Source organism: Mytilus trossulus, chromosome 5, assembly GCF_036588685.1.
Source record: "Mytilus trossulus isolate FHL-02 chromosome 5, PNRI_Mtr1.1.1.hap1, whole genome shotgun sequence".
NCBI classification, from domain to species: domain Eukaryota; kingdom Metazoa; phylum Mollusca; class Bivalvia; order Mytilida; family Mytilidae; genus Mytilus; species Mytilus trossulus.
The window spans coordinates 57,453,483-57,525,571 of NC_086377.1; the positions used below are offsets into that span (position 1 = coordinate 57,453,483).

Genomic DNA, 72,089 nt, shown 5'->3' on the forward strand with positions numbered 1-72,089 from the left:
TTTATATATAAAATTGAATATATAGATACAGATAAAAAGATAATAATAAAAATAATATTCTCTTGTTACAATAATACATATCTTTAGTTTTAACCTTTGAATGTTTCGATTTCGAATCGAAGATTTAGTGGTTTTTCAACTTTAAGATAATATTTATGTTTACGTTAAATTTGTATGCTTATGATGATTATTATTGAGTCTATAAAGGTATGATATCTATAAGTATCTGACATAGTGAAAATACCTTCTGCTTCTCCGTCGCGTGGAAGATAATTTGAAGTAGCAGACGATAAAACCGAACACCTGCCTCCGATTACGAGGCTCCGGGTGAGGGTTCTTCATTAGTGTACTCTTTAATCATAAATGACATTTATTTTTTCTAATTTTCTATTATTTTATTTTTTTTCCCCCGTCATTTTATTTTAGCATCCTATTATTCTTTCTCTAATTTTCTATTTGCCCTTTATCTTTTCTTAACCTCCCCAATCGATCTTTATTCCGTAGACCCCCTTCTAGATCTACAATTATTTTCTAAACGGTATTTGGTGGATTTATGTCAATACTTTTACATCAATTACATAAAAAAAATTCCTACGTACATGTATCAGGAACGCTCAAAGACGAATATTGGGAAGCCTAGGATATACATCATAAACGAAACAGTTAATGAGATACATGTATATCGTATAAAAAGGAACTAATATAAATTGCGAATTTCTGAATAATTGATCAAAAGTCATCTAAGGAAAATGCTTTATTTTTTGTTTCAAATATTCTATCATGAGAAACAAAATAAAACTTTAATGGTTTGTTTTATCGAATTCATTGTTTTCTCGTCTATTCTCGGGAACTAACGTGAGGGAACCTATGGCTTAATCACATTAAGGACATTCAAATATCGCAAAGTAACAAACGTATTGAACAGACCTACGTTTTCCAGAAAATACATGGGAAAAAAAAGATATTGAAGCTTGAAATATATATTTTTTTTTTGCATTGAATTTATTGAAAGTTACACTCCTTACTCTGCATAGTTACATGTACTAGTATATTACAGTCTTTCTTCGGAGCTAAAATTCTGTGCAAGTAAAAATAAAATCAAAACTTTTGTATTTTTAATTAATTTATCGTAATAGTATTTCAGAATATTATTTAATGCGAGATAACTGTACAAAAATCTCTCTTATATGTAATACCCAAATCTGGATAAAAAAATAGAAATTATCATTTGGTCGTAGCTAAAATATGAAAGATGATTGGCAATTACGGTATTTCCTCCTGTTTTATGTACATCTCAACGCTCATATATACCTCCAGACAAAGGTACCAGTTGTACACCTGGACTATCAAGCTCCGTATCGGCAATCCTCGGGTGACTCTAGACGAAGGTACGGAATCGGCCGAGTTGTGACGAATGTCAAGACCCGTATCGGCAATCCTCGGGTGACTCTAGATGAAGGTACGGAATCGGCCGAGTTGTGACGAATGTCAAGACCCGTATCGGCAATCCTCGGGTGACTCTAGATGAAGGTACGGAATCGGCCGAGTTGTGACGAATGTCAACCCCGAGATACAGGTACCAGTTGAATGATAAGTGATGAATACAATGATAACAATTTGTGATATCAAAGAACGAAAAGTTTAGTTTGGTGAAGTTGTATTCGGTAAATATTATTCCTTTTTAAATGGACTACAAATTTGAAATAGGATAAGTCATGCAGAAGGATCAGTTTTTCTTATTTTATATTTGGATATTCTTTTTCTTTGAATATGTGCAGTGTATAGGTAAGGCATCATTATTATGCATTGTTTAAATCTTATTGTAAGGTCATTATGAGTAATAAAACAAAATACGAAAATTGAATAAGATCGATGGTGCAGAGGCAAATGTTTTTCGAAAAGTTTCCTAATAAAATTCGAAACGGAAAAGTTTTTTTTTATCAAAAACTTATCAATAAACACATAAAAAGAATGGAAACACTCTCATATTCCTGACTGGGTTCAGACATTTCTTATGTAGAAAACGGTGGATTAAACCTGGTTGTCGAGCCTTCGACTTTAGAAAAACATTTGCCTCTGCACCATCGATCTTATTCAATTTTCCGTATTTTACTTTTAAATGGACTTAGTTTTTCTGCGGGGAAACATTACATTCACTCTGTGGTTAAAGTTTTTAAAATTTTAATAACTTTCTTAAACTATCCTGGGTTTGTACCAAACTTGGACAGAAGCTTATTTATGACCATAAGATAGTATCCAGAAGTAAATATTGTAAAAAGGTAACTCCATTTTTTCTGTATTTTACTTTTAAATGGACTTAGATTTTCTTCCAGTTAACATTACATACAGTCGGCAGTTTAAGTTTTCAAACATTAATTAGATTCATTAACTATCCTAGATTTTTACCAAACTTGGACAGAAGCTTCTTACAATCAAAAGATAGTATCAAGAGGAATTTTTTTATTGATTTTTTTCCTCATTTTTTGTTGAGCCTGCGATTTACAGCAAAAGTAGGCGAGACACTGGGTTCCGCGGAACCCTTACAAATTTTTTTATAAACAATACGAGCAGAAAAAAAGACTTAAACGAACAACTAAAACTTTATATTATCTCCGTTATAAAAAAATGATCACGGATTTTTAATCTTCATATATGCAGGTTATATATATCAAACTGTCAAACACCTAAAAAATCAAAACAAAACATATATAACACTTTAAAACGAATCTAAAAACAACAAAAGATAATGGACGTTTCGTTTTCTTACAAAATTCCGCTAAATCAATGTTTCAGAATTTTTCAGTTCAAAATTTGATAGCATATTTGTTTTTGGTAATAGATAGGTATATAAACTATAGTTGAAAATGAAAGGAACAATCGGCATGGTGAAACATGCACGATTCCTTCTTTAAAGGAGAGGCGAAAGATACCACAAGGATATTCAAACTCATATAAGGTCAAACTAAACTGACAACCTCATGTTTAACCCCGCCACATTATGCATGTATGTGCCTGTCCCAAGTCAGGAGCCTGTAATTCAGTGGTTGTCGCTTGTTTATGTGTTACATATTTGTTTTTCGTTAATATTTTTACATGAATAAGGCCGTTAGTTTTCTCGGTTGAATTGTTTTACATTGTCTTATCGGGGCCTTTTATAGCTTACTATATGCGGTATGGGCTTTTCTCATTGTTGAAGGCCGTACGGTGACCTATAATTGTTAATGTTTGTGTCATTTTGGTCTTTTGTGGATAGTTGTCTCATTGGCAATCGTACCACATCTGCTTTTTTTATATTGACGATTTCATGAATGATTAAGAAAGAAAAAAAAGAACAACAATATACATATCACAACATAGAAATCTAAAGACTGAGCAACACGAACCCCTTTCAAAACCAGTTATGATCTTAGGTGCCTCGGAAGAGTAAGCAGATCATGCTCCACATGTGGCACCCATCGTATTGCTGGTGCAAGTTTTTATGTATCTTTCAGATCAAAGCGGAGGTGTTAGTTTAACTGATATTTGGCAACAAAACGCTAACAATATGAATCAGATGTTGGGAGGTTTTTCTCCGTGCAAGATGGAATTTTCCGGTCCTAGTAGTCAAATGAGTTATGGGAACCAGTTTGGTAATTTTAAGCCTGGTGCCGTTGGAAGGAGATCTGTAGAGAAGACAGGTAATAAAAAAAAAACACAGACAAGTCCGCTATCATCTACATGCAATTCAACTACTAGTATAAATGAATGATGGCGTCGAAGGGGCTTTATATAATAGAAAACAATGAACGAAAATATAAAGAAAGTAGAAAAATGAACCAAGTAATAGTAGAGTAAAGAATAAGATTGTTTTAAAATGTAATCGTTGCAGAATAACGAATAAAAGTATGAAGAATAGAGAAAAGTGACATACAAATTAAAGAATGCAGAAATAAAGTAGCTCCATACAGTCTACCACGAGGAGTATAATTTTGCTACAGTTATGGAATAAGTGTTACTCCAGGAAATCGTTTTGCAAGTTTTGACTCATACTTTCTCAGATTAAATATAAGGTTACTAGAGCGCAATGATTTGTTTTCATTTTACCGGCAAGATGGTACTCAGAATAGAATGCTATATACGGCTCCTGATTGGTTGATACAGGATTGGAATTACATTTAATCGAAAACTTATCCAATTAGGTTTAAAAATTGCCGAAAATCATAGTCATATTTTACGAAGTATAGAAAATATCTTCAATTTCTGCACGTCCATGCCATTAAAAATATGCCTTTTTCATTCTGTGAAAAAAGGAGACGATCTTTTTCAACTGCATTTTAAGTCAATTTGTGCCGCATGACCTGATATTTTTTTTTGGTTGTGATGCAACACTGGCATTTCTAGTAACAGGAACTATCACCTTTTTTCCCCTAGTTTGTGTAGTCTTCGAGAAAAAAATACGGACCACTAGTGGTATCTTATGGAAAATGCATTACGAATAATTGCGCTCTTGTAACCATAAGGTCGTCTGATGTAAAACGGCCATTTAACCCCGCCGCATTTTTGCGCCTGTCATATGTCAGCAGCCCTTTTTTTGTAAGTCTTGTGTGTGTGCGTTTGTTTTTATAAATTTTAATACATATATATTTTTTGGAGTTTAGTATGGCCGTCCACATTCACTGAACTAGTATACATTTTTGTTTAGGGGCTAAAGCCTGCGGGTGTGGAATGCTTTGTTTGTTTTGGACACCAGGTGGTGGCCTTTGGTTATTTTCCCTCTTTTGTCAGGTGCTTGTTTTTTTGATACACTACATGTACCCATTTTTATTTTCGATTGTTTGAGAACAAACACAGTTTTAATTGTTTATAAATATAGATGCTGTTAATTTAAATTTATATCGTGATCGCATTGCCTCTATTTATTTTTCAGTGCTGCTGGCTTTTTCAGGAAAACCTTTTTTTTATTTTGCACAAAAATGTCTAATATGAATAAAAATATTTACTCCATTGACATAACTCAAAACCAATTCAATCGAGTATTGAAGTTGAACGGTTGATTAATAGCAGAACATTCTAGTTTTCTAAGTTTTGCTGTATAAAACTAATATTATTAGAATTGCGGCAAAATGGATTAGTTCATCCCTAGTTTTTAGTTCTTGTTGCGAAGTGATTTATGTACTATTGTTTGTCTGCTTTTCTTTGTCTTTGTTTAAGCAATGGCATTATCAAGTTATTTTCGATTAAGAGTTTGAATATTCCTGTGGTATCTTTAGATATATGAAGATGCGGTATGATTTCCAATGAGACAACTCTCCATCCAAGTCACAAAAAAAGAAAACCACTTCAACATCAACAAGAATCTTGGCTCACACCAAACAGCAAGCCTTATAAAACCCTAACAATGACTAGGGTAGAACCTTTCAAACAGGAAAAACAACGGTATAAAATGTTAACACGTGAAACAAGAAACACACATAAACCACATTAACAGACGAGACGCACTGAACATCAGGTTCATGGCTTAGGACAGACGCAGACAAATGCAGCGGGTTTAAACGTTTAAAAATCGGCACCAACCTTCATCCTAGTTGAAACAACAGTGTAACATCACATGATGTTCATCACACGAACAAAATACATTTGTACTGTGAAAATTTAATGCTCTTTTCGTCTGTTTCAGAACATTGTCCTTGTCCAGGTGTTGACAGTAAAGGATGTCCGACATGTTTGTGTAGTACTTCCGGTAAGTTGACAATCACATTTGTAATTATGAGCCAACTCTGAGAAAACTGAAAGGGAGTATGTATTTCCAACTTTTCTACCCTCCTATTCCGAATTCCCTTCCCTCAACTTTCATTTTACTTTCCCCTTTGATATTCCAAAACAACAATATATCAAAATTATCCCCGAAAAATATACCGATTTTTTTTTATTTCCGCTCTTCCTGCCACCATGCTCCCGCTTAAAGCCTTCTTCCCATATTCCCTTACTAATTTCAACTTTCTCAACTCTATATATTCTTGTACAATGATGCACTGTATACGTAATACTTACAGCATAATGCCCTTTATAAAAATTGAAGATGCAAACAAGAGTTTAATAGGCTAAGTGGATAAAGGAAGTATCTCTTTACATCAATGTTTGAATAGAGCAAAATTTATAGATAGATGTACTTTATAACATTCACATGAATCAAAATTCTAAGTAAAAAAATGAATATGTTATCTGATACATATAGATTGTCGGTGGTCATTCTAAAAGAGATTAATTTTCTCGCTTGATCCGGTACGGCGAAAGTGAGAAAAGCAATCGAGTTGAGATTACCAATAATAATATGCTTATCGCTACTTTACCTTTGACTTCGTTGTTATTCTCATTACAATGCCTCAAGTGCTTTTATATCAATGTATCCAAATTTTGAACCAGTTTATTTAGAATGTTGGTGACACAGCACATAGGCGGATCCGATGGTTGGGGGGGGGGGGGGGGGGGAATGTGCGCACCTTTTTTTTGTTAGGAATATTTTGGTTGACTTTATAGGGAATCACTAAAGCATAACTGGAGCCCCCTTCTAACAATAAGTTCTGGAACTGAAGGAAGACCATTGCCCTTAGGAACCACCTCCCCTTTTTATGTAAATATGACATTGTATAAAACTTGTAACCATAAAAAAAGGCACATAAAAGATCCGAAATATTTTATCATTTTGTCATATTTTCATTAAAAAAATGTTGTTTTTGCATTGGTTGTGGTTGTTGTTTATATTTTAGAAACTATGAAGATGCCGGAGAGACAAATTTTCACAAGGGACAAAAACAACCCATAAATTATCAACTTTAGGTCTCCGTACGGCTTTCAACAATGAACAAAACCCATACACTTTATCTTGACGTTTATAAATCATACATATGTGGATAAAAGATATTTTTGTGGTGTTCGTTTAATAGTTTTTTTCAATTTGTAGGAGACGGACATATTGATGGATTGGTACAACCAAGCACAAGCCCAGGCACCGTTACTTCATTAGCAGAATCAAAACTAACCAATCAAACCCGTTCTTTTAAAAATATCACGACCACGACACTTCAGACAGCAAAAGAAATTTCACCAGAGATTTCCACTGTTTCAACAACTGTTTCCGAAAAATCCAGTGTCAACCGTTTTATTACCTCGATAACCCCCATCAAGAAACCCAAAGCAAAACAAGATGATTTAATACCTGAATATAAGTTAAACGATAACCAAAAAGTGCATGATAACTCGGAACAAACTAAAAACTCTACCGGAAGTACACGTGTAGTCCGTTTACCTTCAGACAATACTACCGTATACATTGGAATTATCACGGGTTTAGCGACTGTTTTGTGTTTCGTAATAGTTACCTCGGTTTTTTTTCTCTATAAATGGCGGAAAGCAACTGAGAATTTAAAACATGAACAAAATGAGTTATACTTTACTGAAAAGTCATTCAGAATAAGTATGGAAAGGCAGCATGGCAGAAACCAAGACGACCAACATGAACAAGAAAGGTCTGTTTCAATGTCTTCAAATTATCCTACTCCGCCAGATTCAGAAATAAGTATGGACTCTGTATTTACCGTGGACCAAACCACTGATGTTAAATCTCCGATTAACTCCCCTTCATACGGGGAACAACTTTCCGCGCCGCTGATGTCGCCTGGATCGACTGTCTTCTTGTACCCTCCGGAAGCATATCGTCATGAATATCTAGAATTGATGTGAACTTACGCCTACGGTCATAAATATCTAGAACTTTTTTTAATGTTATCTATTATAGGATATTGTAAAATAAGGCATTAATGTTTGTGATATACTATACAATAGGAATACGTATCACGATTCAAGAAAATTCTACATTTGCAGCTGTGACGGCGGCGTATTTGTCATGAGTTGTCACTCTTTCAGGCAAATAAAACTATGTTGTTTTGTTGTTTGAGTTTGCAATTTCATCTACAATGCGTACTTGCATTTCATGACACAGTATTTTTTTCCAAATTATAACTTCAATATAGAGGGTAATGGCGTCATCGGCAGAACTGATCGACATTGACAGAATAGAGTTTGCATTCGTCAGTTACCGGAAGACCACGGTTTATTTCAAGCTATTGTCTGTTAAAGTCTTTGGTTCAGACCATATCTTGTCTAACAGCTGAAATCGTAGATATAAAAGTGATAAACCATTAGATAATTGATCATTGCCTGTCGAAACCCAGATGTAACAAAAAGTAAAATCCCAAAAATACTGAACTCCGAAAAAAATTTAAATCGGAGAGTCCCGAATTAAATGGAAAAATCAAAAGACTGTTATTTTATGACTTGGTACATACATTTTTCTTATGTAGAAAATGGTAGATTAGACCTGATTTCATAGCTAGCTAAACATCTCTATTGTATGACAGAGTCAGTCGCATATACACGTTTTTGTCTGTATGCTCATTATCATAACACAAGAATTAGTACCATAATGATTATGATAAACAGGCCTGCTTAAAATTATTTTGGTCGACTCTATATAGACATTAACCTGGTGCTGTCTGACCTCAGGTGTATATGATTTTCATATTGCACTATTCTGTAGGAACCAAACAATGATACAGTAACCCATTTCATTTAAATGCGCATTCGAAAACCAAGTGTCCGACCCCTCTGACATTAAACTGTACATGTTTCATAAATTAACGTCATTTAAATGTGACTGTCGACATCTAGATGGTAGAACCTTTTGTCATTTAGATGTATCATTCAAAATCCAGGTTTTAGACTCATTTGACTGTGTCTGTACAAACTTTTGACCATGCGTGTTATAACAAATATTTGATCTTACTTCATTTGAATATGCCCATCGCTACCTAATTGTCGGACATGTCTCATTCAACTGCACGTGTTTATCACCATCCCGTTGCAAGAACCAATGTAATTTTAGCGAGCCTGTCGGAACTCAGGTGTTAGTAGTCATGGTCACCCTAATAAACCTGCCATAACGGCAAGTTTACGTCGAATGTGGATACCCATGAAATTTTAATTATTATCCTGTGCATTTTTGATGTAAGATCACGATTGTAGAATACTACGTGTACTTCCAATGAGAATATTTTAAGGAATATATTCAGTGTCCAGCGGCAAATATTTGAAAATATTCAGGGAGCGAAAATACAATTCGAATAAGAACTCTGCTAACTAAGCTAGATGGAACAAAATTATGGTTACAGTACAAGTAATGATATGTTGACTCATTATTTTGACACAATGCAAATATAAGATAGAATCATATTCAAAACAGTGTGGTCCTGGCCATTGATTGACGACCTAAATTATCCCATTGACTGGGACAGATTAGGTGAACGTTTGTCTGTAACGACCATTGCTCATATCTTACTTATTAAAGAATTTAAACTGTGGGGTCACCAAAGGTTCTCAACGCCTTTAATAATAAAATAATTCGAAAAATTGTTCAGGAATAACCTTTATGTTTTGATTTATATAATTGATATAAATCAACACATCGTATTATTCCGGATTCGTTTTTCGAATTGCTTTATTTAGGTGTTGATAACCTTTGGTTACCCCACAGATTCAGTGTCTTTAACAAGTACATAGTGAGCAGTGATTGTTACCAACAAACGTTCACCTAATCTGTCCCAGTCAATGGGATAATTTAGGTCGTCAATCAATGGCCAGGACCACACTGTTTTGAATATGATTCTATGTTTAATTGAATTATATGACATACGTGGTTGATTTTCAACGACAAATAATATGATTTGTTTGTACGAGCTTGATATACAGAGAGAGGAGTGCTCTTGTCCTGCAATAACAATGAGCTATATTTTCACTGTTGGATATGTTTCTTGGCTACCATATGACTATAAAGTATAAACTTATATTGAAAGTATAGCACTGCGTGTTGTCTATACAACAGTAATATTTGTGTAAAGGCAGAAAAGTAATAACAGGTTGAATAGACATTCTTGACTGGTTTTTATTATAGTAGTTACATGACCGGTGTCACGTGCAGAACAGGATTTGCCTTCCCTTGTAGAGCCGGTTTTGATTGGTTGGTGTCGTGTTTTTTAGTTTTAAGATATTGTTGTGTTTTATAGAATGTATGTCGTTTCTCTTTTTCTGCCAAAGAATTGATGGACGCCTCCGGGTGCGGGAGTTTCTCGCTGCATTGAAGACCTGTTCATGACCTTCTGCTGTTGTTTTTTTCAATGGTCGGGTTGTTGTCTCTTTGACACATTCCCCATTTCCATTCTCAATTTTATTAAATTGTCTTCGTTTTACAAGTTTGATTATTCGTTGGTATCTTCTATCTCTAGTATTTGTAGTTTTTATACAAAACCAAAAAATCTTATACTGCTCCAAATCTATCTCCATACTATTTGATACTCTATCCGAGATCATATACAGTGAAACCTGGCTAAACCGAATCCTGCATAAACCGAAAACCTGTATAAACCAAACATGTTCTTAAGCCCCGTCATATCAAATTGTAAGCGTTGTAAACCTGATAAAACTGAACATCGGCCAAAACCGAACAAAATCTAAGTCCCGAAGAGGTTAGGTTTAAAAAGGTTGCACTGTACACGTATTTCACATTGAAGACCATGCTTGAAATACAAGTTTTTCTTTTTATAAATTTATAACACTGCAACTAATTCAAATTGGACAGCTAGAGGTACAATCTTTCAAAGCGTCCAAATAAATGATAAGCTCTTAGGAATCTCGGCAGAACAGATCAAATCATATACGCGTAAAAACCATAGACAACCAGACGAACATAAAGACAAACATACAGACAGACAAACAGACATTAACACAGAGAAAGTGATAGGTAGAGGTAACAATCATTATCGCTATTTTTTGCATTTTTCCTTTGATCTTTTTTGTGATAATTTTCATATCATGCTTCTAGCTTGAGATGAAAAAATTATCGCTAGAAACTAAGGAGACCACGTGGCATTGCTTACGAAATTGACATTGAAGTTGACAACGTCGTCATAGGTAAAATAGCGATAAACAGATTATCATTGGTCATCTCAACCCGATTGCTTTTCTCACTTTCGCTGCTCTAGCTCAAGCGAGAAAATCAATCTCGTTGAGATGATCAACGATAATCTATAATTACAAGTTATGTAGTTTGTTTAGTACCTATGAACACAAAAATGTAACTTTCAGTAGATCATATCCATTTCCCTGGTCTTGGCACGATTCACTATGTTTATCAAAATATTTAGAACCTATCTCACAAGAAATCTTCCCAGCACAGTAAGTTCTCATACTATCTGTTATATTATCACTGGGTTTCATGCAGCTATTCGAAACATCACAGTTCGGCAATTTCCTCGGATTTAAAAATATGTTTCTGTATCGGGTAACATTCACTTTAGTAATGGCGACTGACTTCGACTCCGGGCAAATTATACTGGTCCCACCTTGACTACCAGACGGTTTACAAACCAGTAACCAGTTTTCTGAAATGAAAGAACAATTTTATTTTATTTTTAATTACAAATATTAATATACAGTGAAACCTGGCTAAACCGAATCCTGCATAAAGCGAAAACCTTTATAAAACAAACATGTTCTAAAGCACCGCCATATCAAACTTTGTGCGTTGTGAACTGACCTGATAAAACCGATTACCGCTATTTTGTGCATTTTTCCTTCGATCTTTTTTTGTGATAATTTTCATATCATGCTTCTTGCTTGAGATGGAAAAATTATCGCGAGAAACTAAGGAGGCCACGTGCACGTGTCGTTGCTAACGAAATTGACATTGAAATTGACAACGTCGTCATAGGTAAAATAGCGATAAACAGATTATCATCGGTCATCTCAACTCGTATCAGCTCAAGCGAGAAAATCAATCTCGTTGAGATAATCAACGATAATGTATAAATATCGACCGAAACCGAACATAAATTTAAGTCCCAAAGAGGTTCGATTTAAACAGGTTTCACTGTATCTTTATCATTAGTTTCAATGATTCATCGTTTGCTCGGGTCCAATTGTAATTGTGTCATACTAATTTAGGACTAAAAAACTGCTTACAATAATGACAATATGTGAGTTCTGTGAAATAAGCCGATCGGAGTGTTGGACTGACACTAGAAATAACAAAATGAGGGATCGAGTGCAAACTTTTGCCTTGAAATTGACCACTTACGAGTCCAATAAAGAGTGTTTTTCAATGGTTCTATGAAGCGAAAGAACGTAAATGGCATTCTTATAAAAATCCATCGCAGGGTTAACGTTCCCATTCATAACAAACGTTGTTGCGTATCTATACATCCCGTAAAGCGAAATGCACATCCCACAATAGCAGAGAAGCGATCTTGTTTTTGTTCTTTTTTTTTTTTTAAATAAGGATAAAAAATAATAATAAAAATACCGGGCCGAACTCCGAGGAAATCTCTAAACGGAAAGTCTCTTATCAAAAGTCAAGACAGAAAAGCTCAAACACATTAATAGAATAGATACCAACGGTCATATTTTTCCCTGTTTATTCGAAAGAAACATTTTTTATTACAAAGTTTTCCAAGGCATCGACCCGATCCCAATCCCGATTATAAACCCCACAAACATACAATTTAAATAGTTTTGATACATATTTCTATAACTTCCCTCATTAAGAGAAGCAATAAACTTATTTTCACTTTCCTTAAAGTATCTTGTTGTTTCGGATTTATTGCTGAGATGCATTTATTTGCTTTAGATGTCTTTTTCAGTGTGCTGTTTTTAATTCTGTTCGTCTCTTTTCTTTAGCCATACACTGTCTTCTTTTGTCTACTTTAAGTACGTGATTATATCTTACCGATTTTTATGTATCCCTTTTTTTAGGCATACTGCAAGTTAAATAAAGTGATAGGCCTGTAATTTTTTGGATTTAGCTGGTCGCCTTTGTTCTTAAAAATTGGTATTATTATACCAGCAAGCCATGCTTCAGGCACAATACCTGTTTCAAAAATTAAGTTAAATAGAAGTACATATATGTCACTCATTTTCTCAAAAGACGATGATATATATTCATTTATAACATTATCTTCACCCGGTGAGTTGTTGTTTTTTGATGCTTGTATTGCCTTTTTTATTTCTTCAATTGTTATATTACAATTCAACATATCATTCTGTACATCATTTACATCATTTTGTATATCAAAGTCATTTTGACCATCAAACTTATTTTTATTCAAATCTTTGAAAAAAATCTAACAATACATCTATAGAAATATTTGTATTTCTTTTTCTTCGACCTTTGTTAAAATTTTTCCAAAACTCTTTTGGATTTTTTGATCTCATTTTTTTCATTTTTATACGCATCTCTCTATTAAAATTAATAATATTTTCATCCAGAGTTCTCTTATATACATTTTCTGTCAATTTCAATCTGCTCTTAAAAAGGTTTGAACCATATTTTTTGTATAATCTCTTTGCTTTACGATAATCCCTTCTAGACTTTTTACAATCTCCATTAAACCATAGTTTGCTTTCTTGACAATTACGTGTATCAATTACCGGCCTCTGTGTTCCTAAAGTTTGTTCTGCAGATTGCAAAAGTATAAGGTGACTTCTTGCATAAAAGTATCAATATCATATTTACCTACAGTTTCAGTATCACTAATGGCATCGAGCAGATTTGAATGCAGAGATGCAAGTTTTTCTTGATCTATATTACTCTTGAATAATTCACTTTTTTCTTGTTTCCATGGTTTTATTCTTGGAAATGATTTTTTATTTGTACACTTTTTTTTACAGAAAAACTATCATTTAGACGTAATGTAAGTGCAAGTGGCGAATGTACATCTGAATAAAGCTTATTAAATTCAAATATTTCAAAATCATGTACAATTTGTAGCAATAAAGAAGTACCAACAACATAGTCAATTACACTGTTATTTATAGTGTCAAAGGTATACATGTATCTATTTCTAAAAATAATTGCTATGCATGGTCATTGGTTCATTGTTAAAAGGATTTTGTGTTCTTTTTTAAATTTAATTCCTATACATGTATATCACAACATTTAAGAAATCAACTGTTTATCTATTCTAAGCTTAATTTCAACTCTGATTGTAGTACAGAACTTAACGAAGGACAGACACATTTCTTATTTAAGATCTATTTTATTATTTCAAATCTATTTTCTTATTCAAATATTAAAGCTCTTGAATTATTGACAAGCACATACATCCATTTGTTTCAAAAGCTAGATATAAAGTAAATTTAGGTAGGGGATCTGGTTACTCATAATGCAGCTTGAGACAATAGATAGAAAGAAGGCAGTTGCTTAACTCTCAAGTATTGTTGATGCATAATTTTTTATCTGTACTACAAAGTGATAACATACATATTTTTCATCAAACTATTTTACTAAAGTAATCGAAATGTAATCGAAAAGAAATCGATGATTACATCCAAATTTTTGCTGTAATCGATTAAATTACGATTACATGTAATCGAAAATGTCTTCGATTACAGATTACTGTCGATTACTTGAAAAAATGTAATCAATTACAATCGATAACGATTACAGATTACGATTACCCCATCCCTGACTGCAACAATTTGTACGAAAAATTATATTCTTTTGTTTTTATTGTAGAAAATGTTCAATTTCATCGTTTAAACCTACCTTTGAGTAATTTATCACAGAACGTTGGCTTAGCATAGAAAATACTGAAAATGATAGCACCAGTTAAACTAAAAATGGCCACCAGAGAGGAAACGATCCCAAAAATGCACATCCGGTTTCTCTTTCTTTTTGCTAATCCAATAAGTTTTTCATACTGGTGAGAAATACGATTAGGAAATGTCTTCTTCGTTTTTTTATTGTAAGTTGGCCGGCAGTCATTTTGTTCCTCATCAGTTTCTGCACATGGCACAGGTACGTGAATGTCGTCATAGATATGTGTTGATCTGTCACGTGATTCCGTAATTCCAGACGACATCAAAAAGTATACTTCTCGTTTTTCTGATAAATTTTGTTTGATGTGCGTTGTGTACCGCTGAATCTCTTTGACTATACTAACGCAATCGAATATGATGATACAATCAATCTATGGAATCAAATTTTTTTACAGTCAGTACACGTTGTGTTTTAAATTAAGCAGTCAGGATTCTATAAGACGGAAACTGTTAAATACGACCATTCGTTGCTGTGAATTTAAAAAAAAAGAAAATTGCCAACAACATTTTAATAATACAGAAATGAAGGTTCTCCAGCTTCTTCATCAGTGAAACCGGTTTGAACCGAACCCCTTCGGGGCTTAAGATTTTGTTCGGTTTTGGCCGATGTTCGGTTTAATAAAGTTCACAACGCATACAATTTGATATGACGGTGCATAAAATATATTTGGTTTATACAGGTTTTCGGTTTATGCAGGATTCTGTTTCACTGTATTTCGATAGTACGGAACAAGATTTCAGATTTAGATCTTGAAATGGTTCCCATTGATGAAGACTGTACATTGCACTTTTGTATCTTTTTGTTTATTTATGTTGTTTGGTTTCTGTCTCGTTCACGTATATTTTGTTCATTGGATTACATGTAACAACATATATTTGATGCTGTCGACAAACATTGCACATGACGCAGAACGTATGGTACTAAAACTCAATACGAACCAGTTATAATGATAGGAAAACATTATTGTAATTTCCGGAGCGAACACGGAAATATATTATTCACGATAATGAGGAAACAATAATGACTATTTAGACAATTTAAGGTCAAAAGTCAAGAGTTTAAAGTAAAAAACTGTTTCACATCTGTAAATTATTTAGTATTTAATAATTTTTTGGCCTCAGAGGTTAATGTCACCGAATATTCATTTATGTTGAAGGCAAACTTTCCACAAAAATAAAACGTTTGATTCTAAATAAAAAAAAAAACGGTTTCAGAAGATCGAAGAAAAAGAAAAAATTGCTTTTATTGAAAATTAGGGGGTATTGTATTTCAATATTTTAACAATCCCACAAAAATTTTGCTCTGGTATTTTATTGGAAACATTTATTAGTTTAGAATTAAAGCCAACATGATTTTTTTTTTATCCTAAACAGAAAAAAAATAACATGCCCATCAACCATACACAAACAAATGGTTAATGTAATAATTTAACATGTATAATGTCCGCTGTCTTTGTTGAAGGGGCACTAGCTACAAAATATATAAAAAATCTAAAGTATGATTTTTTTTGTTCAATCATTAATGAAAGTGAAACAGTGAAATAATAATTCGCTTTTAGCAGCTAAAATGGTTCAATTTTTATCAAATTAAACTAATAAAAATTGATATTGAATTATTCACTTGCAAGTAAATAATTCGACCTCATTAAATCCGTATTCATGTGATCTCCAATTTAACCCCGTTAAAAGATAGAAGAACGCATCCATTGTCCGTGTACGGTTATTTAAAGGAAAAGAATGTCAACATTGAAAGTGAAACAAAGGTAAATAATTTGATTGACTGATTCGATCCACAAAAAATCATTCTTATAAAGGAAAACAAAACGACGATAAACAAATTTTTAATCTATAATACAAAATTTAAAAGACCTATAAAAATCCAATTGCACGATTGGCTTAATCTATTTATATCAATGTTTATGTTGACATCGCTTATATGGTTTTAGAAGGTCAACTCGAAAGTTAATTAGATGGCGTCTAGGCTAAAATTCACACGAAACGAAGCTAAATCATATTGAGACCATGGCCTGTAAATTGTTTGTTTTATATTTTTGATAGTTTGGAAAAATGTTTTCCATTGTTATAAATAAAGTATGAGAATTTGAGTCGAATTGGTGAACATGTATTTGACAGCTAGTGCCCCTTTAACAGAGCTTGATTGGTGAATGAACGTTTTCGTGTCAGGTTGCAGATAAAAGAATTCGAAGGAATCAATTTTCGGAGGATTTGGTAAATCTCGTCTTCTCTTATCTAATATGTTTTATAGCAACGATTTTCAAATGTTCATAATAAAGATTCCAAGTTTGAAAAATTTGCGCGGATCGATATTCACAAATTGTTTCTACTCGTGTAAGTTGCGAAAATAAATCGAGCGCGAAAATTATTTCAAGAAATATTACACAACTTTGCAGCTAATTCAAATTAAATAGCTAGAGGTACAATGTAACATATATTACCAAGCGTCCATCCAAATGATAAGCTCGAAGGAGTCTAGAGTTGGCAGGACCAATCTAATCTTTCGCCAAAACACTCCTTGTAATGGAGAGAAGTATTGAACAATCCGATCAATATAAAGACATACATACATACATACATACAGATGATAGACAGTGAGCAAGTCAGAGCGACAGACAAACATAGAGACAGAGAAAGTGAGGGACAGAGGTAATAATTAGTTCAAGTTATATGTAGATATAAGAAAATGTTGTATTTGTGCCAATGAGACAACTCTCTCATCCAAGTCACAATTTATAAAAGTAAACCATTATCTAGGTCAAAGTACGGTCTTCAACACTGAGTCTTGGCTCACATCGAACAGCTATAAAGGGCCCAAAAAGTGACATGTTTAAAACCATTCAAACGGCAAAACCAACAGTCTAATCTATATAAAAAAAGGAGAAACGGCATCAACAAACAACAACTTCTGAACATCAGATTTATTACCTATGAACACATAAATGTAACTCTAAGTAGGTCATATCCTTGATCTTGGCACGATTCGCTATGTTTATTGAAGTACTTAGAATCTATTACACAAAGAGGCTTTCCAGCACAATAATTTTTCATACTATCTGTTATATTATCACTGGGATTGATGCAGCTTGGCGAGACATCACAGTTCGGCATGTCCGTCTGTCCTTCATAAAGGTACCATGTAATGTTTACTTTAGTGATCACAACTGTTGTCGACTCCGGGCATATTATACTGGTCCCAGCTTGTTTTCCAAATGATTTACAAACCAGCAACCAGTTTTCTGAAATGGAAGAAAATATTCTTTTTTTTAAACTCCTCTGATTATGATGTTTCTTATTAAATCGATTAATTTTTGGTGTTATAATATGAAGTTATTCTTTGGCTTTTGAAACAATAGACACTTTTAATATTTGTGGATATTGATATTTGTTTGACCCATATGAATAAACAACTTTTATTTATACAGTGAAACCTGTTAAATCGAACCTCTTCGGGACTTAAGATTTTGTTCGATTTTGGCCGATGTTCGGTTTAATCAGGTTAACAACACAAACAATTTGATTATGACGGTGCTTAAGAATATGTTAGGTTTTCGGTTTATGCAGGATTCGGTTTATGCAGGTTTGACTGTAGCCATCAATACTTCACTTACGTTTGGAACTCTCTACCTCATTTTCATTCTTTACAGATGTCACTGACTCTTCTGAAAATCAAGACAAACATGCGTATAAAACTTTAGTTTAGTGCACCAAATAACCTACTGACTTGGTCCAAGACACAGTTATCATCCTTTGTTAGAGGTCTAAATTAATTATCTATACCGTTGTTTTTGGAAAGAATTTAAACTGACATCAAAATCAGCCAATTTATAATCATGTATTATACATTACCGTTAACATCATTCGGGCAAGATTTATAATTTACGTAGTTTGAACGCTTTTGTTCCTCATGAATATATTACCTTAGCTGTATTTGCCAAAACTTTAAGGAATGTTGGTCCTAAATGCTCTTCAACTTTGTGCTTTATTGGCCTTTAAAAAAAATTATTCGAGCGTTACTAGTGAGTCTTTTGTAGACGTAACGCGTCCTTCGGCTAGTCCCTAAACAAATATGTATACTAGCTCAGAGATAATGGACGTCAAACTAAACACCAAATTATACACAAGAAACTTAAATTAAAAATCAAACATGACTAACAAAGGCCAGAGGCTCTTGACTTGAGACAGTCGAAAAAATGCAGCGGGGTTAGACATGTTTTTGGAGGTCTCAACCCTCCCCACACCCCAGCCAATGTAGAAAAAACAAACACACAACAATTCACACAGTAAAACTCAGTTTAAGAGAAGTCCGAGTCCGATGTGTGAACAGGTAGCAAAGAAAAGAAACAAAATGAAAATAATACATAAATTAACAAAAGTCTACTAGCAGTTAATGACATGCCAGCTTTAGACCTCAATTAAACTGATTAAAAAAATATGTTTCGAAATTCATCATATAGATATCATTCACGATCCCTCCCGTTAGAGGTATAGTATTATACCATCATTAGATATATGAAAAGAATACAACATGTTTCATGCCAACAACTGGTTTTAGAATAAATGTGGTTATTTCCGTTACAAAGACCCTATAAGGGACGACATAAAAAAAATCAATGAAGGATAAGAAACTTAATTCAAATAGTTAGGGGGTAAAAATTGCAGCAAGTAGTTTAATTGAAATCGATTTGATATGTATCCTTATTGATAAATCAATTTTTCCCAAATTAAGTTAAGAGGGGGTAGGGGGGGGTCAGTGAAAAAACTATATGAATAAAGCATTTTTTATCTTACATTGAACTTTTAATGTCGTCCCTAAGTGAATCAATATTAAAGCCAAAATATGCAATATTTAATGACCTGACAACAGTATCGCAACTAAAAAAAAATGTATATCCCTTCTTAATAAGTCTGTTTAAAGTTTTTTTTGGCTTTTGTTGTGAATACTGACATTTTGTGATTTGTAAAGTTTACATGGTAACAGTTCACAGGAAGTAATTATGTGTCTGTTATGACATCTTTACACTTTATTCGTTGGAACATGTGAACTGATTGATATTTTATTTGGATACATTACATTTCTTAGAGATGTAAAAACGTGGAATTTAAATGCCAAATATATAACTCTTATCGAGACAATGTCTCTTCCTGAAGTTTGAGTTTTATAATACTGAAGGGGGTAGACCTTAATTCAGGGAGACAACTCTTTATATCAGATATGCGTTAGTAAAAGTCAAGTTTTATCAATATTCTTTAAGCATTTACCTGAAACACATATACAGCCTTATTTCTATTGCTTTCTGCTATCGTCAACATTTTGTATATGATAACATCTAACGGATATTTGCATCAGCCCCTCATTTTAACCACAAATTAACATTTCAGTATTTTATCATTTAAACATACCTTTAAGTAATTTATCACAGTATGTTGGTTTAGCATAGAAAATACTGAAAATGACAGCACCAGTTAAGCTGAAAATGGCCACTAGCAAGGAAATGATACCAAAAACGCACATTCGGTTTTTCTTTGTCTTTGCTAATCCAACAAGTTTTTCGTACTGGTGTGAAATACGCTTAGAACATGTCTCCTCCGTTATTTCTTTAAAGGATAGCTGGCAGTTAATCTGTTCCTCGTCAGTTTCTGCACGTGGCACGGGTACATGAATGTCGTCATAGATATTTGTATTTCTGTCACGTGCAATCGTATTTTCAGACGACATCAGATCGTATTTTTCTTTTTTTATAAACTTATTTTGTTTGATGTACTTTGTGTAACACCAAATCTTTTATACTGCGCTAATGCAATCGAAAATGATGTCATACACAATTTATGGATTTTTTTAATCAGAATTATTTACAGTCAGTACGTGTTGTAATTGAAATGATGCAGTCGGAATCAAACGACATGGAACAAAGATAAGATCATGTGCTGTTGTATATATGAGACTTTTGTGGTGTTGACTATATCTATATTATTCTATAAGTATATCTTAGTTTAGACAAGTTTTCTATTCATACTGCATGGAACAATATATAGATGATTGAAATCGTGAGATTTTTTTTAAGAGCATCGGTCTACTCTTGAAGACTGTATGTAACATACTTTATGACTTTTGGTTATTTATGTCGTTAGGTTTCTGTCTAATTGACCTTTATCCCACATCTTCTTTTATTCATATTGGTCTGTCTATTGCATGGAAGGGGAGTGAAAGATACCAAAGTGACATTCAAGTTATAATCACAATTGTTGTAAAAACATAAGCAGTTGTAATCACATTGTCTGTTTCTATGTATGTTGGCGTATTTTGGTTTCGTTGTGTTCCTCTTATATTTGATATGTTTCTCTCAGTTTAACTTGTGTAATTTTTTGGCTTTATAAATAGTTTGATATGAGCGTCACTGATGAGTCTTATGTACACGAAACGCGCGTCTAACGTACTAAATTATAATCCTGGTACCTTTGCTAACTATTTTAATTTGTAACACAGATTTGTTTTCGTTTAATCGATTTATGACTTTTGTACAGCGGTATACTACTATTGCCGTTATTCAGGACTTTAAACTTTATACACACCAGTTGTATTGATGGAAAACTTAATTATCATTTCCTGATCTAATAAGGAAATATATTGTTATAGATAATAGAGAAACAATTTAAACTATTTAGACAGTTTAAGGTGTGAAAGTCAAGTGTTTTATGTTAAAATCTGTTTTAATTGTAAAAAAGGAAAACATCAATATGTGATAGATTTTTTTCCCTAAAATGTTTTATTTTTGTGATGTCTAAGGCACTGACAATTTACCTATTGAGGAGGGCATACTTTCTTCAATTTTTTTTTTTTTATTCTAATTGTCCTGATAAAAATGCTTGAAAAGGGCAATAAAAACACTTTCTTTTAAAATTAGGTAATAATCGAGATTCGTTGTGTTCTAGTACTTTATTGGAATTATTTTTGGGTTTTGATTAAAGTTAATAAATATCAGACTGTTCGACTTGGTATTGGTTGTTTCATGAAAAAGAGTGCCCATTGTTTTAACGTTGTGTTTTTTTGTTACATTTTATTAATATCATAAAAATAAAGGGGTTGCACTATCATTGTTGTTGTGCAGTTGATAAATTATAAACATGTGTACATATAAAATTTTCATAACAATTTTTGTAATCGGGTTTGAATACCTCGTACAAATAGTGATGAAATTGTTTTCTGCTTTAAAAATCAAAGTTAGGTGGGGACATACATTTATTAATGCTAACAATTAACATACATTTCATATTAATATAAAACTATAACAAATATAATACAACCAGTAACAACGTAGGTAGTCGTTGGTCATCTCGACGAGATTGGTTTTCTCGCTCAAGCCGGTACGACGAAAATGAGAATATTAATCGAATTGTGTTGAGCAATGATATATGTAATCTGGTCATCGCTAGTTTACCCATGACAACATTGTTACTTTCATAGACAGCACATGCTCCATTAGTTTTTAGCGATAATTTTTCATATCACTGTAATATGCTGAGAAATTAAATTATTAGTCAGTTTGATCAAAGGCAAATTTCATAAAATAGCGATAACATGCATTATATTTCAACTAAAATCAATGATAAATGAGAGCATCTAGCTTTAAGGTAATCATATTTCATTATTTGGTATATTTCAAAGTCTTAAATATTATCATGTTAAAATTTATGAAAATCTTAATTTCATTCATGAATTTGAGAAACTAATTGAAGGACAAAGGTCGGAGACGTTACTCTTGGAAACCGCTCAAAACATTTGTATCAACCATAAATATAAATATTTAAAGCTTCGAAGTAACACAGACGTTTTATTTTTCTAACATTTAAAATCACAAGTGAGGTTACCTCCACAACCATGACATAAATGACATTCATTGTATTTTAAAGTTTTTCAATGCATGATTAATACGGGAACTTAAAACCAAATGAATTTCGTGCAAACGACAAGTGATACAAGGGTTGAACTGGGACATTCTAATAATAAAGGATAATTTTGCCCGCTGAATTTGAAACCTTAGTTTTATAAAGTTACACATTTTATTTAAATAAAACATTTACAAACAAAATATCATTTAGTTCATGCCAACATTGAAATAAAGCTGTTTTAGAAAACGCCTGTTGTCAAGGTAACAATAAAATCTATACAGCTTCAAACTTTATTAATGGCGACCTTTCGTCTTCCGGATTACGTGTTACTCTCTGTCTGCTTCTGACACGATTACGTTCCCGCTGTCGGCATTCTTTTTCTGCTCTTTTAGCCGCTGCTACTGCTGCGATATCCTCGTCATTCTTGTATGACCAGCTTGACCGGTACCCATGCCCAAATCTATAAGGAGCTCGAGCAAGGAAATGCGCAAGCGTAGAAAGACGATGAAATAGCATGCAGAAAAATTGCACTAAAAGAAGAATGCCGAATATAAGAAGAAACACAAGACCTGCAAGTAGAAAGTATTTTTTGTAGCCGATATCAAATGTTAGCTATCATTCAATTACATAGTTTTATGAAAGTGATCGACAGATAAGAATACATAAGAAATAAAAGATTAAGCATACGAAATGTTCAAGATCATACATAAGAAATGCATATATACTAATACTTTTGGGGCCCTTTATAGCTTGTTGGTCGGTGTGAGCCAAGGCTCTGTGTTGAAGGCCGTACATTGACCTATAATGGTTTACTTTTTTTAAAATTGTTATTTGGATGGAGAGTTGTCTCATTGGCACTAACACCACATCTTCCTTTATCTATATAAAACATCGGAACTTTGGAGACTTCTTTAATTTTTTTTTACTTAAATAAACGTACTTCAATTAAGTATGGCATTATACACCCAATTGCTATAAAACCACGATAAATTTGATTAAGTGAATTAACATAAAACATACAAGTGAATAAAACAATGTATATAAGAAAATTTGTATATTAAATAATATGAAGGGACAATTAAAAAAAATCATCAAAAACTTGAGCAATAACAGTTTAAGAGATAGAAGAATTAGCTAAACATATTTGGTATAGCAAGATGGCTATTGATTGAAAGATATAAGATACATGTGGATAAAACATTATTATAGGACGACATAAAGCTGGATGTTTAAAAGGATCACGGATTATGTTATAGTCATGTTGTAGTTGGACAGGAATATATATACATTCCTTCAATGTCATTCCAAACATGATATTTGTAAAGATGTCATTACTTCCTGTGAACTGTTACAGATATGTAAGGCAAAAGCATACATTACAAGACTGAGATTCCAAAATATAAATAGTCAAAATTTCTAGTTAAAAATTTTCATTCTTTTCAGTGTCAAGTCGCAAGTTTATGATTTTATATGTCAAAGTTTTGACACAAAAAGTATTTGAATGCGAACTTAATTTTTTGATACGCCATTTATACGCTTCCGTATCATATATATCGGTAAAGTCACAATAAAAAATCCTATTTAGACAGTCTTGCATTGTTGATCCCCTTGTTCAAAAGGAATCAGGGGTGACGTCTCCTCGTCATTTTCGGATTTTTTATGTTTTCGTTTCGACCGATTATGAGCGACATGACTGCATTTTACTTCTGCTCTTTGTACTTCAACAGCAGCACTTTGATCTTCTGTTGTTTTATATGACCAGCTAGATTTGTACGCATGTCCAAATGTATATGGCGCTCTAGCAAGAAAATGGCGGAGAGTAAACAGACGATGAGACAACATGCAAATAAATTGTACTAAAAGCATTATTGCACATATTAGCAGAAACAAAAATCCTGAAAAACGAGATTGAAAACTTATATTTAAACAGAAACACCCTTTATAATTCAAAATGTGTTTCATTAAGATTATTATTCGATAAAATAATGTCCAAGTGCATTTATTTCGTGCATCTTGGGACGAACCTGGAACATACAAGATTTTCATGAAGTGAAATTCGCATGAAGTTCTTTAATGAAATGATAGATTCGAAACATAAACCCTTAGATTTAAAAGACTTAAAGAAAAAACTGGAAAATAAGAAAGGAATCCCCACTTTTGAATTGATGTAAAAATAAAGAGGTATATTACACAAATTGTTTTGTTCCTTAGTTTTGAAATTTTGTCAATAGTTCCTAGTGTATAATGTGTTATTATCTATAAAAGGAATAACATTGTGTGTCATGTTGAACAGAATTGTATTAACATTGAATTTATGTTGTTCAAGCCTTTGTTTGCATATGTACAAGTCTTCAATGGTGTACGGTAAATAACATGCAGAACAGGAACTCTTACAATTCCGGAGAACCTGACTTCTCCCAAATTAATGCGGTGTCCCTGCATGTTGCTTCCTGTCTTAATTTGTCTTATAAACTTCGTATGCTCTTCCTTATCTCCTTTCTCTCTTTTTATATGGTTAATTTTCTTTAAACTACGAACAATTTATTTGGCCTTTTTAACTTTTTTTGGATTCGAGCGTCACTGATGAGTCTTTAGTAGACGAAACGCGCGTCTGGCGTATATATTAAATTTAGTTCTGGTATCTATGATGAGTTTTTTTATATATTTTATCTTCAATTTACAACAAATTGTCTATCTAAAATCGGAATCAATATTAATAAATAATTCTGTTTCTGCTAAAACATATTTCATCGTGGTAGTTATTTGAAAATTAAAATGTAATGAACACTAATTTCGAAACATTAAATATTCATTTATTCATGAATATACCTACCGACTGGATTACTTCCAAGAACTAATAAATTTATTTTTGAGGCAAGTGTTGAAATCAACACCAGCCAAAGGGAGTTAACCGCTAACAAAATCATCAACCAAGTGTTTCTTAGTTCTTCTAGTTTTACTGCAATAGAAAAAGATTACTGTTTACGCGGCAATTTCACCACATCTCTCTTTATCAATAGATAGAAAAGTTTAGTGAATCGAAATTGTAAATAAGAATAACATTTTTCTTGCCACAGAAACGTTTCTTGTGTTTATAGCATATATTATTTAATTTTTGTATGCTATCATATTATTTTATGTTTTTGGTCCATATATATTAAGCTACTTTTTTTGTTATTTTTAGTGTTCAACTTGAAGTGAAGTCCATTGCATTATAACAATTAAATAAAGAAGAAAGTGCCTATATTCTATATACAAACATATCCTTATTAAGGGGTGATTTCATACTTTTTAATTGTCCAAGTAAACTAAAAGCTTCCGATGTTGGTTTAAGATGCGTGTCTGTCAGTAGTTTCCAGAATTCATACTCTGTTGAGTTTATTTTCTGTATGTCATGTTTAATAGCGTTGTCCAATCTTTGTTTTATCTCAGCATGCAAGAGTTCCTCTACAATAAAAAAAAATATGATTGAATGAACAAATGAAGTCAACAGTAGTATACCGCTGTTCGAAATTCATAAATCGATTGAGAAAAAAAAATCCGCGGTTACAAACTAAAACTGAGGACAACACATCAAATATATAACTTCAGAGCGATAGAAAATATATATTTAGAAACATGATGCCTGAATAAAACCACCGCAAAAAGAAGCATTTTTTACTTTCTCATTTATACATAAAAGGAAACAGATCATGCATTTGCATGCATGTTTGTTACGGATTAAGATTATTCACTTAGAAAGCAAGGACAGAGTCAAAACTCTTCGGTAAATATTGCACAAATAAACATACGGGTAAATTGTTACATTAATATTATTTAAAAAAATTATTACCTAACCTGATGTTTTTTTAAAATTCACCCTATACTTGTACTGTTTTAATTTACCAACCTTTTGTTGGCGTCCTCAAGTATTTTATTGCCTCTTGTAAACGTCTCACGTGGGCTGAAATGAAGATAAATAACTACTTATAAATAACCATGAAGTAAAAAATGATCTCCTTAATAAGTTTCCATTATCCTAAATTCAAATGCTCTGTCATTTGTGATAAATTCACTTTATCCAGAACTAATCTTTTTAAACAACATGGAAGAAATCATGAAAATATCGTTGTTAACAAACTGTACGAAAAATGCACAGGTACGTTGTCGAGCAAACATATGCAGGTGTCAGACAGATCCCAAAAATGATTACAAATGAGTCCATATTGTCTAGTTGCTGACCATATATGGTGGCCTTATGCTCTGTGGAAAGTATAAAGAAGTATGTGTTGGACGATCCAAACATCTGACGAACCAAAGGACTGACGGAAAAGATAAATTAAAACAAGTAAGGCATAAATGAGCATCCGATATAATAAAGTTAACAATGTTGTAATAAATTAAAGCAACATAAACAAATGTAAAATTATAACTGTAAAGAAACCAAAAAAAGCGACATGTATTTATTTATAAAAAAAAATATATGTTGGCTATACGTTAAAGGTACAGCAACCTATCACAACAATTACTAAACACTATATATAGAGATTCATATTCTCGCAATGTACCTGCTTTTGTAATTCCAAGTTCATTCTCAATATCTTTCTTTTCAAACGTCTTTAACTGTTCCAGATCTTTTGTTTTCTTTATGTGACATTTTGTAAAAGCTGATTTATACTGATGTAGACCAATGTCTTTTAACCAGGTATCTACGTTGTCCTACAATAGTTCCAATGTGATATGAAAGGTCTGTATTCATTGGTCAACGCCATTGTTACCAAAATATTTGATTTTCAAATATTCGATTTCCAAAATGTTTAATTCTTTGAAATATACACATGGAAAAAAGTATTGCAACGTCAAATTGAAATTGAAATTAAAAAAACACACTCTATATTTTTTTGTGATATAATTGGTTAAAATAAAACTAGTTAAACATTATATAAATATCACCTGAGTTTGATCAATAATTATCGACTCGATAAGTTTTTATCTGCACATGCAGCTACTGTACCCGTAAACAGCAAAACATGTGTTTTTATCCTCATTGTTTTCAACACTTTAAATAACCAAGTTAATAAAGCTATGTGATTGACACCTTGTAATGGGTTCTCCACAACTCTTAACCGCAGCAAGATGGCAGATTATCAGCATGAGAGAAGCAGGAATGTTGCTGCGACAACCGCACGTATTGTTGGTCATCACCATTCCACTATTAGTTGTTTTGAGAATAAAAGTCAGGCAATAAACGATGTTAAAGACTATCCGAGATCAAAACGACCCCTTATGCCATCCGCAAAGGGGAAATCAAGCATAATGAAGATTGGTAAATAAAAAACCCATTGCATACATTACAATCCTAAAAAGAAAGTGGTTGGCATACAGGAGCCTTTTAACAAAAAAAATTTCGAGATCGACTCATCGCTACTGGTTATCGTGCGATAAGATAATTTCGGAGACCTTTGCTTACGAACAGATACACAGTTGTCCGTATCCAATGTAGTGCAGAGCTCGCCAAAGTTGGAAATTAGCACCGTGGAGGAAGATCCATTGTTCCAATGGAATTCGGTTTATCTTCCTTCGCCCGATCGTAGCCCGGATCGAGCATATATTGGACACTATTGGGCGTAATGTGCGCGAAAGGACACCCCAGTCCAAACACGTGATGAAATAAACAATGCCCTTCATCAGAAATGGTTGCTGCTACCTTAGCAACACATTAGTCGATTTATGGCAGGAATCAGAGGACGTTAAGATGCGGTTATCCGTTTGACTGGAGGCTGCGCACAAAGTACTCATTCTTTGGCGTATAAAGATCAACCATGATGTGAACAGTCATCTGAAGATTAATTTTGAAATGTCTGACATTGTAAAGTTCGACTTCAGTAAAAGTTGTGAAATGCAATTTTTTGTACAAAAAAAAACACTTAATTTTGTTATTAAAATTGTGGTTAGATAAATCTTTTTATTCAAACATTTTTGGTTCGTTAAAATGCCAGGTAATTATAAACTATGTTTCAATATTATTTTACAAATATTTTATCATATTCCATCCAAAGTAAAAGGCTGTTTTTTTAAGTTTTAAAAAATCAAAGTGTTGCAATACTTTTTTCCATGTGTATAAAAAGCATTTGCTACCCCAGGGAAATGTTATTTGAGTTGCCGTTGATCAACCTGTCAGAACTTTAGATCCTCGATGTTTCTCCAACTTCATACTTTATTTAGTGTTGGTCGATCATGCGTCATTGATGAGTCGTTTGAAGACGAAATACATTTTTGGAGTACAATATGTTAATCCTTGTATTTATGATGAGTTTATTGGTGTGAAACAATTTTATAGCGTCACGAGTATGGATTATATACGCAAGCGCGAAATACCTCAGAGTGGATGGATTTTCTTTTTTGCTATAACATAATTAATGTGCGCACATTTCACTGAGTTTCTACAGTATTCTACAATTTAACTATAGGATGAAAAAGACTTTTATCTGAATCAAAGAAGATTTCGTACACAATATGTTGACAGAGAAGTGTGAACATGTAAAAAGATGCATATTTTCTTTCAATATTTTGCGAAAAATTTTGATCTTTTTTCATAAAAAAAAATAGTCACCAGAAATTAATTTAGATTGTACATAAGACACATTTCATTGGGAAACTATAACATAAACAATAAACAAGTATGGCTTTTGTCAAAAGTTAATATTGAAAATTATCATATTGAAAGACACTGTCTTTTTTGGATGTGTTAAGACTTTGAACCAGTTTTACGCACTAATTTATATTTGATTTCACTTACTGGAACTGCAGCCTCTATTAGAAAGTCTGGAAGATCTTTAATTCTATTTTCTAACATAGTTCTCTGTGTTTTCTTTTTAATTCCTATTCTTTTTAAATCTGTTTCAGTCATACTTGCTATGAAGCTGGTATCATCGTAACCATGTTTCTTGAATAATGCTACATATTCAGTCTGAAATGGAAAATATAATTCTTATCCAATCGTTATGTAACACGCTTTCTCATTGGCTCTTGTTAAGTGTACAATTACAATGTACCCGTCGGAGCCGCTTCACAAAATTCCGTTTATAAGGCTACATATTCAGTCTGAAATGGAAAATATAATTGGTTTACCTTGGCGATAGAAAAAAAACTGTAGTTCGTCAAAAAAATATTGAAAGTTAACATGTGTACGTACTCTACAAATATAATAGAAGATCTATATATTGGTAGCGCAATTTTAGATCAACAGTTACCTTTACACATGGTCGATCAAGTAGGCTTATATACGAGTCGAAATAGGGTCTACATTTGCATTCTTTAGTTTCTCATACCATTTTTGTTCATTCATTGTTGGGTTAATTGTTCTCTAATCTTAATAAGTCAGCCCTCAAATAGTCTCTTATCTTCTTTCTCTCTCTCACATTATTCTCTATATTCTTAGGTCAATCCAGATCCACAAAAATATTTTTTTTTTAATAAAATCACCTTTAAGCCCGGATCTATTTGTTGGAACCAGTCTTCAACTTTAATGATTTCATCTTCATCTCCATATGTATATGGGTCATCTTTAAGAAAACAACCAAAACAAATAAAAGTCTGAGTATGTGTTATGTTTACTCTTCAATGATGAAAATCGAATGGAGAAATTGAATAAAAGATACGTTTTTAATAATAATTGATATTGATTGAGTGTTGGTGTTTTGCCCTATTGGCTAATCGTGCATTGTTGACAGTTTTTATTTTTTTTAGTCCCCGAAGAGAACCACCAACTTTCCTCGAAAGGAATCTCCATGGCAACCATAGTAGTCATCTAAGATTGAAGTCGAACGATCCCGCTTCGTGCGCGCGTTAGAACTCACAAAATCAGTTTTCACAAATCTAGTGATACATTAAACAATAAATGAAAACTTAGACAACTTGGCCTCTGCTATTAATGTAGGTGATGCGCATTTATACATTTGTAATTATATGTATGTATTTTAAACTACGTAACTGACAGACACTAAGAAAGAAAGAAATGTGTATCCTAAAGACATCTTGTTTTTAAAGATATTACTACGACAGGGTTCACATATTAATACAGCAAGGACGCTTATTGGTGGACCCGGTTACAATACGGTAAAACGATTTTTAGCAGTGAGCGGGCACTTTTTCACACTAGGCATTGGATTTAACGTCCATTATTCTAACCGGATGTTGTGTACTTTTTATCCAATACAGCCAAATGGACGACTAATTTGGTATGATTGCCAATGAGACAACTCTCCATAACAGATCAAAACAAATAGAAATTAATACATATATAGGTTTCTTTACGTCTTTCATCAATGAGCAAAGACCATACAGCTTTAACTACCTTGATTTAGAAGGTCTTCTCTGCTTTCCTGATGCTCATAAATGGTTCCACTTGGTCTTCCTTGCCAGGATCTTGTAAAACTTCCCTCTATATCACTTGCCTCCGAAGATACCCGTTTCCGGCCTACGTATGGTATGTCTGAGGTTTCAATACTCGTTGGTGGCTTGCTGTCATGTTGGTCATGCCGTTTGTCACAGCAGCTGTTGAATTAAAATATAGAGCATAATGTTTCATCACAGTTATTAAGTATTATTACAATGTATCAACATCAATGATAAAAGTATAAACATGTATTTTTTTTGCCATTTTGATATAGAAAATTATCTGAATTTGTTTTGACTTTGGGAAGATTGTTTTGTTCTACATTTATTCTTTTACCATGCTTGATTGTTGGTTACTTAACGTCAAGTGGCAAATATTTCATGCATATTCAGGACGAGAACTAGTTCACAATAAATACAATAGGTAGGTCTTGTCATAATAGAGGTCATTTCGGATAATGGTCGGGGAAATTTAAGCTGCCACTGGAAAATGAGGTTATATAGGATAGGGACAGACATTTTGCCTTGCAACAGGCCACTTACGGGCCCTCAAAGAGTTGTTACAAGGGTTCTGAGCGTGCAAAGAGTGTGGCACTCTCTTTACACGAGACATCGGACATTCTGACTGGACGTGACTGCGATCTTAAATACATCCCGCACAGCCAAACGGACGCCCCATTTCGGCAAGCGTTTTACTGCCGGTCGGGAGAAGACCAAGTAACCGTATTTTTATTTCCCAGTCACCCTTGGTATTCTTTTACCATAAATTGTCACTGATTCAACCATTTGATATCTATATTAAAAGAAGAAATGTAAAACCGAATCTGATTAAACATATTTTGTTTTAGAGTTTGGGAAAAATATTCTATGTATGACTAGGATGATTGTGAGATTTAGATTCTTTTTTGGCTTAACGTCCAGTGGAAAATGTTCCATTGGTAAATATTGTCTTACACATTCCTAGAGCCAATGGTATAATGATATTTCTATTCATGGTGAATGAAATATCGACCATAGAAATATATATTTTAAATAGGTGATTTAAACTTTTGTCCGGAAAAAAAGATAAAGCCAATCAAATAATTACATCTACGTTACTTACAAAAATATCTGTCTAAGAATAGCGCCGAGATATTCATACCATGAACTGGCCTTCTTCATAGTATTCTCCTGTTTTTCTTCACGTGTCCCTGAATATTTTAAAGACTGAGTTATTATCTTTCTGAAAAGTTTCAATGAGACAGCGAACTACGACATTAAGACGTAAAACATAGTCGGCTCCAGGGGGCTTAGGGGTCCGACCCCCCTATTTTGTGGGAAAAAATTTGGATTGATTATATAGGGAATCACTGAAGAATGGCTTAGCGGACCTCGCCCCCCCCCCCCCCCTTTGAAAACTTCTAGGTCCGCGCCACTGTAAATATAGTCTTATAAAAGACAGTCTTCTATATACAATATTATAAGCATCAAACAAAATATATTCCCTATTATAAATATTACAGATGAAACTGTGTAATAATAAACAAAACAAACAAGAAGCAAAAAAAAAAACAAAAAAAAAACCAGCATCATTGATTCTTATATAAATCCCATTAGGGTGACCTGTCTAATAATACATAATTAGTGTGGAGTGAAGCCATCGTAGACTGACACAGCGTTATTGATGCTTAATGAAGTTTGCCCTTATTACTGATTAAAGCAGCACATGATTTGAATCGAGTGTACCTTCCACGTGTGGGATTCGAAATCACAACCTTAGTGTTGACAGCCTATTGATACAGTGGTTCGACCACTCGGCCACGATACCCCTCTTTTAAGTTTGCAACATTTATTCCGTTGATAGTAATTTCGTATTCTTGACGCTAAATTCGCCTTCGTCTCGTTGATAAGTGATTACTAAAAATCAACGTGATACACAGAATGGAAATCGTTTCCTATGACTTACCCACGATCTGTTAGTAGTATAAACAACACTATGAATAATCAATATGATGTACCCAAAATAGAAGTCTAAGTAGATACCAGTAATGTCAACGAAAATTCTTGTGTAGTTTGATGGACTTACCCCAAGATCTATCGGTTATGTTTACAACACTATAAATAATCAACATGATGTACCCGGATGGTAAACACAAAAGGAACCAGAGTCCTTGGAACAGACAGGTGAACTCATCTAAATGACATATTCCAGTCACGAAAAAGAGGCCCACGAGACAACCAAAATATACTGTTGTTATGGAAATTGGAAAATCCTTACTAATGGCTGAAATAAAAAATAAAACCAATGTTAATAACGTATGTTAGAATAAAAAGAATGCTAATAAATGTTTAAATGTGAAAGAAACACTTAATTACATTTATCCGATATAATTAAAGAAAATAATGATCCTAAAGCAGGTATGAAGTCCACCCTCTTAAGTACTAACGGCTTTAGATGGCTGAAATGGGTAGCTGCATAATATTAAATATTGATCAAATTAACCACAAACCGTGTTCTTTGTATAATTTTTCGTATAAAATCTTGTATAAAAAGTATGTCTATCTCTTTTCAAGGTGCTTAACGTAAAGCTTTAGTGATTCCACGTTTTAGGAAAAAATAAAATCCATCTTAAACGTCATTAAAATTGAAAATGGAAATGGGGATTATGTCAAAGAGACAACAACCCGACCAAATAGCAAAAACATCGAAGTATACCAATGCAGTAAGAAAATCCTGCATTAAAACTAGTTTTAATATAAAATGGCCATCATCGAAATGTACATACCATCAGGGCTGAATGTTGGATTAACGGTATCGTTTCCGTCCTGGTACGGTTTGTTGTTTATATTTGCTAGATTTTCTACAATCTGTTCCGCAGTACCAACAACCACAGCCATCATCACCAAGGCGTAGGCGAAGGTCAAAATTTTCGCAGTCTATGGAAGAAAATAAATATTTAGCACATGAACTACTAGTATATCGCATCAATTTGAATTATGTACTCTTTCGTTTAGAGAGAAAGGTAGACCTTGAAAAACACTTCGGATATCTTCTTTATTTCAATTTTCAACACAGTTATGCAAGTTCTGAATGTTGCGTCATCATATGTTTTTCATGCTTTCATTTAAAATAAATCGTATGGATTGACAAAGAAATAGTACTTTTCAAGTCCTTCAAACATTAGGGAATAGTTTCTTTATTTAATTGTGCAGACACGTAAGTCTAGAATGTCGCGTCTTCATATTATATAGCGCAATCTCTTATTTTGATAGAATGGTTTAGAAAGCAAAAGCTAAAGAATTAATGTTTCTTAATAAGACGTCGAAAAATTCAATATCTAATCAATTTGGTAGACAATGTTGTTATAATACAGCCGTCTGAGTTTGATTGACACAAGCAGTGATATCGTGTTTATTGTGTTGCTGTCTTTATCTATTGCTAAACTATATTTGTGGTTTTACGTGTTTTAGACGGACTCAATAGTTATTTATCATTTGCTATATTACTTTATTCAAGTTAAAGTATACTGAGTATCAATACAAACGCAACCCCTACATATATTTTCCAATTAATACAAGTTTAGACCGACATATGTTTTTTTTAAATTGTCTATAGTCGAAGATAAGTTATGATATGCTTAAAGAATGTTCCTAGCAATTTTTAGAGCTTTTTGATTGCAGAATCTACAGGTTTAAAAATTCCACAATTAAAAAAAAAAGAAGTTACACTTTGGATTGAAAATTTCTATCAGAACTAAACCCTGTAGCAAAGGTTATAAAATATATCAGTAGGTAAAAAATGTTATTCTAGATTTTTGCACATTTTTTATTCAAGGAAGTAGTGTTGTTATCCTAAAACAAAACTTACAAGTAACTGTGTCTTCTGAGAAGTCTTTATACAGATTATTCCGTACAAAACAACCAGAATAAATTGTACGATGACTGTTGTTATAACTTCTAATCCCCAGGCATAGGCTAATCCTCCTATAAAAGAAAGATAGTTTTGTTTCGCTCTAAAAAGACAGCAAGCTTAACCAATAAGTACTTTCTTCGTTTTAATAAAACAAAATAGTAGTTTGGAAAACAAGTATCGTAAAAGAAGAACAGTGACACAGTGAAGGGTGGTTGTATGTATATGACACATGGAACGGCGAGCATAACAAATAGAACGGCAAATAAGACATGCACGAGGCAATAAACATGAACAGTGAACATGTCAGTGAAGACAATGAAGATGCAAAAGCAATCAAATTGTTTTCAGAACGTTGAACATGACACAAAGAGCGTTGTACAAGACACAGCAACCAATTTTTTCAGAACGGTTAACATGACACAAAAACAATGTACATGACACAGCAATCAATATATTTAGGAAGGCTGAACATAACATAAAGAAAGATGAACATGACACAACATTCAAATTGTTTTAAGAAAGTTGAACATGACACAAAGAACGATGTACATGACACCGCGATCAAATTGTTTAAGAAAGTTGAACATGACACAAAGAACGATGTACATGACACCGCGATCAAATTGTTTAAGAAAGTTGAACATGACAAAAAGAACGATGTGCATGTCCCAGCAATCAAACTGATTTCAAAAAGTTGAACATGATACAAAGAACGAAGTACATAACACAGCAATTAATGTTTTCAGAACGATGAAAATGACACAAAGACCGATGTACATGACACAGCAATAAAAATGTCTGCAGAACGGTGAACATGACACAAAGAACGTTGTACATGAAACTGCAATCCAAATGGTTTCAGAACGATGAACATGACACAAAGAACGAAGTACATGACACTGCAATCAAAATGTTTTCAGTACGAAGAACATGACACAAAGAACAATGTAAAAAGTCCATGGTACAACAATCAAAATGTTTTTAACATGACACAAAGAACGATGTACATGACACAGCAATGAAAATGTTTTCGTAACAATGAACAAAAGGAACATTGAACATGATACGGAGAATATGACATACCTGATATGATAAGCATAACAGTGCTTGGTCCTAAAACGGTGGATACCAGTAATGCTGCCTGATAAACTAAGAACCAGATTGATATTCCCTGATTTAACTTTCTTACAATCTTAGCCTCTTTTAATAAGAGGTACAGGTTGGCTATCGTGGAACCTATCCATCGTCGCCTTTGTGTGTAGAACTCGTCAAACTCCGTGGGACAATTCGTATAGTTACACGAAGCAGCACAATAGTCTATTCTCCAACCACTTTGCACCTATAGTTATATTTCATAGAATAACCTTATTGGTGATTAAGGCATTGCATTTTTGTGTTATATTTAAATTTTGGGATTTCTGGTTACATTATTTAGCCCGTAGATCCGGATTATGTTTAACAATTAGTTATTGAGTTAGTTGTTGTCTGCCAGTGAAGCACCATGGCTGGTGTTGAAATTGAAAAAAGCAAAGTATGAAGTTCATTTTTTTTGGTCGTTTCTTGGTTCTTATCATATATAGTCCCCTTAGATCAAGTACATATTATGGTGGCTGACCCGGGCCCATTTTACATTTTTCTCTAATCTCAATTTATATTTATTCGAAACAAAACTTTGGTAAGTATTGTCATTATATTAATTTTGGTGTAATTTGGACTCTTGAGAATAGTAGTCTCATTGGCAATAATATCACATCTTCTTTTCAATATAATCAGCACAATCCATTAAAACCAGGCGGTTATTCATAATACTGTATGGTAAATTAATTTTACCATAAGTGTACATAGCCAACGATCTTCTCCCATGTCTTTGGTGAGAAACTCCAATCCTTTCTCCACATTAGAGGCGTAAGTAGGTATGATGTCACGTAAAGCCCTGACTCTGTAAACACTGAAACATCCAGGAGCACACAACACTGATCCTAACACATGTTCTGCAGCCTATAAGTATAAAAGAAACACTGCATTACTACTGTAAAATAACTTACTTTCGCCGATACTTTATTTCGCGTTTGAAAATTTCTGTCGACTTCGAATTCATGGCTTTTTATTTTCTCGGTTTACTCATTTCCTGGATGCAATAATATGAGAGAAGACCCATGTGCTATATATACGCGAAATTTTTCTTGCGTTATCTATACAGTCTCGATATTAAACTTTAATACGTAGTAAACTGATTTGAAATAACAAAAGGTGTAAAATGGTAACGACTATCCTGTTGTTGCTGTCTTGTCATTCTAGATCTTCTACCATTTGTTTTAATTCTCATACATCGAAATTTCCATCTATCTATATATACATAATATATATAGTTTTGCTTTACTTTATACCTTTTGAAACCAATGTCCAATAGCATATTCAAACTGTTGATACCAATAAAGTGGCCCTTCACCTAGCGGATGTGTGCGTGCGCAGACAGCACCTACAGATGTATCACGTGTCATTAAGTCAAGTAGAGCTTCTACTGAGTCTGGTGTAAATTTGACGTCTGCGTCAGTTGTTAGAATGAAAGCTGTTTCATCATCAACTTAAACAATAAAAGGAAATTGTGAAAATTTGTCGTTCTGGAAGGAACTTAGTGAATATGGTATGAAATATTTGCCATTGGGCGTTAAGCAAACAATGACCAATCAATCAATCAAGCAACTGTTAGCCTGTGATATAAGCAAGAATAAAGTTCGAATGTTCTATAACTCTTTAGTTCTGTGCACGATGTATTGTAAAATATTTGTTCCAATTAGAAGAGATGTTTTTAAATGAAAAAAAATCAAGAGACTTTCTACCTGTGATAAAATTTCAAGGTAAATGTGTAAGATACGATCAACATATTCATCAAACAAAACATTTATTGTGATACCGAACGGACGAACGAATGGATAGACGAACGCACATACAAGTAAACATCTCTTTCCTCTCCTTTAGTCGTATGCTGGCCATTAAAAAGGGAAAAATAGTGATGCATTTAGGTATAAATGAATAAATAAATAGGATTACAGTTTGCAGTTTTTACTTTCTTATATTCCACAATTTCTATTTTCATTATTTTCTGTTTGTTGGTTAAGTATATTAAGACATAATTGTACGCTCAATTTAGACTGATAGTAAGTATTTACCGTTTGCGTCTTCTTTGACAAGGAAATCCAAGATGTATGACATATACATTATTTGACTCCATCGTTTCTTATTCTTTACCTAAAACATGGACATACTATCAATAAATTAATTCTTAGTGACTGTCATACGAGTGAGCGGTTTGGCTAGCTACAAAACCAGTTTTATCCACCATTTTTTTACATAAGAAAAGGCCTGCACTAAGTCAGGAATATGACAGTGGCTATTCATTTGTTTGAGCTTTTGATTTTTGTCATTTGATTAGGGACTTTCCATTTCGAATTTTCCTCGGAGTTCAGTATTTTTGTTATTTTACACTTGATAGTAATGTTACAGGTTATCTATATTTGACACTTTGGAAAGAGGATTATACTTCAAAATATTATTTGTATTAGAGATAATTAAAAGCATTCCCGCAATCAGTTTCTTATATCATATCATCAAGATAATTTGGGCTAATATCACGTTAAGTCTACAAGATCACCTGAGATCACAAACGGTATTTGCTGGGGTTCGTCACGTGATGCTGCGTTTTTAATTTCTCAATACGTTGTGATTTTGGTGACTGTAAATTCGTTTGCTTTTTATGAGTTCGAATATCCCTTTGGTAAACGCCTCTTTCATTCTGATTAAAAAATTAATAGACTAAGATTATTTTATTATGTCTAACAGTCGAGAAACATATTTGCTGTCTTATTATCAGTATGCTGAATCTATTTTGTTAAAAAAATCGAAAAATTAATGAAACTAATATTTTCTATTGAAATATCGACAATTCACGTCTGAGAAATAAAAAAAAACGACATTACATCTCTTGTGTCGAAAAATCTGCATACGCTTCTACTTATATCTTTTGTTGAGATAACGACAAAATAAGGGACGACATCAAAAGATCGATGTAGGATGAAAAAACTATGTGCATTAAGTTTTTTTTATCCTTCATTGAACTTTTGATGTCGTCCCTAATAGAGTACATGCATATTTCTTTTATCGAAACGAAAAAATGCGCATCCAATATACATAAAAAAAAAAGCATGAAATATATGCCACTAGACGTGCAGCAAAAAACAATCAATTGATTTCTATTCCGAAGTAATAACGAAATAACGACAAAGTATCTCTTCTGTCGAAATAACGACATATTTATTATTTGTTGAAAGAAAAGACACACGTATCAGTTTAGTTATAATAGCACTGTAATGACCGAAGTGAATAAAATATAAAGACTGGATTATTCGGGTCGGGTTATGTTAATTGTCTGTAAAATGTCGAAACTTATTTCATCATTTATATGACCCCTATAGCGCCGAGATATGACACGAATTAAAAATGTATATATATTTTTTTTCAAATGGGATACTTCCTTATAATATTTGTTTACATGTTTTGTCACGTTTTTACCTATTTTTAGTCTTAATCTACTGCTATCACATTAACCTGAATTTTTAAATGTTAAAAAGGCTGTTTAAATTTCTATTTTGGTATCTATTCAGAAATTTAAATTTTTGTTATTGAACACTTTAATAGGGAGTCACAAGATCGTCAGATGTCTTTAAAAATAATGTCATGTACGACGATTTATTTTCTATCATTTGTTACATCATTTGTGTTGTCGTTTCAGTGTTGTATTTGACTTTGCCATTGGAGTGCGAGGTTTGGCATGCCTTAAGGCCAGGTTCGGCCCACCACTTTTGTTCCCCTTTGGGAGTGTCCTGTGCCGGGTCAGGAAGATGGTCATTGTTATAATATTGTTCGTTTCTCTTTGTGTTGCATTTTTGCGTTGGGTCGTTTGTGTTTTCTCTTATTTTTGAGATATTGAGATAAGACGTGGCACGGTACTTGTCTATCCCAAATTCATGTATTTGGTTTTCATGTTACATTTGTTATTCTCGTGGTGTTTTGTCTGATGATTGGTCTGTTTCTGTGTGTGTTGCGTTTCGGTGTTGTGTCGTTGTTCTCTTATATTTAATGCGTTTCGCTCGGTTTTGGTTTGTTACCCCGATTTTGTTTTTCGTCCATGGATTTATGAGTTTTGAACAGCGGTATACTACTGTTGCCTTTATTTACATACACAATTTTGAAAAATGTCTATTTTTTCTTGTTAATCACAAATCTGTTTTTTCTCAAACATGCAGACTGTTTCTATTTGGTTGTATGATCACAGAAAACACAATAATGAAGATTTAAAGAAAACTTAAAACAATATAAATGAATATAAAAACGTAATGTGAGAATTATTGAAATCAATTATCCTCTGAACATCAAGCGTCCATTTGAAAATGACAAAATATGAAAATAAATAAAACTCGCAATAAAGTCACTAAAACGCAACCTTAAGTACACGTTGAAAAATAAATATGCTTGTTTTCACCAAAGTTGGTAAACTTAAAAATAATAAAACAATGTCAAATAAGTTTGTTCACAACCAATTTTCCTTTTTCTTTTCTCACCTTTCTATTATCCTTCAAGTGAATAACAAATGTCATAGGTTGACCACACCCCTCCCCTTTTGATGCAGGTAGCCTCCAACTCAGACGAAGTCCATAAGGGAAGTCAGCTTTCGTACAGGTATCAACATCACCAGTTTCTTAGATATAATATAAATATGATAAAAAATGTCTTTTACATTTCTTACTTAAGCTCTGTTATTGAAAATCATACATTCAACGCTATTTCAAAACGGCTCTTTGATAACGAAAGTATGACCCGTTTGAGCTAAACAATAGATAGTGAGAGTAAGATATTACAAAGGGATAATTCACAGTTTCAGAACCTAATGCAAATTGAATATTGGTAATATGCAAAAACGTGCTCTAAAAAATTGTGTTTGGTTTAAAATGTCATAAACAATTGAAATTCAACCAATAATATGTCGATATCTTTATTTTCAAGTTAGCACAAGCATGTGCATAACCAATATGCCGTTGACCAAAAACAGGTGAATTGTAAACTTACTCAGAACTTCCGGAACCAAACTTAACAGTTGCAGTGCTTTATCTCCTATCACGTTCCCTTTTATCCCACCGTCAAATATGATATGTGATTCAAAATGGCGCGTGCCATATTGTTTTGCAGCATTGATCAGAGAAATAGATTCAAGAAGCTGTTTCATTTCATCTCTAGTCTGTAATAGAAATTTGTGTCATGCGCATGTATTATGAAAGAGACAGAATTTGGTGGGAATGTACATGAGACAAAAAGATAGTTATAGCAATGCAGTTGTTTCACAAGAACAGCACCGAAACTGATACTGACAACCAGCAAGTTTTCACAGCCTAGTTATTGCCATTCTACATTTGTCTGTTACTTCAAAGGTATTTAAGCTGGATCGAAAAAACTCACACAAACTTATATGAAAATGGTCTTAACGGTTGATTTTCATGTTCATCGCGAGAACTTAAAATTTTATTTAAGGTACAAATCTATGAATTCTGATGAAAACTGTATGTGTTAAACGATCTCTCGGAATATGTGATTGCATTTTATATTTCTATGTACACTTCGATATTTGGATATCTTTTTCCGACGTGGTCGGTATAGTTTCCGTTTGTGCCCTTTGAACGTAAGGACGCTTAACTATGGCAACAGAACACGCATGCTCGAAAGTCCTTTCTGTGATTGGACAAAATGCTGTCATGGTGGGTGATTTGGTTGTGTTTGAAAAAAACGTCTCGAAAATTATATCGTGATGGAAAGCAAGTGAAAAACTCAAAATATTTGAACTAGATGTTACAAAGATTTATATTTTTATTAAAATAATTGTTTCTCCAATAGCTCTTTGCATCCATAACAGCTGTTTATTCGGGACAATTATATAATTTTTAATGTTAACTTTGTTGTACGAACGTACATAACTTTAAGAACGCACTTACGCATGTGAGAGAGATTTCCGCGGGGTTTTGGTGATATAAACAGAAAGATACTACTCATACTACCAATAGTTTCTAGCTTTGTTAACCATGAATTAAGTTTAATGTAAACAGTAGTAAATGTATATTTGTTTCTTGTTATTTGCACTGGATTTTTTGACAAATAAATTGTTTAGGTGTCATCACAGTCAATATTCTTATATATCATTGCCTTAATATAACCAGACTTAGTAAAGAATTTCTTGTAGTTATATTCAGATGGAGATTTTATTAAAGAGGTCCTGCATCATTAAGTCATTGTGCTTCTGAAGGTTATCAAAATGATAGTTTTAAACATAGACTCAAATTTGAATACGTCGGATATCTTTTTTAAATATATTTCTTGTTTGACAATACTAGTCTATCATATTCTGTATGTTTTGGTCTGGGTATTTTCTTCTCTTTTTACTATTTTTTAAGATCTCCTTTCATATACCATTTAAATTCTTATATCATGTTCTGACTTACCTCGCGGTACATAGTGGTACAAATATAAACTTTGGTCTTTTTTATTTGTTCTTCTTGTTGTTCTTGTGTGTCGTCCATAAGTTGTGTCCGTCTGTCCAACAACATCCACTGATCTGGTAGGAAACTGTTGTACATCGGCATCCAAAATAACTGTAACAGTAAAAGAAACTGTCAAAAAGACTCCTTAGATAAATTAATAAATTACGAAGAAACTAAGTTCCAACTCTCACAGGCAAGGTTTGCAATCAGACTTTACATTTGTATTTTATCATAGTTATGTTGTTATAAGCAGTTGTGTTCTTTTATAGATGTGACTACATATGTAAACTTTCTAGTACTGGTAATGTTTTGTGTGTTTATATTAAAGATAGCTAGTTTCCTACGAAAATAAACTGGCATATGATCTATCCGAAAAACAACACCAGTCATACTTTGGTTAGCGCAAAAAAGCGCTTGGACTCATGAAATATATATTAGGGGTTTAGGTATTTCAAATAAGCGCACTCGAAGACTAAACAACTTGAGGCCTAATACATGTAAGTCAGTGATTTTTATATTCGTTCGTCATAACTAAACATTGTTTTCTAATGCTATTTTAGTTTTGATGGCATGTCAGAGAAAGTTTGGCTATAGACTGTATGCTTCAAAAACATGTTTGGTCTGTATATACACGTAAACATACCTTGACTTCTTTCTGCAGTACAATGGTTGAGCTCTTGTAAACATAGTAACCAGTAGACAGACATTGACCAATACAGACTAGCAACAAGGCTGGTAACAAGAATTCCAGATTTTCTGTTCCGTTATGGCAAATATTGTTGCTGTATTCAATATCAGTTTTCCCAAAATAAAGTCCAGAACACAAGTCATTAACATACAGCATACCAAAGGTAACAGGTGTTGAGAGTAGGAGGGGCACAGCAAACCCTCCCTTACCCATCTGTGTTCGTAAAACGTACAAACCTACGGCATAGCCTAAAATACTAGTAATAATATTAATCATGAAAAAATAAGTTTGGCGGCCATTTGTAGTTTCGAGATCGCCGAGCCGTAGGTCCCAGCCTTCCGACCATTCCTTAACCGACCAGCCATCAAACATACTTTGAATTAAAAAAGCAAAAAGGAACGTTGAAATTGTTTTAGTTCCGGATGAAATAATCATTAATTTATGTGTATATTTTTCTTTGGATTCGATTATACCGTCATCTGTCTGTTGGCTACTTGTTAAACTGCTACCGCCATACATTGACGATCCCTGGCTTTGCTCGTCACTACTTCTGCTTTCTGTCGCCTGGTATGCTCTTTCCGTGTGGAAGGCAGCGATTGGCTGATCAACGGAAACAATTTTCTTCCGTACCCATGGAAGCCACGCGGTCGATAAACAAAGTATGGAAACAAATATATGCCATAAATCCTTCGTTTCCACGAGTTTTTTGTCTGCTATAACAAAAATAGTTAAACCACAACCAGCTACGATCATAATTGTGGAAACAGCAAATTTGATTGGATTAGACTGCCTGTTTCTGCTCCTATTATTTATAAATCCAGTCACGATTGAATGACCAATATAAACTCCATCCATTAATAGAACTACGGTTGCGGATTTGCTAATTTTCAAGACTTTAAACGCAAACAAACACATACCAAACGATTCGATGAGACTAAGGCAAACGCACTGAAAAGAAAACAAGACAGATGTGATACAAATCATGAGAGTTTTTTGTCATCCAATATAATTACAAGATATTCGATTCAACATACTAAACAAGTATAATATGTGTTTTTAATAATTTTTTCGTCTTTGCTTTCGGATGGTTCTTTGCAAAAGTAGGCCATAACACTTGGTACAATATTTTAAAATTAAATTTTAAGAGTGGCGTCCTAGAAAGACCATATTTCTTTTTTAGTTATCTAAAATTGAAAGCGAAAACAATGCTGCGAGCAACCTCATTTCTAATATTATTGTTTCCTGATAGTATAGATTTTTTTTTGAAGACTTTTATTAAATCTATAGTTTGAAATTTCTCTATGGACAAAACAGATTTTTTTTTTCTTCTAAATTGTTTCTGATTGAAATCGATGAAACAAAACGCAAATACAAAGCAAAATTAAACAGAATCGAGTTGTCAAACAATATATGTATTAGCTATAAATTTACTCACATAAAATATTTTTAGTTTTGATGGCCATTTTCTATCTTTTCTATAAAGACTATTCCACGTAAAACGTAAACAAGTAAGAACATTTGGTATGACTAACAATAACAACAGCAATATGAAACTCGTCGAACAATCTTTTGAATTGTCGCCTTTTTGGTCAGTGAAGCAATTTCCGGTTTCGCTTAATTTAGTTGCTATTCCAATAGCAGAAAGTTTACTCGATACCAAGCAGACTAATAAAAGCACTCCAAAAATAATCGTTGCTACCCATTTTGTCACAACTACATATTTTGATGGATTTTCTAAAACGATATCTGATTGGTGGATATGTCTTTCGATTTTTGATAACCCGGATGCTGAGAGCTGAGATCTCATTTTTGGAACCGTTGTTCTGGTGAATGATGTTGTTGATGTGATTGTATCACCTAGACTGTTGGAAGCTGAACCCATTGTTTTTTCCTGCATCTCGGCCTGTGAACTCATCTCTTATACCACACCTAAAAATAAACTTAATATGAGGTATTCAGTTCACACAACAAGATGACGTCTGGTGTTATTGGATGTTATTGTTACTTGATCTTGGGTTTTCTGTGTAATTATTTGGGTACTGTTGTTTGCCTTTTTGTCATTTTAATTCGATATATAGTGTTTATATTTTGCACGGTTTTTACATTTTTCATGTTACAATAATCTAAAATAAAAATAACCGATATATAAATTCTGCCAAATTAGAATGACTTTTTTATATATTCAATCTTTTATCGCCATGTCACGTTTTCTCTTGTGCTAATGTTTTTTTAAAAGGGAAAGATGTTTTACGTTGTCTAGCTAGCTGACTTAATGGGCTTTGCTCATTTCAAAGACATCGTTGTAACTTGTATCTTAACTTTCATCCTTTTTATATTTGATATTGATGTAGTAATAAAAAAAAAACTCTCCTTATGACACAAGTCATGTTTACACTTACTAGTATTTATATATAGTATACTAGTCTCTTGTGGACAGTTGTCTCATTATCAATCATACCACATCTTCTTTTTTTTTTTTATATTAGACCTTGTTTTACAAACCCCTTTTACGGTCAAAGAATCAAAAATATATTCCCAACATTTTTAATTTTAATATTCAATCTAACAACTGACAATCGAAAAAAGACACAAAGACGAAAAGTAAACAAAACACAACGTAGACAACAGAAACATATCCAAAATTAAAAAAGGACTATATTGTGACTACCGTACGACTCCCTGACTGTCATCTACCGTCATAAACATACATGAAATATTTGCCACTGGATGTTCAGCAGCAACCAATCAATTAATAAATCCTGTCATCCTGTCATGATCTTAACTTTAGAAATTCAATATATGTAACTTCTATACGACATGATAAAGCAGTCGAACCACCAATGGATTTTGGCTGAATGTGAAAGGATCGATCAGATGCAAGACTGTTCGTATCAGTAAACTACATTGTATGAGTAAGCGTAATTTTTTTTTAAGCATTTTTTTGTTTTATTTGAATAAATTTGTTTTCTTTATATCGCTCGGATCTTTTGTTTGATAAAGATAACATTGGTCGATAATTTACCCATTTTATTACATGAATAATTATACAGAATTTGTCAATTTCCTTATTGAACAAATGCAAAGTCATGACAAAAACAAAACAAAAAAGAATCCAGGACATAACATATATAGAATGTCTAGTTAACGCGAGATAAGAAAAATTGTCATTTATAAAAATTAAATTAGATGACAGGATGACAGGATTTTTTGATTGATTGGTTTTTGCTTAACATCCAGTGGCAAATATTTCATGTATGATTATGACGATAGATGACAAAGGTCGTCGTTAGTTACAATCTGTAAAGGTGAAGATTAATGATTCATTGATTGATTTTCAATTACTTAAAGTCCACTGGAAAATATTCCATGCATGTTTGGTTCCGTAGGTGACCTGCTACAAGGTAAAATTTCTACTCCTACCCAACGTACACTCCTGTTACAATGGGAGTCAGGTAGGACGTTCCTGTTCTTTAAACCGGTAGTCCCTCTTTACAAAACCCACCTAGCTTTTTGTATTGACTGTAAATGTCTTCTAGAAATCAAAATATATGCATGAAATATTTGTCACTGGACATAACTAAACTACTCAAGGCGGATTAACAATAATTATATATGTAACAAACTATTTATGTCACGCAGATTAAACTTCTTTTTTAAAAACAACTTCAGAAAGAGACTTCGGTTGGTTTAACTTTCCATGTTATGATTACTTTTATCAATTATAACTTTACGAGCACATTGGGGGTATGTCACTTTGGTCTTTCATATATTTATTATCATATAAAATTGAGAATGGAAATGGGGAATGTGTCAAAGAGACAACACCCCCACCATAGAGCAGACAACAACTGACCACCAATGGGTTTCAATGCACCGAGAAACTCCTACACCCAGAGGAGTACTTCACATACATTTATTTATTTTGAATGAAAAATAAAACCCAACATGACTGCATTCCAATTTTTCTTGGGACAAATGAAACTTTCCATTTTAAATAATACTTATAAATTAATTACGGTAATAAAATAGATTGATAAATGTAACAAAGAAACATGAACGTCTTCAAAGTATTACAATTATTTTCCTCACTTATTCGTTTATAAGAAAACGAAACTTATAAATATATAATGTGTGTTTTTGTATCCGGCCATCCGGATTAAAAATGGGACAATGAAACTTTAAATTTAAATACTTAGTTAATTTGTGTTATATTTGTATGCAAAAAATCCTTGATGCATGATATACAGTAATAATTAAACATCTTCAAAGTGCAAGAATTTACTAAGACGTATATAAGAACACGAAACTACGAAACTTACATATTTGTTGTAATATCCGGCCATCCTAATAAAAAATGTGGGATCTCACTTCCTTGTTTCCGAAAAATGCAGTGATTTAAATTTATTTTACTACTTTTAATTTAGATGTTTGAATCACCTTGAAGAGATATCACATGAGTGCATTTGTTGTGAATGATCAAAGTGAGGGTTTATTACAAGTGGTTTAAATATACCATAGGAATTGCATTGTAATTAAATACATGAATTTATACATAAACATATAACCGTCGATGATTTAATTTTAATCATTTTGTACGTTCATAGTTCTTTCTTTGGCAAATGGTACGACCAATGTATACGTGCAACGTTTTTTAAAACGCTGTGTAAGGACGTTTTTTTCAATCTGATTGTTGTACCCGGTGTAAAAACATTGATGATACATTTAAACCGAGTGTAAATAGATAGCTAGACATGATAACGATATATGTACCGACCACTGAAGTATCAATATTAGTACATGTGCAGATTATTGACAAATAAGTTGATATAAGGTAAATATGGAGAAGTTAACAAGGGGGACAATCAATACTGGAAAAGATCAGAAAACAACAGCATTACTTTGACAACGAACTGAAGCCAAAATAGTAGTCCTGAAATATTTCATAGTGACAAGGTTCTCGCCGAGAGTGTTTAATGCATGGTCAAACTAATGAAAGCATTTCCTGTTTCTCTGCTAAGAAAACGTATTGAAGGAGTAAGGACAAAGACTTGTCAACTTGGAGTCAGACAAAGTGTTCTGATATGGTGATATTTCATCTTGCGGTCTTGTGAGCTACCACGCAAACGTTTAGTGGACATATTAATACTAGTATTTTTCGTTTGTCTCTGTATCATGTTGCCACAATTTGAATCTATACTGAATAAGGTGTATTTTATTCATAATAAAATTATCTTGTTTAATATACTATAATTCCGGCTTTGAATGACGGACTAGTACCACGTAGTGTTCATATTCATATCGCATTATACAACACGTTCTTATCCTGAAAATGCATTTAGTATAGCACTGCTTGTTTAATAGCCATCCACTGATCGAGGGATGAATGCTAAGGCTTTGGACGTGTAAACCAGTTGTCCTTATATTGTATTTCATTCATAAGATGATGCGTTGTCATACAAGTGAGGGATGTAGCTAGCTATATATCCAAGTTTAATCCACCATTTCTACACATGGAAATGCATGTACAACGTCAGGAATATGACAGTTGTTTTCCATTCGATTGGTGTGTTTTAGCATTTGATTTTGCCATCGATAAAGGAATTTCCGTTTAATTGAATTTTTCTTTAAGTTCGGCTTTTCGTGATTGTTTTTCTTTTTTTTTTTAGATCCGATTGAATAGGTACAAGCTTTACATTGGATTTAAATTTAGCTGCTTCCATATTTGTGATGTTGGTTCTCAAAGCCCTATTATTTCATTAAATTATTTCGTTAAAAAAATCAAATATATTTCCATCTTTAATGATACATGAAATTGCTTTATTCTCTCAGATTTAAATGAATGTCTCATTGAAGTACTGCTATTTTGGTTAAAGCACAAATATGAACAAATATAAACGTCCAGTGGCAAATATTGTGTTTAAACATGAATTTTGCCTTTTATAACTTGAACGACATTCTGGCCGGATTTTATCGTACTAGTTTATACAACATTTCGCTAAAAGACATGTCACCCTACTCGCACTCACTATTTGACTCAGAGCTGATCACTATTAGCTCTTACTCCCACATACCACGTGCTTAACTAATTATTTTTAAGTATTTTTTAACCCTGCTGGGGGTCGAGTTCGGAAATTTCCGTTTTCAAAGTATGCCCTCTATACTACCACATAACAAATAGAAATCAAAAGTAGAGAGCAGTATAAAGTGCAATCATTATGTATAAATACCGAAATGTAAACTTATGTAAATTAGATAGAACCTTATTGTCGATACGTTAAAAATACACTTCAGGTAAAGTTTTTACGAGTTTTATTTTAAAATACCACAATAAAAGAATTAATTTCAGTTTGAATGGATGTTATTTATTGGTATGCATGAACTTATTACCGTACAAGGTCAAATATGTAACCTTTCTATTTGCATATGATAGTTATCTTTTTATACTCGGCGACGAAAAGAATGACCCATTTTACATCATCAAATAATATTTTCGACCCAACTAATGAAAATATACATATAGTAAAATCATACTTTTCTATAAAAAAAAATCTAGAATGGATTATGTATGTCTTCCGTTTATTACAATTCTACATAAAACCATGAAAACAGTTTGTGGAACCGGAAGTATAGTTAAGAGTACATTATCGACATGTATATTTCTCTACACAACGTTCAGTGTACCTGCTCAACCCTATGATAGCATGCTGGCTAGCAAGGTAAAAAAACAAAACACAGAAAAGATTTCATCATGGATGTACACCTTGGTGGTCCTCCTTACCGATGCGTGCTCAATGGAGATGTAGTAAAACCATTTGTAAGTCTTTTGTTGACCCGACAGACAGATCGAACTTTTTACACGGACACGATACCAAGAGTTCTTTAAAGAGGCGTAATAGAGAGGCGGTATGATCAATAAAGCAACTTGAAATTGCAAACGAAACCTTGTTAGAGGGTTAAGTTAAGAAAAATTCGTCTGAAAATCTGATTTCAAACGAGGAGGAAATTCCGAAAAATAGAACTTTAATGTCAGGAGTTAATGGACCAATCGATGTCGTTGCGGTTATCCTCCTGGGACTCTATTATCAGCCCGAGGCGCTAGCCGATGGTTATAAAGGGTCATCAGTCCGGGTGACGAGGAGCAAATGATAAAAGCCTATCAGTGTGATAAGCTGATATGAATTGATTACGTTATGGCAGTATAACCTATGCTAAATATAGCATTTTGTTGTTAGGCATGAGATAAAGTGAAATGAGAATAAAAGTAACGTAATTAATTATAATAATAGAATAAAAATATACTCCATCGCTGATTTTTTGGTCAGTTGTCTGAATCTACTCATATTTCTTAAACATGTTGGCAAATATTTCTGCATCTATTCTAATTTGTTAAACATTACTGCTTAACGTCCAGTGGCAAATATTTCAAAATTACTTCTTTATTTCTTAAACATTACTGCTTAACGCCCGATTTGCAAATATTTCAAAATTACTACTTTATTTCTTAAACATTACTGCTTAACGTCCAGTGGCAAATATTTCAGAATTTACTTTTATTTCTAAAACATTACTGCTTAACGTCCAGTGGCAAACATTTTAGAATCTACTTTTATTTCTTAAACATTACTGCTTAACGTCCAGTGGCAAATATTTCAGAATCTATTCTTATTTCTTAAACATTACTGCTTAACGTCCAGTGGCACATATTTCAGAATCTACTTTTATTTCTTAAACATTACTGCTTAATGTCCAGTGGCAAATATTTCAAATCTATTTTATTTCTTAAACATTACTGCTTAACGTCCAGTGGCAAATAGTTCATTAATATTTGGTTATTCCGATATATATACTTCCAGGGGGAGGGGTAGATAGATAAATAAATATTTAACTTCAAAAGGGAGGTGTTTTGGGGGTGTGTGGTTAAGTTTTTTTTCTCTAAAAGAACTTTCTGTTCCTCAATTTGATAAATATAAAAAAAATAATATTCTTGTCAAGCAGATATCAGAAAAAACAATTCTGAATCCAGATTTTCTCGTTGCTTTAAAGTGTTAAATTTTTAAACAAATAATTTAATTAGTAGCGTCAAAAATGAAAAAAAATAACCCCTGATTGAACTTAATGGTTGCTTCCTTGTCATCCAGAGTTCATATCCATCCCGCTTCATTTGGCAAAATTTGCATGTAACAACATCAGACTTTTTTATAGAATAAAATTTTATCACACACAATTTGTTGTCAATTTCATATTCGCCTACTTTAAAAAAAAAAATTATATGGTCAATTGTTTTCTTTTAAAATTCAATAGTATTGTATCCGGATACAATCGCCCCTGTAGCGCTAAAAAGAATTTAAATTGTCCCTCTGGTTGGAATTTTATCAACTTAGAATATGTACCAATAAATGCAGAATTATCACAGGTTAATTTGTATATTATAATTGGTTTACATTTTTGTTATGAAACGTTAATATTTTATAAATATAAAATATAATGTATTATATTATATAGTCCGAAAATTTGATAAATATTTCAACCGAATCAAATTGTAAAGATAGATATTAAAAACATATTCACATCAGGAGAAAATAAAGAAAATAATAGAAGACAAGTTAATGACAAACAAAACATTTTTTCTTCTTCTATTCTGTGTCTTTCAAAATATGACTTGTTGAAATTTAACCACAAATGACTTCAAATATTTTTTTATATAAAATAAATATTGTTAAGAAAAGAAAGAAACAAAAATACTTAAATAATTCGAATAATATATATAATTTTACACAATTTAAAGTATCCAATATTTTTTTCACGGAAACTACAAGAATAATATAAAACATACGTGCAGTAAATTCTGAGTTATGAAAATTATTACTATCAATTCTGTTTCTGTAACGCTGGCAGACTCTGAGATGGCAGACGAGAAGACGCTGGCAAACTATGAGACTATAATCTATACCTATACGGACAAAATGGGTTTTATACTTTTTAGGTTGATATCAGTTCTAATTTGATAGCTAATTTGATATTTTAAGCTAATTATGAGTTTAACGAAACATGCGGAAGGGCGATAATCATTTATAAACTTTATCTCTGTTCATCACTATTCAATTGTCCAATCAAAATTCACCTTCACTGATTAATTATCACTTACAAATATACCTTTTGTAACCATCAATTTATTTTAAAAAGGTTTTGAAAGTTTATATTTTTTTTCTGTCAATTAGTAATGTTTTGGATTACATACGGTATAATTCCAGATCGAACTAAATTGTTTACTGTGTTATAGTGCTGTTAATAATCTAAATGACGTTAGATGACGTTTAGTGAGGGTTGAACACGGGTGACTGTGTTTATTTTCCATTTTTTTTAATATCCCCCCTTTTTACACACACACATTTTTTTCCCTTCTTATTCTATATCCTACATTTTTACCCCAATAGTTTTTCTATATCCCATTATTTCATGCCTATATACCACTTTCATACATTTTTACATGTATTCGTCTTGTTTAGGGGTTGATTATTAATTTCCGAGGGTGCAGGTGTATTTGAAAAAAAGTAACTCAGCCTGGTAATAACTTCAGTTCTAATATAAAATTAAATTATACTAGAAACGACTGAAATACAATTTCTGCAAAACAATTCAGGAAGCAATTAATTGTATATAAAATTTAAAAAAACAATTCGCGCGGAAAAACTGCAGAAAAAACATCCCGCGAAGCAACAGGTGACAATTTATATATAAAAATCGTTCGGTCCCTTCCATTGATGACAAAATGTTGGCTCGTCTGATCCCTTTAGCTATGACAATATTCTCTACAGATGGTACCCGTAAATGAATTATTTTTAGATAAAACGTGTTATAGTTAAACAGTTAAATAGATAAGAAATTAAAGCATGGCTGTATGATCTGATAATCAAATTAAAATTTTTAATGTTTAATTCCTTCGGCAATGGTGTTTCGTGTAGTGTAAATCATCCAAAACGTTAACCCGAATAATCCAGTCGTTATATTCCGACTCACTATCGATCATCAATATACGGCAGCCGGTACCGTCACAGAACCGTACGAATGCAGCACCGGAGTACGTCTCCAGAACCATTTAAAAGTCATGCGCAACACTTGTTAGCTAATTACCGACAAACAACTATGACCTGAATGTACACCAATAAACAGGACATATTATAATATTGTAATGACAGTAGTCTTAGATTATAATTATACACGTTTCGTTTGTATATATGATTAAATGATCAAATATAGAACTTAAAGACTTCATTAACTGCATGTTAGCCGATGTTTTGGTGCAGTCAGCGGCTTATAAATAATTTATTTATAACTGATATACACATGTAAATATATGTACTGACATGCGTCCTTAATTAGATAAATTTATGGTAAACTTTATAGGACTTTAATTATAGTTTATTATCTGTGTTAGAAACATCTGATGTATACACTTCTTGATCTATTGATCCAAAGATACATATTTTGATTTGATTTTATGTGTTTGATAGTGTATCCTACACTGAACAAAATATGAATATTATATAATTGGTTGATTAATCAGGCTTTGGTGATATTTGGTTTATTTTCTTTCTAAATATGTTTGTCCAAATCTTCACGCACAACTCATATTTCTTCTTATACACTTGTTTTCTTAAATATAGATAATGGAGTCGGCAAAAAAAACATTTATTTCATATTATGCGGCTGGTATATTTTTTTTTTATTTCATATTATGCGGCTGGTTTAAGGGGGAATAGATGCCGTGTTCTCGATAAATTTGTGCGTCTTTCCATTTTTAATTCATTTAGGAAGTAGAATATTAATTCAGCAATCAAAGACAATATAGAGCATGGTAAATGCTGAATTATCACTTCAAAAATAAGTTTAAAAAAATATGATAGGTTAATATTGTTACGCCTCGGTGATTTGAAAGCTAACATAGTTTTTACCGTGTTCTCCGTTCCACACTTGATACAAGCAGATGTCCGTTGTTGTGTTATGATTCGTATTTTACAGAAGATATAGCTTACTTTGACCTTATATTATATACTGACTTCTTTCAATCTATATATCTACTTTATTTATATGTGTAATTGTTCTTTTTGTATTTGGTTATACTTAGTTTCAGTCTTCAATCTTCAATCTTTGTCGTGATGACAGAGTAATCTCTCTTGTAAATTATCCTCTCTTGTAAAATAATATTATCACAATTGTAGTTTCTCCTTTGTACTTATATAGTTTCAGTATAACGCGCCAAATGTAACGTTACGTGTTCTTGTTTACGAAGAACTTGTGTATTACGTCACACATGGTATAAAATAAGGAACGCATGTTCCTACGTTGAGCTTCTCTCCAAAACCTCCATGCAGTCAGCAGTCTCTTAAATGCAGAACACCAAGTAAAGTTGCTTGGTGAAAGTATATAAATGCAGTGCACCAAGTAATGTAGTGCACCGAGTAGATTTGCTGCACTAAGTAAAGTTGCTTGGTGAAAGTATATAAATGCAGTGCACCAAGTATATGTGTTGCACCAAGTAAAGTTGCTTGGTGAAAGTATATAATGCAGTGCACCAAGTAGATTTTCCTGCACCAAGTAAGGCAGTGCACCAAGAAGGAGTACTTGGTGATTATATATATTTATTAATGCACCGAGTATGCAGTGCACCAAGTAGATTTGCTGCACCGAGTACGCTGAGTATTTAAATGCCGTGCACCAATGTATCTAAGTGCAAGTAATGCACCTTGTCGTATGACTTATTGTATATAATTATTCATGTGTTTTATGAACTGTTGTGATCATGATTTACTTATGCTGAATTTATATTGATAATAATAATACAATTTATGAACTTCCATTATGATCTTTATTATTAATTCCTTCACCGGAGGCCCACAAAGGTAAATACGGGTGTATCATCCTGACAAGAGAACCCCGGAACGTTACAATATGTAAGAAGGTTACAATTTATAATAATGAAGACAATTTGGTTCTGAGAAGGTTTTGCTGGATTAGTTCAAAGGACGTTTCGTCCTATATTTTAATTTTAAATACAGAAGTAGGTTCTTATAGGGTGTATAATTTCCTGTAAAAAATGGTTGCATTTGACTTACTTATATTACAATGTATTACTTCACAACTTAATTCTGACAAGGTGTTGTTTAAAATTAATTTTAAATACCTTATGGTTAGTTATGGATATGTGCCGTCCTTTATATCATAAAGTAACTAAAAAATATTCACGATTCTTACAAGGTATAAGCACTTTATATATAAGTTGTTTCTCATGACGTTCGCCAGAATTAAGACAGGCTCATATAGAATGTATATGAAGTTATACTATTGTCTCAGTAAAAGGGAGAAGGTTTGGTATCATTAAAGCGTTTAATACCGCTGCAAATATTTGCACATGTCCTATGTCAGGAATCTAATGTACAGTAGTTGTCGTTTCTTTATGTAGTTTATACATGTTTCTCGTTTCTCGTTTTTTTTATTTATATAGATTAGACTGTTGGTTTTTCCGTTTGAATGTTTGTTTTTTTTCACTTGTAATTTTGGGGCACTTTATATTTTGTTAGGTGTGAGCCAACTTGAAGGCTCCGTGTTGAAGGCCGTACCTTGACCTATAATGGTTTACTTTTAAAAATTGTTACTTGGATGGAGAGTGGTCTCATTGGCACTCATACCACATCTTCCTATACCGATATACATATAATTGGTACTGACAAGGTTACTTTTATATATTTTTAAGCCCCCGGTCGCCATTTAGTTTTACCCTTGTCAGTCTTTATGTCTGCCCGTACGTCCGTACGTCCCTGAATTGGTTTCCGTATTCCAACTTTAGTTTGACCCAACCAAATGTTATGAAACGTATACACAATGCTTATAAGCACAAATCACAGATCAAAGTTGAATTTGGGTGGCGTCACTTTTAATTTTCAAGAGTTGTGCCCAATTATAATGAATTTCAATGGTGAAATATTGTAAAAATTTTCGTTCCCGTTATCCAACTTAAGTTTATGAAACTTATGCACAGTGCTTATTACCCATAACTCTGATCAAGTACGAAATTGGGTAGCGTCACTTATAATTTTTTGAGTTATTATAAGCAAACAGGGGCATCATCTGTGTTCTGACAAGGTATGGTTGTATTTACTGTACATAACGATTGTTTCTGAGGAGGTACCGACACTCAGTAGACTTAGAACTTTAGTGCTGATAAAGATAGTGTTGTTTAAACTGTTAATAAAGGTTGGTTTTAAGGAGGATCCGACATGAAGTTTACTAAAAAAAATTGGTTCTGACAAGTTATTAATGTTCTTTTGTAAATAAAGGGCTACTTCTGAGGAGGTACCAACATAAAATTTGATTCTAACAACGTATTGTTGTTTTTACTGAAAATAACGAATGGTTTTGAGGACTTTCTGACATAATGTTTACTTAAAACATTAGTGATGATAAGGTTATGTTGTTTTTACTGTAAATAAGGTTGGTTTAGAGAAGGTACCGACACATAGTTTACTCAAAAAATGTTTCTGACAAGGTATACAGGTTTTTACTGTAAATAAACGTGGGTTCTGAGGAGGTACCGACACTCAGATAAGTAAGAAAATTTAGTTCTGACAAGGTATGGTTGTTTTTACTGTAAATAAAGGTTGGTTCTGAGGAGGTACAAACACATTTTTTTTCTTAAAAAAATCTAGTTCTGACAAGATATGGTTGTTTTTACTGTAAAAAAAGGTTGGTTCTGAGGAGGTACCGACAATCAGATTACTTAGAACATTTAGTTCTGACAAGGTATGGTTGTTTTTAGTGTAAATAAAGGTTGGTTCTGAGGAGGTACAAACACATTTTTTTCTTAGAAAATTTATTTCTGACAAAATATGGTTTATTTTACTGTTAAAAAAAAGGTTGGTTCTGAGGAGGTACCGACACTCAGATTACTTAGAAAATTTAATTCTGACAAAGTATGGTTGTTTTACTGTAAATAAAGGTTGGTTCTGAGGAGGTACACACACATTTTTTTCTTAGAAAATCTAGTTCTGACAAAATATGGTTGATTTTACTATATAAAAAAAGGTTGGTTCTGAGGAGGTTCAGACAATCAGATTACTTAGAAAATTCTAGTTCTGATAAGGTTTGGTTGTTTTTACTTTAAATAAACGTGGGTTCTGAGGAGGTACCGACAATCAAATTACTTAAAAATGGTGTTTCGTGTAGTGTAAATCATCCAATACGTATGGCGAATACTACAATCGGCAATCCTCGGGTGACTCCGCTTCTCTCGGAGGTACGGAATCGGCCGAGTTGTGACGATTGGCAAATGCTAGTAAAAAAATAATGGTTATCTGCTTGAATAGCCTCCCTTCCTCTGTGCTCTTGTTTTCTACTAAATATTCAAGCATTTATGAAATCATTGGTTTTCTTTTACAATTTTCTGACCCAGACAAAAAAAACAACACTTGGCACCCTTAAAGTTAAATGATTGCTCCCTTACTTTATTATCTTAAAAAGGATTTTATTTTATAGATATACGATTATGTTTCCTAAGTGGTATGTGTTTTAGAATTTTATCATTGGAACTATTTAAATATTGCAATTCATGCAAATAATATAAAAAAGAAGATGTGGTATGATTGCCAATGAGACAACTATCCACAGAAGACCAACATGACACAGACATTAACAGCTATAGGTAACCGTACGGCCTTCAACAATGATCAAAGCCCATGTCGCACAGTCAGCTATAAAAGGCAATGTAAAACAATTCAAACAGAAAACTAACGGACTTATTTATGTAAAAAAAATATGAAACTTAATGGCTCTCTTTATTTATTCTTGTCTTGAAAGTCCGCTCATTGTTCATCTCTACCTCTTATAATGAGTTTAAAAACCTAAATTTGATTTCTCTCCCTTGACACCAGTTGCGAGTATGGTCTTGAGGAAGCGATGATAGTCCATCGGAAGGGGACGATAAATTGTCTTGTCCATTCGTTTTTGATGCGTTTTGTTATTTGATTTTGTTAAGAGAGAGCCATATCTCTTGCACGTGAAAGACACCATTGTCGATTTCGATGAAAAAAAAAGGCCAATGCCGCTACAAGGCAGCACTCGCAAAGGGAAAGGGATTAATATAAGTTGTAAAACTTGTTTCCCAATCCACTATAATATATATGTTTAAACTAAATTAAACTAAACAAGAAGTTGATATTTTCTTACATATAATAGTAAATGTAATTGAGATATTCTAAACACCCTGTTGCAAAAAATTACATGTGTATTCCTAATTTATCAGTAAAATAAATAAAAAATATGTAAAAACTGATAAAAATCTCGTTCTGAAGGTTTTTTGTCTGAGTCAGAATTTTTGTTCGCGTACAGAAATATCATCTTAGTTTTTTCGACGCTTATAATCAGTCTTTTCTTCTTCAAAATTTTACTCTATAAGGTACCAGACTGTGAAAATCTTGATTCAGAATATTATATTGTGTTTTACATCAGCATGACCACAATACCCCCCCCCCCCATTAAATCGGGGATCAGAATACTTTTTAGAATTAAATGGTAGTTTTCCGTAATAATAACACATGCCACGATCATTCGGCAATCCTTGGTAGAATCCGCTACTCTCTACGGAATCGGCCGAGTTGAGACGAATAATGCCACGATATATAGCTAATCGGTTTATCATTTAATTTTATGTATGATTTTTCGGTAAAATTGATTAAATCATGTTATTTATCTGATTATGCTCGGAGCAGTTTCAGGGTTGTACATGTATAAAATGAACATGGTTGTTCTTATTAGTATCTGAGACTAACAGATTTCAACAGAGCAAATTTCGAAAATGCAGGTAAGAGATGTTATATTTCTAGTTTGTAAAGGATTTTCTTGGGACATTTTTGTTTTTCGATACCAATAATATTTTTTTGTTTTTCAAATCCTTAGACTTTATTAAGGTATGGGGAAATCTGATATAGATGTTTTTTGGTCATCAGACATCTGCTTGACCTCAATAAATGGTATCTTTTGACCACAATAAATGGTATCTTTTGACCACGATAAATGGTATATTTCAGCGTTCAATCAATAAGGCTTACTACAAAGCAGTTTTGTAATCTTCAAAGGAATGTAACAATTTTTACTGTTTATTGTTCAGTAATCACGCTTCCGGTTAAACGTTTGTGAATGTCCAATACTTCTGTTCTTGGTGGCTATGATGTTCAAGCCTGGACATTGATTATACTAGTATATACGTATATAGGTAGCATATGTAGGTATATGACTTACATGTAGTACATTTGAATGTAGAAGTATGCAGTTGTTAAATATAAGTAACCATGTTTAAATACACAGAACGTCTAGAAGTATACGTCTGCGTGTAGTTCCTGTGTTTTGGTGCCAAGATCTTTATATACGAAATTGATTTTTTAAGGTGATAATTTAAAGACTAAAATTGTCACCACGAACATTGCTATTATCTTCCAATAAGTAGCGTTATAACAAATGTGCTTTAAAACATGCAGTGAATCTCTAAAATTAAAAGACGCCATATTGTATGTATATATAAGATGATGTGGTATGATTGCAAATGAGACAAATCTCCATACAAGTCACACTTTTTAAAAGAAACCCATTATACGTCAAAGTACGGTTTTCCACACGGAGTCTCGGCTCACAACGAAGGTTTCAGCTCATTATTATGCTGAGTTCACACGTAATTCGAATTCGATTGACATTAACTAATTCGAATAAGTTTAAGGGCATACGATACAGTTACAGGGAAGGTAATGGCGTTGCTAACGTAATTTGATATTTTCGCGACGTCAAACAGCGAGATATCGGGAAAAGATGCATTTTTCGACTGATTTTTATCATTCAAACAGATTTAATTTGAAAACGAGTTCATGGACCCCTATTTTTCAAAACGGCATTTTGTTTCATTTTGTAGGGAGATTATGTGACCCAAATTTTATAACACTGTAAATAGAGGATTTTTTTTAATTTCAATAAACATGCAGTAAAAAATGACGTTTTTTCCTCAATTCATGAACATTTGATAAATATGAGTTATTTCTGAATAAAAAATTGCATATTTTTTAGGATATTTATAAAATACAGAAATTACCGATTATTTAACAAAAAACAATTTGTGTTTATCTTTTATAACAAAAAAGTTATGTCTTTCTTTCGAAAAAGAAATTACGGCCACAAATCTGAATTTTGAGCAAATATACAAAATTTCGACCTCATTTTACTCAAAAAGTAGCACATGAAGGTATAATTTTTATTACATATTTGATTTAATCGGGTAAAAAATAGCCTGTATGCAAATTTTCATGAACTTGTAAATACAGGATCAAAACTGTATCGTATGCCCTTAATTCGCATTCGCGTTTTACGTCCTAACGTCAATTCTAATTCGAATTAAAAGCGTGTCGAATTCGCTTTACTGTCCAAACGACGTTAACTTTTAATTCGTATTCACAAAAGCGTATTTCTAATGCGAATTGGGTAATTCGAATCAGCCAATTCGAATTAAAAAAAAGAGTGTGTGAACGCGATTAGAATTCGCATTCGATTCGAATTCAATTCGAATTAAATGTCTGTGTGAACGAGGCATTATTCTTTCTTTCTTTCTGTCTTTCTTTAAAGTCCATTAATTGACAAAAATCGTTATTCCACATCGAAAGTACCTTCATGTATTAATATTTATTTCTATTTTTCAGACCAAAGTCCTCGTTGTTATGTTGATGATTGCCATGGTGATGATGGTAGAGGTCAAAGGGAGACAACTGCAAAACGATTGTCTCGACATCTGTCGCCGAAGAATAGACAGATGTAAATCAAATTGTAACCGGGACCACAAAAACCAAAACAAAAAGAAGAAGTGCAAGGACGTCTGTAGGAAATCTGATAAGCAATGCAAAAAGTTCTGCCGCAACGACGACCCGACCGATGATTTTACTTACGACATGTAAATAAATAATTGGAAAACAAAACGTAAAACTATGCAAATACGTGTGTTCTCAATATATTCGTTTCATACTTTGAATAAAAGCTTATAACTAGTAATACTTATTATAAATTATTTACATTATTCTTTTCCCCCAAGGTATTTTTAACAGAAAAAGGTCTTGTATTTTCAGAGATATATTACCTGTCAGGATTTCCTTGGAAGAAGGTTGATATAAACCAATAGTTTCAAGTGTTGACTTTGCAATCATCCCTTCATAACCTTACGGACGCCACCACTGACGAGTTGGTTGACAGCTGTGAAATATCTGTGTCACATGTACAGATGATAGCGGATATGTTCCTAATGTCGTTACTACAATCCCGTCAGTGGTGTAACAGTACATTTATTTGTTTTGGCGTTTCTGTATGACGAATATTTTTGCTTGTGTTTGTGCGGGATTTCTGTCACGTATTGTTGTCATTTTAGCGATATGTTTTAACATAGACATAAAACAGGAGATTTAGCTAGCCATTAAACCAGGTTCAACCCACCAGTTGTTCTTGAAATGTCCTGTACCAAGTCTGGAACATGACAGTTGTTATCAAATACTCGTTTCTAAATGTGTTGGAGCTTGTTTTTGGTGCACTTAAGTGTTCTGTTGTTCCCCGGTCTTCCTTTTATAGTTGATGTGTTTCCCTTGCTTTTGGTTTGTAACCCGATTTTTTTTCTCTTCATCATTATGATTTTGAACACCGGAATATATACTACTGTTGCCTTTTTTGCATTATGTTAATTTCCCAATAAAGTGTAATGTAATATGTGAGCTGTATGGTTCCATTTAAATTTGTTTTTAATGATTGATATATTTTGTACGGATTTTAAAATTTAAGTTATAAAAAAGAAGATGTGGTAAAATGCCAATAAGATAACTCTCCACAAGAGCCATAATGAAACAGTAACAAAGCCTATACCGCATAGTCAGCTATAAAAGGACTCGAAATTACAAATGTAAAATAATTCAAACGAGAAAACTAACGGACTAATTTATGTACGAAAATGAACGAAAAACAAATATGTTACACATCAACTAATGAAAATTAATCCAGAGTTTCCATATGCCTTGTTATGATGTTGAAAAGACAATTCAATTGATAGCGTCTCTAAACTCTAAAAAAAAAAGAAAAATCATACAAAAAAGATATTCACCTCAAAGTTAAATAGTTGCTCCTTATATTTTGACTACAAAAGAAATAAAACTTGTTAGCTACAATTATTGTTTCCATTTCACAGAAAAAAAAAGAAAAAAATTAGCAACAATTTGTTGGCGCTCATAATTCATTTAATTAAAATCATTGTTTTTTTCAATCTTAGTCGAAATACAACGGGTTAATCTCTTCAATATCTGCCCTGCATATTGGACAGCGCTCGAACCAGAGTATACTTCTGTTGCATACTCCCTACAGGTCGTGTGGCCACATGGTAAAATCACCGCATTTTTCTCACTGTCCATGCAGATCATACATTTCCTAGAAGGTTACTTTATTTTCTGAAATTAATATAAAAAAGCATCATAGATGCCAAATATTAAGGTTGTACCAAGCTCCTTGAATAAAACTAATATTTACTAGACCCTTTGGCAGGGAGGTAGTTTTATTTGACTTCGCTATAAGAAAACGTCGTCTTTACGTACACTCATCCAGGATTAAAATTGTTAACACCAGACGTGTAGCTATTAATCTACAAATGACTAATCAGTGACAATCGAACAAACAAATGAAAAAGGTCAACAAAATACGATGTTGAAGAGCATATATATCATAGGTAGACAATTCTATTAATATTCTATGAGGTATAAAGGGGGGATTGACATGTTAAACCGAGTCGCTCTTTTGATCCTGTCTCAAGCCAAGAGCCGCTGGCCTTTGTTAGTCTTGTATATTCTTGTATATTCTAGTTCATTAATATGTTTTGAAGTTTAGTGTGACGTCCATTTTCGTTTAACAGTACACTACTAAGTTTAGGGAACAGCGGAGGACCACCTCCGGGGACGAGTTTTTCTCGCTGCGTTGAAGACCCTTTGGGGGACTTTGGCTGGTGTCTGCTCTTTGGTCGGGTTGTTGTCTCATTTACATTTTCCACATTTAAAATCTTTATTTCATTAGAATATCACAGTGATTAATTCTATTAGATTTAAACAAATGTAAAAGGACGACGAGGGTGTATAATGCTAACTCAAACTATACATAATTTATTTACCAAACCGACCAATAAACTTTCATACTATATTTACCAAACCGCTCAATTTCTTTCACCGTTGTTCATGTTTATCTTCCTTGTCTTTTTTTTTTGCAAACCAAACTTTCCACCAGTACCAGCTATAAAGGGCCCAACAAATGATCATTCTTAAACATTTTATGAAGGAAAACCAACGGCTTGGTTATGTGATGAGGTTTTTATAAAATACTTACTATTCTCTTTCAAATCAGCAAAAACCTTTACTGAATCAACAATAACGTTTCTAGACTCAGTAATCCTCATTTCAGAATCCGAAATTTTCTGATTTAAATTATCTAAATTCTTTTTACAATCATCTAACGCATAAGTATCATTCTGTACAGGGGGCTAACATTAGGCTTTATTGTGACCAATTGCTGTAGAGTTAAACATATATGTAATACAACTGCTGTTAAAACATCATTCACCCAGAGTGAAAAATGAACCAACAGTTTGTTATACAATTTGTTTAATGTGAACTTAAGGATGTACTCAGGTGAGGTTTAGGCTTTTGTGTCAGATGGTAGGACTCCTTGATGTATTTCCATATGATACAAGGTAAAATATTTTGCCCTATAACACCTATCTAACATTCAATATAAGACTTTTCAAAAAGCTCGTAAAAGGTAATTTATTTTGACAAAATTTAAGCTGATTCTTGATTTTCTTTCTTTTGATTTGAGATGAATTATAATAATGCCAATACAAATATAAGAGATATATCTCGAAAAGGAGCTCCATGACCTATCAATATGTTTAGCCTATTTTGATTATTAACTTATACTCTTTCAGGTTACACTATCAATTTTAATTTCTTGATTTATTTAGTTTCATAAAAGATCACCTTAGTACATCCTTCAATAATTGTATCTAAATTAACATACATATATACGTTAAATAGACAGCTAAACAAAACAAAAAAAACCTTCCCTAAACAAAATCCGTGGCTTTAAACATTGTTAACGGATGCAAAAATAATGCCCTGTAGACTATTAATAGAAAAAAGTTTGTTCTGTTTACAAAGATATATGTTTTCATCTGGTTGTAATCGTAGTATACATGATTTAGTCATCATTTTCGTGTTTTGACATAACCAAGTGTGACTCGCGCTGGTTCTTGATCCAATCGGTAAAATTATATTTAACTGTAAAGGGTACTCGTTACTCTGTTTCAAATAACAAATGTTTTAAAAGACTGGGACACATTGATAGTTGACGAAAAAAAAGCCCCCCAAAAACATAAAGAAATTAAGTTTCCGTGTGATTTCTGTGTGCATGATTTCGATACATATTCTATTTTAAGATATTTTTCATTATCTTTACATTTTCATTGTTTTTCTTCTAGAACCGATAAAAAAATAATAAGGATTTTATATGATTTTCAAAAATGACATTCTAAACTATATGTAATCAAATTATGGAAAGGAAAGAAAGGGTTAGAGGGGATTTTAATTCCGAATATCTGGCAACATTTGAAAAAAAGAGGATCGAGTAATCGTTTAAGGTAAAACTATTTAAAGAATATGAGTCACTCGAATAGTAAATGTCCCGTGAAACTTGACAATTTTTGAATTTTATGTGGTTAAAACAAAAGCAGTGACTTTGTCCCTACTACTTTTTACTTACAATCACTATGAGTTACTGAGTACAAGGCTAGATAAGTTACTACTAGACCAAGACATTTGTATCTCTTCGGAGCATTATAGTTTTATAGTTTGACCGTATTATCCCGAACTTCCTCCAAATAGGAGTTCGCATCCTCGGCGCTTCTACGTCATCTGTATCTTTGTATTGGATAGCAAGTAAACGGACAAACGGCGACATTTCTAAGCCGTAAGTAGGGCACATAGTGAGTTGTCGCTGTTGTGCTACCAGTCTTATGTAAGGTGATGAACTGACCATACCATATGCCGTTGAATTGACCACGCCACAAAGCGTTAAAATAACCATAACATATGACGATGGATTGACCATGCCATTAGGCGTTGCACTGACCATTCAAAATGGATTTTGTTGTACAAAGTAACCAACACCAATCATCTTCAAGTATATATTATCTAAGATTTGAAAACAGAGTAAGTAAATTAAGGTATTGCATTACAAATATCTGATGAATTGAGTGCACCGTTGTTGTTTTTTATTTAATCACCTTAACAGGCATTGTTATGCACCAGGACAAAGTCAGGAGCCTGGTGTTCAGTGATTGTCGTTTGTTGGTGTGATTTATGGGCCTTTTTTTTTATCGGTTTTCTATATATATTAGACATTTTGGGGTCCTTATTGCTTGCTGTTCGGTGTGAGCCAATGCTTTGTGTCGAAGGCCGTTCTTAGACCTATAACTGTTAATCTTTTATACATTGTGACTTATATAGACAGTTGTCTCATTTGCACACATATCACACCTTCTTATTTATATCAGGCATAGACTAAAGTTAATTTGTTTCTTGTATATGTACAGCCGACTTTTGATATATCCACGATACTTTTATATGCATTAAGCATATTGTTATTTTTATCGGCACATTTAAACTATGATGGATAGATTATTGAAGTGTGCATCTGGTGGAGTAAAATTATTGCTACTATTGGGTCCAAATCGCAGATGGTTTACTATAAGGCTCCGAATGTGTTACAATCACAGAAGAAAAAAGTGTTTTTTTGAAAGTGAAACACGAAAACCAGTAGAAAAAATGAATCAATGACTGAGATTACCAACAAATCTTTAAAACGATGATTTACGTATTTTTGTATTCTATGTTATGAAATAAAATAGACATAGAAAAATGGCCATTTCACGATTGTACATGATTTCTTTCTATTAATATAATCTGATGTCTCATGTGCAAATCTGTTGCACGTTGAGAACCCTTGAAACAACTCTTTGGGGTCCTTTTTTTGATTGTTTCAAGCTACATTTCTATCTCTTCTCAATGTACCCTAATTTCTCGGATAGTCTCTATTACCAGATGACCTACCTATTGTATTTATTGTAAACTTGTTCTGGTCCTGAACATGCATGAAATATTTGTCACTGGACGTTAAACAACTAAAAAATCAATCAATCAATATTTATATATCTTTATATTGCATGACATGGTTATCGATATATTAGTGTTTTTGTGTAAATTGATTACTTTATAATGTGGTATATGAATGAGGGCAACAGCTCTATACCGATGTTCAAAAGTCATGAATCGACTGCGAAAAACAAATCCGAGTTACAAACTAAAACTGAGGGAAACACATCAACTATTAAAGGAAAACAACGAAACAACAGAAACACTGACGTGCAAGAGAAAACCAAAACGACTAGCTACACAGACAGAAACGAAGTACCGTATAGCGGGTTATTTTCGCGGGTGTAAAATTTCGCGATTTTCATCGAATAAGGAATACGAAATATTTTTGCGGTTTTTATTTTGGCGGTTTCGAAACTTTTATCAATACCTTTGCATGTACACTTTTAAATTGGCGGAATTTATTTTGGCGATTTTGTTCTATCCGCGAAAATAAGCGAAAATTTACACCCCGCGAAAATAACCCGCTATACGGTATAAGATAACAACTGCCATTTTCCCGACTTTGTACAGGACATCTTAGAAAAAATAGGGAACTAATCCTGGTTTTGTGGCATGCCAAACCTTCCGCTTTTATGGCAATGTTAAATATAACACTAACATGACAACATTATATAACACCAAGGAATTGTATATTTAAAAGGAATAGAAACGCGGCTCGAGATCAATCGGGATACCCGCAGCGCACCCGCAGAGCTATAAACCATGTCTGGCTCAGGCTGAAGTATGATGAATAATATAAAAAATCATGACGGAGTTCCATTTCCTGTCATATAAATCGGTCTTTTAATTCACGGTGTCATCTTGCTTGAGACGGTATAAATGAGAGAAAAACCCGAAATCGAGAATAAACTTTTATTCCTAGCAAAAAGTAAGGCCTTAGGTATCATTTTAATGCCTCATCAAATATACGTTTGTAATATTGTATTGAGTAAATTCTCATTAGAATAGACATCGGTCTTGAAAATTAAGGGAGTTTCATCCGGATTACAAAACAAAAAATACTGTGTTTTGATTTTTTTCTAAAAACTTGAAAACTACGAAGTGCAAAACAAAACAGTTGACATAATTATGAAGCTGAAACCTTACGCTCTTTTTGAAGTTTCTTGTAACTTTTAAGAATTTTCTACGATTTTTCGAAATTTCAGTTTTGAGTTTCAATATTCTGTCAAAATATGTCTACCAATCTGGGAGTGCACTACGATTTCTTTATTATATTGGAAAGTAGAAACAAAAAAGTGAGAAAATGAGATATCATTTTAAAGAAGGAATATTTTCCTACAGTTTGGTCTAAATAACGAATGCTAAATGTAATTGGTACAATATATATGATTTTATTTCGAAACATGTTGAAAATTTGAAGTTGTGCGTCAACAAATACATCGACACTTTGTACTTTGGAATAAGTTAAATAACTACTTGAAATAGATGTGACATTGACATATAATTTAAAAGCTTAGTCTTTTTTCTATCGCATAGTGTTGGTTTTATGAAAATGGTGATAAAAACGAATTAGCTATGATTTTTCAAAATCCCATGTTTATAGTTCACATTGACGCCATTTTGTTTGAAATAATAGACAAGAAATATATAGAAGACACACGATTGGGATTTATTGTGCCTTTTTATATACCATGTACTATGATATGCATTTTTTTTTGTCAAATGCTGCTTTAGATACTAAATCGTTGTTTGGTAATGCTGTTTGCCATTATTAAGCGTTGCCGCAAATTACCATACGAAACAGACAAAAATGTTCCTTCCTTTTTCTCCCAGAACAGTAGTCTATAGGCCGCAAAAGTATTCCTAATTTGGTGTTAAAATAAATAAAATGCGAATGTGGGAAAGTTTTAACTGTTTCTAATTAGAAAATTTATTGCATCTCTGCATAATTTAGCATTAATTAACAGGTGAGCTCGACATAATTAATTTTTAACATCTTAAAAGTATGTAAGACACAAATTAGCTTATCATTGATACATGATATATAATACCTGCAAATTGGAAAATCCCGCATGCCGTTGTTTATTATAACACCTGTAATCTGAGTTCTTTTATCTAGATAATATACTGCAGTTGTTTACATTTTCTTTCCTTCATAATAATTTATTAGCTTCTTTCTTTAACAGTCATTTAACTACATTTTTAAAATGTCCTTTATTTTGCATGAACACTTTTTACCATCCGTAAAATGTCCGATATCATCTGATTGTGACATACCTTCATGAAATATCAAAATTGAATAACAAGTTTTTTATTAGTAACTTTGCATGTGGTTGTATTGTTATATTTTTTTTCTTGGATTAATTTATTTTTCGTTTCATGATTTATCATTTAGCTACTTTACCACGTCCGTACTACACAATGAAAGTACCGTTACTCTACAATAGAATGTGTATTTCGAATTATCTTCTAAAAAAACCAATAATATGATTTATTTTACACCAAGCAAATTGAAACAGAATGCCCCTTTGAATGATGTCTTGTTCATTATTTTTTTTATTACAGAAACATGCCTAAGAAGAAAAAATATCATTGTCAAGTTAGATAACTGGTGTCAGATTAAATGACCACGTTCGATAACTTCTACCAGATAAGTAATGAGCCAGTTAGAGCGATGGGGTGTAATTAACACCCGGTCAAAGCAAGAGATGCATCATAAGATTTATTTAAAGTTGGCCGCGTTTCCATTCCTTTTAAATATACAATTCCTTGATAACACGAATACAGTTTAAATAAAGGCAAGAACATTCAGGACAGAGAAATACACAAATAAACTATACACTAAAACATTTCGACATGCATACATCAATTATGAACATTTGCGTCAATTCGGTCAACATGAACTTGACAGCTTAAGCACATAGAAGGAGTCATATGCAGAGAAGAGAATGGTCATTAATTAAAAGTGTTATATCGTATACGTCATTGAATCAAAAAGCAAGTGATCTTTGCGTAAAGTTTTATAAACCTTTCTTGACGATATAGATATTATTTTGTGAAAAGGCAGGGATTCAGTTCTGAATTCATGATGTATCTTTAAACATTCTTATATTGTCGTTGTGAGAGGGTTAGCTCTATAAAACCAGGTTTAAGCCACCATTTTCTACATTTGAAAATGCCTGTCCCAAGACAGGAATTTGACAGTTCTTGTCCATTCGTTTTTGATGTGTTTTGTTATTTGATTTTGCCATGTGATTATGGACTTTCCGAATTGATTTTCCTCTAAGTTTAGTATTTAATATGTGCTTTTACTTTTTTGTATAGGTACAAAAAATGTATATTTATGTTCTTCATGAGAAGGTAATGATATTAGTTACAATGTTATTATAGAAATTTAATGATCCTTATAAAATGACAACTGTGCACGTTTTTGATAAGAATCGACGAAAAGACAAAGCTTGAAGTTTTCTCGATTTAAATGCAAAAACATAATGAACGCCTTAAGTAAAGTATAGAAGTATAAAACAATACATGAAATACTTGTCCAGCAGACCATTGAAATCACAATACACAAAAAATAATAAGATTGATAGTATTTATTATTTTATTCAATTAAGAATTTATATCTAAAACCTTCGTATTAGTAAACTATAATAAAAGATCTGATTATTTATTTTTAAGACGTATTGTATACATAAAACGATCAACGAGTGTCATCATTTGCAAATGTGTTGTCTCCGTACCCACTTCTACTAGACATTTTACTTTTATTTTTTGTATATTTAGAACAGAAGATGATATATGATTGTCAATGAGACTACTAATAATCAACGATCTAATGAATTATATGTTAGATATATAACATTAGTTGTCATTATCAGTTAGTATGTAGTTGAAACTTGAAACTCTGTAAGCTGCAATTATTGTGTTTCACACAAAAAAAAAAAAAAACCCTAATGTTTATCCATCAAATGTATCAACTATTTTGTTGCCCATCAAAATTAGTTCAATATTTTTTTCAATCTTAATCGAAATACAACGGGTTAATATCTTCAATATCTGCCCTACATATTGGACAGCGCTTGTTCGAATTCACATATACTTTTGTAGCACACTCCATACAGGTCGTGTGGCCACAAGGTAAAATAACAGCATTTTTCTCGCGGTCCATGCAGATCGTACATTTCCTGGAAGGTTCCTTTATTTTCTGAAATGTATAAAAAATAAAGCATCATAGATACCAAATGTTAAAGTTGCACCAAGCACCTTGACTAAAACTAATTTGACTCTTTTTAATTTTGATTTAATATTAGTTTTACATGGACCCTTTGGCAAAAAAAAAGCGTTTTTATTACGTTGTGTTGTTAAGATAATATTAAGCTTCTCAGTGATCAAAATTAGTGTTTGTCAAACTGCTATATAACAAGTGTAATATTTCTAATAAAATGGTTGGTTCAATTTTTCGAAATTATTATATCTTTGTCAAAGGCTCAAAGTGAACACATTGTCAAATTTTATGAAAAATAAACGAGCCAAATCAACTTTAGTGGAGTTGTTGGGTACCACCATTAACGTTCAGCTGATTTTTACAGAGTAATCTCCCGTTAGTGTCATGAATCACTTTAATACTGAAGTTATGCACGCTACGACAAATACGCGCATTTCGGCTCCATAAGACGCATAAATTACGCTCGAATAAAAAAAAGTTAAAAAGACTAAATACAAATGTAAGTCGAAGTTGAAGAGCATTGAAATACTATCATGGTTATCGTGGTAATGTTGATGTTTTATATGTATTTTCTTGACATCTCCCTTCAATTTTGTATAAGCTTTAAAATAAAATGACAAGCATGAGCTACTAGTAGTTTAAAGATAATATAAGTTTATTTGAATTCGCTATGAGAAAAGCGTTTTTTGTATAAGCAAATCTGATAAATACAATCACCACGGATTAAAGTTTTGAACGCCAATCGCGCCTTTTAATAAAAAAAAATGCTTAGAATATTATTACAGTGACTTATTGTACAGATTGAAACAAATGAAAAATGGCGACAAAAGGGGGATAACTCAACATATTATACATATTTGTTTTTACCAAACCGCGTAATAAACTATCATAATGAAAGTACCATACCACACAATAAACTACCATTATATATTCACCAAAACGCGCAATAAACTATCATAATATATTTACCCAACCGCGCAATAAACTATCATAATATATTTACCCAACCGCGCAATAAACTATCATAATATATTTACAAAACTTCGCAATAAATTATCATAATATAGTTACTAAACCGCACAATAACTATCATAATAAATATACCAAACCGCGCAACAAACTATCATTATATATTTACCAAATCGCGCAATAAACTACTATAATATATTTAACAAACCGCGCAATAAAATATCATTATATATTTACCCAATCGCGCAATAAACTATCATAATTTATTTACCAAACCGCGCAATAAACTTTCATACTTTATCTTACCTTCTATACATTTCTAGGAATATGATTTGTTATTGGCGGCCGCATGGAGACCTCGTATATTTCATATAAGGTTATTAGGGAGGCGGGGCTTATTTCATACACGGTTAGTAGTGGTGTTACGTTCCTTTATATTCCATATCAGGTTAAAAGTGAGGCGGGGCATATTCAATACACGGTGAGTAGTGGTGTAATGTTCCTTTATAAA

At 32.7% G+C, this 72,089-nt stretch overlaps 4 protein-coding genes and 2 long non-coding RNA genes across 6 annotated transcripts in view; 2 read left to right on the plus strand and 4 right to left on the minus strand.

The window, feature by feature from the left end:
- The first annotated feature begins 1,590 nt into the window (after positions 1 to 1,590).
- Positions 1,591 to 7,972, plus strand: LOC134719743 (uncharacterized). The gene is made up of 4 exons (XM_063582705.1): positions 1,591 to 1,785; positions 3,492 to 3,677; positions 5,657 to 5,719; positions 6,941 to 7,972. The coding sequence occupies exons 1-4, from the start codon at positions 1,716 to 1,718 to the stop codon at positions 7,717 to 7,719; spliced, it is 1,098 nt and encodes a 365-aa protein (XP_063438775.1). The 5' UTR covers positions 1,591 to 1,715; the 3' UTR covers positions 7,720 to 7,972.
- Positions 7,973 to 9,841: 1,869 nt separating this feature from the next.
- Positions 9,842 to 15,019, minus strand: LOC134719744 (uncharacterized). The gene is made up of 2 exons (XM_063582706.1): positions 14,633 to 15,019; positions 9,842 to 11,471 (listed from the first exon to the last, which is right to left on the minus strand). Exons 1-2 carry the CDS (start codon positions 14,946 to 14,948, stop codon positions 11,149 to 11,151), a joined length of 639 nt encoding a protein of 212 aa, XP_063438776.1. The 5' UTR covers positions 14,949 to 15,019; the 3' UTR covers positions 9,842 to 11,148.
- A 2,590-nt stretch (positions 15,020 to 17,609) lies between these two features.
- On the minus strand, positions 17,610 to 20,481 carry LOC134719745 (uncharacterized). Its single transcript, XM_063582707.1, has 3 exons — positions 20,104 to 20,481; positions 18,312 to 18,362; positions 17,610 to 17,939 (listed from the first exon to the last, which is right to left on the minus strand). The coding sequence occupies exons 1-3, from the start codon at positions 20,417 to 20,419 to the stop codon at positions 17,629 to 17,631; spliced, it is 678 nt and encodes a 225-aa protein (XP_063438777.1). The 5' UTR covers positions 20,420 to 20,481; the 3' UTR covers positions 17,610 to 17,628.
- Positions 20,482 to 22,026: 1,545 nt separating this feature from the next.
- Positions 22,027 to 47,587, minus strand: LOC134718963 (uncharacterized). Its single transcript, XM_063581842.1, has 22 exons — positions 47,449 to 47,587; positions 44,565 to 45,058; positions 43,085 to 44,077; positions 42,403 to 42,552; positions 40,982 to 41,150; positions 40,477 to 40,613; positions 38,029 to 38,107; positions 37,246 to 37,442; positions 36,689 to 36,856; positions 35,942 to 36,197; positions 34,814 to 34,929; positions 33,732 to 33,882; positions 33,032 to 33,229; positions 32,069 to 32,156; positions 30,926 to 31,125; positions 30,055 to 30,134; positions 29,369 to 29,539; positions 27,138 to 27,288; positions 26,480 to 26,533; positions 25,879 to 26,037; positions 25,424 to 25,549; positions 22,027 to 23,159 (listed from the first exon to the last, which is right to left on the minus strand). Exons 2-22 carry the CDS (start codon positions 45,042 to 45,044, stop codon positions 22,864 to 22,866), a joined length of 4,419 nt encoding a protein of 1,472 aa, XP_063437912.1. The 5' UTR covers positions 45,045 to 45,058; positions 47,449 to 47,587; the 3' UTR covers positions 22,027 to 22,863.
- Positions 47,588 to 58,851: 11,264 nt separating this feature from the next.
- LOC134719747 (uncharacterized) lies at positions 58,852 to 61,204 on the plus strand. The gene is made up of 2 exons (XR_010107689.1): positions 58,852 to 58,982; positions 60,859 to 61,204. It is a non-coding gene; the product is annotated as an uncharacterized LOC134719747 (long non-coding RNA).
- An 8,767-nt stretch (positions 61,205 to 69,971) lies between these two features.
- LOC134719748 (uncharacterized) overlaps positions 69,972 to 72,089 on the minus strand; it is a 6,321-nt gene continuing 4,203 nt past the window's right edge. The window contains exon 4 of the long non-coding RNA XR_010107690.1: positions 69,972 to 70,588. This is a non-coding gene — a long non-coding RNA (uncharacterized LOC134719748). The remainder of the gene's footprint in view (positions 70,589 to 72,089) is intronic.

Coding starts and splice junctions, on each gene's coding strand:
- LOC134718963 (XM_063581842.1), bottom strand. CDS start 45,044: ATGAGTTCACAGGCCGAGATGCAGGAAAAAACAATGGGTTCAGCTTCC. Junction 42,553..43,084: donor TACTGCAGAAAGAAGTCAAG/GTATGTTTACGT, acceptor TTACTGTTACAG/TTATTTTGGATGCCGATGTA. Junction 26,038..26,479: donor CTTGAGGACGCCAACAAAAG/GTTGGTAAATTA, acceptor TTTTTATTGTAG/AGGAACTCTTGCATGCTGAG.
- LOC134719744 (XM_063582706.1), bottom strand. CDS start 14,948: ATGTCGTCTGGAATTACGGAATCACGTGACAGATCAACACATATCTAT. Junction 11,472..14,632: donor CTGTGATAAATTACTCAAAG/GTAGGTTTAAAC, acceptor CTTTCATTTCAG/AAAACTGGTTACTGGTTTGT.
- LOC134719743 (XM_063582705.1), top strand. CDS start 1,716: ATGCAGAAGGATCAGTTTTTCTTATTTTATATTTGGATATTCTTTTTC. Junction 1,786..3,491: donor TGAATATGTGCAGTGTATAG/GTAAGGCATCAT, acceptor TGTATCTTTCAG/ATCAAAGCGGAGGTGTTAGT. Junction 3,678..5,656: donor GAGATCTGTAGAGAAGACAG/GTAATAAAAAAA, acceptor CGTCTGTTTCAG/AACATTGTCCTTGTCCAGGT.
- LOC134719745 (XM_063582707.1), bottom strand. CDS start 20,419: ATGTCGTCTGAAAATACGATTGCACGTGACAGAAATACAAATATCTAT. Junction 18,363..20,103: donor CTGTGATAAATTACTTAAAG/GTATGTTTAAAT, acceptor CTTGATTTTCAG/AAGAGTCAGTGACATCTGTA. Junction 17,940..18,311: donor TGAGGTAGAGAGTTCCAAAC/GTAAGTGAAGTA, acceptor CTTCCATTTCAG/AAAACTGGTTGCTGGTTTGT.